The sequence below is a fragment of the Misgurnus anguillicaudatus genome, chromosome 24, assembly GCF_027580225.2.
Source record: "Misgurnus anguillicaudatus chromosome 24, ASM2758022v2, whole genome shotgun sequence".
Classification (NCBI taxonomy): domain Eukaryota; kingdom Metazoa; phylum Chordata; class Actinopteri; order Cypriniformes; family Cobitidae; genus Misgurnus; species Misgurnus anguillicaudatus.
This window is the reverse complement of record NC_073360.2, coordinates 3,955,629-4,027,717: the sequence shown is the minus strand read 5'-3', so window position 1 is coordinate 4,027,717 and position 72,089 is coordinate 3,955,629. Positions and strand designations below refer to the sequence as shown.

At 40.1% G+C, this 72,089-nt stretch overlaps 5 protein-coding genes, 1 long non-coding RNA gene and 1 pseudogene across 6 annotated transcripts; 5 read left to right on the top strand and 2 right to left on the bottom strand.

Annotated features, from left to right (window-relative positions):
• The first annotated feature begins 1,076 nt into the window (after positions 1–1,076).
• On the top strand, positions 1,077–2,521 carry LOC129420641 (uncharacterized). Its single transcript, XM_073863065.1, has 4 exons — positions 1,077–1,623; positions 2,043–2,137; positions 2,257–2,307; positions 2,477–2,521. Exons 1-4 carry the CDS (start codon positions 1,158–1,160, stop codon positions 2,519–2,521), a joined length of 657 nt encoding a protein of 218 aa, XP_073719166.1. The 5' UTR covers positions 1,077–1,157.
• Positions 2,522–4,714: 2,193 nt separating this feature from the next.
• Positions 4,715–11,069, top strand: LOC141361590 (uncharacterized). Its single transcript, XR_012367732.1, has 4 exons — positions 4,715–6,799; positions 7,558–7,647; positions 10,678–10,881; positions 11,012–11,069. It is a non-coding gene; the product is annotated as an uncharacterized lncRNA (long non-coding RNA).
• A 2,318-nt stretch (positions 11,070–13,387) lies between these two features.
• On the top strand, positions 13,388–20,767 carry LOC141361589 (uncharacterized). The gene is made up of 3 exons (XM_073863132.1): positions 13,388–14,544; positions 16,060–16,228; positions 20,300–20,767. The coding sequence occupies exons 1-3, from the start codon at positions 13,650–13,652 to the stop codon at positions 20,427–20,429; spliced, it is 1,194 nt and encodes a 397-aa protein (XP_073719233.1). The 5' UTR covers positions 13,388–13,649; the 3' UTR covers positions 20,430–20,767.
• A 2,102-nt stretch (positions 20,768–22,869) lies between these two features.
• Positions 22,870–24,043, top strand: LOC141361567 (serine/threonine-protein kinase pim-3-like). Its single transcript, XM_073863064.1, has 3 exons — positions 22,870–23,206; positions 23,291–23,461; positions 23,923–24,043. Exons 1-3 carry the CDS (start codon positions 22,870–22,872, stop codon positions 23,931–23,933), a joined length of 519 nt encoding a protein of 172 aa, XP_073719165.1. The 3' UTR covers positions 23,934–24,043.
• A 15,408-nt stretch (positions 24,044–39,451) lies between these two features.
• On the top strand, positions 39,452–46,105 carry LOC141361566 (GTPase IMAP family member 9-like; annotated as a pseudogene).
• Positions 46,106–53,926: 7,821 nt separating this feature from the next.
• LOC129437290 (olfactory receptor 51I2-like) lies at positions 53,927–55,021 on the bottom strand. The gene has a single exon (XM_055195447.2). The coding sequence runs from the start codon at positions 54,994–54,996 to the stop codon at positions 54,079–54,081; it is 918 nt and encodes a 305-aa protein (XP_055051422.1). The 5' UTR covers positions 54,997–55,021; the 3' UTR covers positions 53,927–54,078.
• Positions 55,022–66,001: 10,980 nt separating this feature from the next.
• LOC129437289 (olfactory receptor 1D2-like) lies at positions 66,002–67,743 on the bottom strand. Its single transcript, XM_055195446.2, has one exon. The coding sequence runs from the start codon at positions 67,346–67,348 to the stop codon at positions 66,464–66,466; it is 885 nt and encodes a 294-aa protein (XP_055051421.2). The 5' UTR covers positions 67,349–67,743; the 3' UTR covers positions 66,002–66,463.
• Between the last annotated feature and the right edge of the window lie 4,346 nt (positions 67,744–72,089).

The window sequence follows — 72,089 nt, the reverse complement described above, 5'->3', positions numbered from 1 at the left end:
GGTGTTTGTAGTCTCACTCCCTCAACAAAGATATAGCACTTCCTTCTTTCAATGATGCAAAATTATGATTTTTACATCATTGAAAGAAGGAAGTGCAACACTGAAATCTGTATTTTTCCTGTCTCAGTGGCAACTGGGGAAATGATGCACGACCATTCAAAAACATGACTGGCGTTCTAACTATACAAAGATAAATGCAAATGGGTGAAGTTTCCCTTTAAGATCGTGTGGGATTTATCAACAAGGATTACTTACTGATGTGCGCACGTTTGATAAATACAGGTTTTTTTGGACTTGCGCACAAACTAAATATCATTCGTAGAACAAAACATAGAACATTTTCTACGCACTGTTGATAAATGAGCTCCCAGGATTTGTTTAAGATAATATCTTAGTGTTTAATAATAAAGAATCAACACTTTTTAATATATTTTATGTTTCAAATTACAATTAAATGAAGTTTATTTAGTTTATTATCTAAGGTTGGTAGGAGCATGGTCATGTAAAAAGCCACCCCTCACCTCCGTCCCTTGACAGTTTTTTGCAGCATCACGTCACGCTCAGTTAATACATCTATCCCAGTTAAAGAGGGGGAGTACTAAAATTCAAAGCTTAAAGCCCTCCCCTCTGACGGCACGCCAAATATGCTTTATTATCTTGTTACACTAGTGATTACATGTTAATGCATACTCGTGAAATAAGCTTTGGCATCAAAAACTAACAACAAATCGATTTAAGATAAAAATAAGAGTTTACTATGTTGGAGAATGGTTTTAATGAAGTCTGTAGGCTCCACTGTTTTTCAGATGTGTTTTTTAGCTTTGACATCACTGCCAAAAGTTTCCTGTGCTACAGTCTTAAAGGTGGGGTGCATGATCTCTGAAAGCCAATGTTGATATTTTAAATCACCTAAACTAACACTCCCATACCCCAAAAGAAACTGGGCCTTCTTTTGATAGACCGGCCGCAACCCAGGCAACAATGTTGGTTAGTAGACACGCCCCTCACTGCTGATTGGCTACAAGTGTGTTTTGGTAGTCAGGCCGACCCCCTTTTCCAAAGTGTTTTTCAAAAATCATTCACCCCGCCTTTAAGAGCCAAATGCACAATAATAACAGTGTTGTCAGCTTTCATCCTTATAAATTCGATAAACTGTGATGATATTTAATGTGCGGTCAGAGATGTTTTTAACAGTTTACTGTGTGGTTCTCTTGGTTTCAGAACAAAATGGCGAAGGGAGAAAGAAGGCAGGAATCCGTGGGTTCTTTAAGGGAACTTGTAAGGCTGTGAACCGTCTCTTTCTCCCCAGCCGCAGTACTAAAGTGGAGCCTATTGTTCCCTCACTGCAGCCGGACAAACCTCGATCTGATGGAGGGCTGTCCGTCCCAGTTGTGTCCGGTCTCGAGCAAAGTGCAGGTTCCCACTCGCTCGAGGATAGACCTGACGCGTGTCCGGTTGATGAGGAAAATGCAGCCGACGTTTGCTCAGTGCCCGATCAAACGGCGACAGGAATCCGTGGGTTCTTTAGGAGAACCTGGTTGGCTACAAAGCAAACCTTCTCCTGCCTAAGCAATACAATAGAAAGATCTCCATCTTATCAAAAACTGTTTAAGCCCACTGATGGTGAGTCTGTAGTTATTATTACATTATTACTTCTGTCCAGTTCTCAAGTTTTATTTAATGTCTAGAAGAAGTCTACATTTTGATTTCATCTCAACGACAACCCTCTTGTCTGTTATTAGCTGATTTGTGTTGTATTGGATTAAACATTAATGTCTGGTTTCATAAATATTCTTAGACACACGTTTGAGGTGTCTCAAATAACTTGCACTGACCAGTAACTGCAGCATGTTTATTAACTTAACTAAGGCCTGGTTTTGGCTTTAGCTAAGCCTTGTCTGTGATCTAAGCCCAAAAGACTAAACGACTAAATTCTGTCTTTGTCACTACCAGCATTGAAATGATGCTTCATGCCTGACAATTATTGAATCTTGCAAACTCATATACGGTATTGTCATGTCCTTTGCGTTTGTGTGTTTCAGGAGATGTTCAGTCTTACTATAAATTGGGTGATATCCTGGGAAAAGGAGGATTTGGGATGGTCCGTTGGGCAACCCGTATTTCTGATGGTCAAGAGGTAGTGTGCTCTTACCAAATTTAACAAACATTTTATTCTTTATGTCCAAAACGTGTATTTCTTTAGATCATGTAGAAGGACGGAGACTTCATTTTTGTAACTTTATGAATCTTTTGCAGGTCGCCGTCAAATTCATGTCCAAGTTGGAAGATAAGCGTACTCTTTTGATTGTAAGTGTCAAAACTTAATGAATATATTTAGTTACTTAATTCCTCAGGATAGGCTACAGTATAACTAATATACCACTCGACTAAAATAAACAGTAAAGTCTAAATATACTGGAGCATCTTTTATTGTATTTATAGATATGCAAGTGTATATTTTCTCTGTTTTCTCTAGCCTGGCCATCGCAAACGTCTGCTTACCGCGGTGGCTCTGTTATAGTAGGGTAGGAAGGGGGGGTTCACCTGCACCCGAAAGGTATATTTTTTTAACCTAGTTTTTTGTAATCCTTAAGGTGTCTAGAAAAGGAATTTTGATGTTCCCCATGCAAATTATTGTCCCATGTGTGATTTTTTGTATGCACCCGAAAGGTATATTTTTTTAACCTAGTTTTTTGTAATCCTTAAGGTGTCTAGAAAAGGAATTTTGATGTTCCCCATGCAAATTATTGTCCCATGTGTGATTTTTTGTATCATCTTTTGTGTCCGTGCTTGATTTTCAGCTGTGAAAAAGGAAAACTTTAAATCAACATAGAATCTGTACAATACATTCTACAGACACAATCCACCCCATTTCCTTTTCGTCTTTGCACGAGGAATTGATAGATATGAGGATTGTCAAAGATGATGTATAATGCATAAAAACTCAAATAAACACAAAAAAATGTAAATAAAATTGTGACATTGGATCACTGGAACTCCTCCCCTATGGACCCTATTGATATATGTCTTCTAACTTTTGTATTTTTACAGTCTGTAAGATGTCTAATAAACAAACGTTGATGATCCACACCTAAAATATTGTCACGCGTATGTCGTTTCTGGTGATATTGGTTGCCTCCCTGGATTTCCAAAAAAAGCAATTAAAAGAATATTTACATAATGTCTTTTTCAAACTGGTATATATTTGTAATGCTTCAGGTGTCTGATAAACATATTCCACATTAAAATATTGTGCCAAGTTTTTTATTTAGATTGGAATCAATTTGAAACTTAGAGCAATAAGTGTGTTCGAAAGTTAATAACTCTGAAGGCCTTCAAAAAGTCCAGACTTAGCAAGCCCAAAATACAAAAAAAGCTGTTTGGAGTAATCCAGTGCCACACTGTATCAGTGCCGGCCCATCTTCCCAGATTCTCTTTTTTTGCAATTGATGCATGCTATTCATCCTCAAAAAAGAGAAGAGTGATATCGATGGTGAGTCTGAAAAATATACTCCTCTACCAAGTTTGAAGCTGCCTTGAAGACAATAAGGAAAAATGAAGTCAACACTGTTATACTATAATAGCTAATTGGCTAGTTGGTGATCATTGCTAATCATGCCCAAGTCAAAGAAACACAAGGAAGAAAATGATAGTGAGTCTGAAGAGTTTAATCCTGCTACAAAGAAATCCAAGAGAGATGATGGTGTCAAATAATAATAATAATTTGTTACATTTATATAGCGCTTTCCAGCAGCACTCAAAGCGATTTACATATGAAAGGGGGATTCTCCTCAACCACCACCAATGTGCAGCATCCACCTGGATGATGCGACGGCAGCCATATTGCGCCAGAACACCCATCACACACCAGCTTATTATTGGAGAGGAGACAGAGTGATATAGCCAATTAGTATGAGGGATGATTAGTAGGCCAACGGGCAAGTTTGGCCAGGATGCCGGGGCACACCCCTACTCTTTTTCGAAAGACATCCTGGGATTTTTAATGACCACAGAGAGTCAGAACCTTGGTTTAACATCTCATCCGAAGGACCACACTGATGGCCATGTGAGAAGGACTATGTGAGATACCTCAGTTGGATTCAACCCAGGAAGAGACTGACAACCGGGTTGTTCTGTACTTGCTGTATGCCGCTCAACTGGGGCACAAGGTGGCTGTGGTGAGGACTGCAGACACAGACATTTTCTTCATCCTCCTACACCACGCCCAATCCGTCCCGCTGACCATCTACGTCGACATTGGGATCGGAAAGCACAGGCAGATCCTAAATGTCAGCGAACTGGCAGAATGTAAGGGGGCAGACTACTGCACAATACTCGGCCTCTACATCTTCACAGGGAAAGCTTTACAAGTACCTTTAGAGGCAAAGGGAAGGTTGGGTCTCTGAAAAAAATGCAGAGTAATCCAAGTACCATGCAGCCTTCTAGTGAGTTTTTTCAAGGCAGATATTCTGTAGCATGTAATGGCAATTACAGTTTTTTACAGATGCTAGGACACATTTCTCAATACATAGGTCACTTTTGCAAAACTCTTCACACAGTTCTCCTAACCAACTTTCAGCTTGGCAAAGCAGTTCATTTCACATTCAAAATCATGCTGAAAAGAATGATTGGAGAGGATGAGACGCTTACCACCAGATCCAAGGTGGATCTGTCCGGGCTCCCACCCTGCAGAGACAACCTGCACTGTAAAAAAAAATATTTTTTTACAGTTTTTGCCAATACATTTTACTGTGTTTTCCCTGTTTTTTTAAATTACAGAAATGTTTTATTAAAATTACAAAAAAAAACAGTTAATTGACATGTGTAATGTAATTAAACAGAGAAACTTTGTATAAATGGAATACAGTATATATCTGTTTTTTAAACAGATTTCAATGATAATTTTAACAAAACTAACTGTAAAAATAAATTTTTTTTTATTAACCTGCTGGCCTCTTTTAACACATGAAATACTGTAACAACTGTGTTAATTTCTGACACCCCTTAGCTTGTCACAGATTATCAGTGATCTGTTAAAAATTTAGATATCCTAGTTAAAAGTATATACTTGTGTTAAGCAGCTGCAGGCCTCTTCTTTTTTTTTTTTAAACCAGTCTTAAAACCCATATTTTCTCTTTGGCTTTTGAGACCTAGTAAGATGTCGACTTTATTTGCTTGTTTTAATTTGTTACTTTGAATGCTTTTATTGTGTGTGTATTAGTGATGCAACAATACAGTTAGTCCACGGTTCAATACAATTTTCGATTCTTGTCCACGGTTTTCGGTTCGGTTTCGGTTCTCATGACCTTGCTAAAAAAACAGCATACCAGCATGTGTTGTGTTTTGGTGCTGGTTTTCTGGTGACCACAAACCAGCAACAAACCAGAACCAGCGCCTGCACCAGCATCCCATGCTCGTCATACCAACAAGACCAGCATATGGTGTGTTTTGGTGCTGATATGCTGGTGACCACCAGCTAAACCAGCAACAAACCAGCATGGACCAGCATGGGAATTATGCTGGTCTATGCTGTTTTTTTAGCAGGGGACTTGGCCTATTAAATCGTTTTAAATTTTTCTATGCTTAGGTAACAGGAACAGTGAGATGATAAGAAGCAAAAAACTAGTTTTAATTGCAAATCTCTTTATTTTATGTAAATGAAAAAACACACTTCTAGTGTATACACATTTCTAGTGTATTGATAAAATAATATAAGATATTATTAAATAAAGATATATAAAAATGATATCCTAATCAAACTGGGGAACACGTGAATTCTTACATTTACAAAATAAACACATGTAAACATAAATTGGCCATTTTATACCTGTACTGAGTAAATAAAACTTTGATGGCTATACCTTAATGCACTACTGTTAAGTCCAACATCATGCTGTCTGTAGAAACCAAAAATGCGTTCCTTACTCAAGATTACTTTTAGCATCATGCAAATTCTCTTCTGGAGTTGAACTTTCCGCGGAAGACGTGTTTGAGGCAAATAACGCGCGTTTGCGGCAAAAAAAGCCAATTTGGGTCATTCGCATTGCCCCGCGCGAATTTGCATCTTTACATTGATGTTGTATCATGTAATCTACTCGCGCAAATAATTAATCCACACCACAGAATTAAAAGACAGTAATGCTGCTTTTATTTGTTGTCGGATTTTTCTGCTCGTGATCACCATGTGACTGCGCGAATGAAATCTGACACCAGCATTGCAAGCAGTTAAAGCAGCTAGTGCATAGTGACTGGATATCAACTCGCTGGAAGGCGTTTAAGTTTTATATCCCAGCGCGCAGATCATGCGGGCACGCAACTCACTAACTGAAGTACAGGGAATATAAAACGGACAGATTTGAATGGATAAAGCGAAAAACCGCAAATCACATGCGTGAATTGAACCGTGGGGGTCGAACCGACCGGTTCAATATTGTATTGAGAATTGTGGCATCCCTAGTGCGTGTTTATTGTACTTATGTTTATTTTTCTGTACAGCACTTTGGACAACTTTGGTTGTTGTATAGTGCTTAACAAATAAAGTTGGTATGGTAAGTTTAGCTGTTTAAAAAAAAAAGACCGTTGCAATTTAAATAATAAGCTACAAAATCCAATGCAAAAGACAAATCAAAAACCTCTGTGTTCAGCGAATCATTTTCACGGCAATAATTATTTAAGCCAATCAGAATTGACACCTCTGCTACGTTGGTGGCGCACGCAGGAAGAAGCACGCGACATGATGAAGACGGCGGCGCGCTGGTGAACTACTCTGCTGTTTTCGACGAAGCAACACTTGTGAGAGGTAACATCGAAAATATTTACTGACACATTCAAAAATTCAACGCAGTACTGACATAGCTAGAGTATACATTAAGACTGACGACCGAAAACAAAACAAGTAATGTATGTCAGATGTTGCATTAGTTAGGTTGCAGATGCAGTTTAGCTTTGTGTTAAAATTAATTTACCTGAACGCAATTTAACGTTGCATTTATGAGAACATTACCTTTGTGCTGGCTTGTATTTTTGTGGCCGTGACTGTGTGGCACGTGGCTGGCTAACTACAAAATTTAGCTAACTAAAGTTGACCACTGCTAGCGACAGCTTTCAAATATGCTGCGCATTAACTGGCCCAAAACATGGTCAAAATTATTAGAAAAAGATACTTGTTTGGGTTAAAGTGATAAGTCAACGTTGACTTTGGTTTCAAATGGTACACTAACAGCACTCTCTAGCAAAAGCATCCACGATTCTCAAAAAAAGTCAGCAAATTTAGTGTAATTAATATAGCACTCTACAGCTAAAATAACATAAGGAAAATACTCGTAGTGTGGTGCTAGATAGTCACATTGTAAAGGTTTAAGAAACAAACACACTTTATTTCAATTTCTAAAGGCTTAACACTGAGTGACTGTTTCAGAAATGCCTAAATTACATATTTTTTGTGACTGAATCTGAGACTCAAGTAAATAAAGAAAATTAATGTTGCTGTATTACAATTTTTGTAATGTAGTTTTGCACAAACATTATGCAAACTAATTTTTTTCATTTCTTTTTCAGTTTTTTGATTCAATACCAGGAATTGGAACAATAGCTATCTGGAACTTCTGGAACTGAGATCAGTCAGAAGCCTTCAAGCTCAAACATTAAGTAAGTTTGCAATATGGCAAGTGTTCTAAAAGCTTTCACATGTCCTACATGTGGCATTTCTATGGAAACAGTGAAAAGGTATGTAAATCATCAAAAATTACACACAAATGAAGCACATGGTGAATATGCCTGTTGTGTAATTGGGTGCAAATCAAAGTTTATCAAGTATAATTCCTTTAAAAGTCATATGTTGCGCCAACATAGGCGGTCATCTGTGTCACAATGTGAAACCGTACAGGGTCTGAAATGTGAAAAGCCACATTGCCAGAAACAATGCATTGATCTGAAAGATCTTTTAGGTCATTTAAAGTTGCATGTTTCAAAGAAAGAAGAGGTGAAGTGCCCATTTAAAGGCTGTGGCAAAGTCTTTTCATTGAGGTCCTCTTTTACGGCACACATTTCTAGAAATCATGAAAAAGCTGCATCTGTGCACGTGTCAGCTATGTATCTTGTTGATTCTGTGCCAAGCCAGTCTTTTGATGTTGCTCAAAGTCCGTCAGATGTAAGCATTGACGAGCCTGAGGATATCCTGGACCCACCAGATATGAAAGGGCTATATATGAGAAATTTGTGTATGTTTTACATGAAGTTACAGGCCAAATACCTTGTACCTTCATCCACTATTCAGATGATTGTGGAACAAGTAGATAGTCTCAGTGATGTGTGTCACCAGTACACAAGAAATCAGCTTAAAGGTGTCCTCCAAGCTAATACAAGACTGACAGAGTCAGAAATAAAGATGTTCTGGCAAGTTTAAATGATTCTAGCTTGCATGCATCCTGTAGCCCTGCACTCTCTTCTGGGTATTTGAGAAGGCAATATTTTCAGACAAACTTCTCTTATGTGCATCCTCAAACTATTAGTTTAGGCACAGATCATAATAGAAAGGAACAATTTGCTCAGTATATCCCAATAAAAGAGACTTTGCAGGCTTTGCTAAAAGACCCAATTGTGTGGAAAGAATGTACAAAGCATGAAGATGACACTTCTGCACATGTTCTAAGTGATGTGAGAGATGGATCTGTTTACAAGAGTAATGCACTGTTTAGGGAGTCGGGTATAAGTATAAAGCTCATACTGTATCAAGATGCCTTCGAGGTTGTTAATCCTCTTGGGTCAGCAAAAAAAAATACAAGATACTTGGGGTTTACTTTACACTGGCCAACCTTGACCCATTTTATCGTTCCAGTGTTGAAAACTTGCAGCTTGTGCTTTTGTGTAGGGAAGAACACTTTAAATATTTTGGCCACGACAAAGTGTTCTCCACACTGCTTTCAGATATCAAGGAGTTGGAGACAAATGGGCTTGTGATATCTGGGCATGTTGTTAAGGCATCAGTTTTTTGCATTGCTGGAGATAATTTGGGGTCTCACAACATTGGAGGTTTCACAGAGAACTTCAGTACATCCACTTACTTCTGTAGATATTGCCTGGTAACTAGAAGTGAGTTCCATGATTTCCAAAAAGGTGCACCACCTCGAACAGTGTTAAACTACAATGAGGCAGTACAACAGATAAGAAGTGGTGCCCTGACAGAATTCAGGGGTGTAAAATTTGATTCGGTTTTCAATTCCCTCACTTACTTTCATGTCAGCCAGCCTGGCCTCCCACCTTGTATTGGACATGATGTGTTTGAAGGAGTTGTGGCATATGACTTGGCCATGTACATCAAGCACTTTGTGAAGGTAAAGAAATTATTTACTTACAGTCAGCTAAACCGGAGAATCAGGCAGTTCAGCTATCAGGGATCTGATGCCAGTTCTACTCCTTCAGAGGTTGTTGAAAAGGGAGTTAAAATAGGTGGCCAGGCAGCAGAAAACTGGTCTCTCTTGAGGCTTCACCTATAATAGGTGAAAAGATTGCCGAAACAGATGATCCGATATGGCAGCTGACAGTCCAGCTAAAAGAACTTGTGGAATTAATATGTGCCCCTAAAATATCTCACTCTCAAGTTGCTTTGCTCAATGTTCTCATTGTGGAGTATTTAGAAACAAGAAAGGAGATGTTTCCTGATCATAAACTCAAACCAAAGCACCATTACATGGGCCACTACCCTGCTTTGATTCTCAAGTTTGGCCCACTCATAAGATTGTGGACTATGAGATTCGAAAGCAAGCATTCCTATTTCAAAAGATGTGTGAGAAGAACACAGAATTTTAAAAATGTGTGCCAGACACTTGCAAATAACCACCAACTTCTGCAAACATATCTAAACTCAAGTTCTGTCTTTGCTCCTACTTTGCAAGTGAAACAATCCACCCCTTTCCATGCAGAGTTGTACAGTGATGCAGTACGCAGTGCAGTAGAAGCAAGCTTGCCTGATCAGTGTGCTCTTGAAGCATCTACTGAGATACAGTGGAAAGGCACTCTATACAGAAAGGGATTGTTTCTTTGCATAGGTCCTGGCGTGTCAACAGAGTTTGCACAAATCGAACTTATGCTAATAATGGATCAAAATGTGCACTTCCTTGTAACTCCTCATGGTTCACAGTATTTACCTGAGCTTGGACTGTATGAAATTCACACAGCATGTGGAGGCATGATGTGCATAAATGGAGAGCTCTTGTTGGATTACTGTCCATTGCCTGCTTATGCTTTTTGTGGAACTCGAGTGATTTCTCTCAAACATAGCAAAGTAGATATTGAGTAGGGAATTTAATGCTGAGTTGTGACTGTGTGAGCACTAGGTAATGTAAGGATGAGTACAGTAGACTGTGCAGGACTTGAGTATGGCTGAAGAGGTCCTTAAATGCTTGAAATTACATGCTAGAATTTAACTTTCAATAACAGAGTTCCATACATATTTTTATGTAGTTAAAAACAGCTAGTGATAAAACGGTCACCACTTCACACAGATGCAGAAACAAATCTACACACACATGAGGCTAATGTTTAAAGCTGATCATGAAATGGCTGCCTCTGAAGCTAAGAAATGAAGAATACATTACATTTTCCTTTTGGGCTGAATTGCACTTTGGATATTTTTTTGGGGCTAACACTGAATTACAATGTCTGACTATCTTTTCTTAGTGATGGATGATGTAGACAGTGGTCTTTCTGACTTCATTTACTCTGTGCTGCCAAATTCAAGTTCAAATGACCTGCTGTTAGAGGCTCTTCAGACCCTGGGTGTGGAAACCGTTGAAGATTTAAAATATGTCCAGGAGGCAGATCTTGTTAATACCCTCAGGCCAATTGAAGCTCGAAAATTGATTGCGACATTTAAAGCTTTCTGTAAGTATACTTAATTGTAAGTTGTAAACACATATTATATCCTCACAACATAATGGATCAGTTGGATTTGAGTTTTGCAAAGTGATTTTGAAAGATTTTGCAGGCCTAAATCCTATTGTCTTCTGTCCAGCTGAAAAGGATGCCAAAGAGATTCCTCATCTGCCTACCAGAGCTGAGCCAGAAAGATTGTTAACACTCTGGGGTCGGCTGCGGCGCGGGCGCCGCCAACTCTTTATTTTTCAATCACTCCGTAAAGAGACTTAGATAACTCTGCTGATTTTGGACATACAGATATGATTTATACATCATTTAAAACGTTAAAGTGTCTAGTTTTTTTTCTGTCCACTCCCAATAAAATAGAATGTTGTGCTTTTTCGCAAAATTAAGAAAATAAACATGATGCGCGTTTTGTTCTCTCTCCCTCAGTGAAGCCATTTCAGAAACGCGTCAGAAAATTAACTGTAACTTCACGAATACATTTCATATAAACAAAAGATAAATGTCTACATAATGCTTGGAATGTCAGCTTTTAAATGATGTAAGTGAGATCGAAAACATATATTGTCATTCGGTGTAAACTGTATGAGATGTAGGAGAGGGACCGTCTTTCTAATGTTACCTGATTATCTGTAATGAGAAGAGATCGCCACGCCCCTGCGCCATTGAAGTGAATGAGCAGAGACATCCATATGCATAACTTGTGCCTCCTGCAGTCAATGGATACGCAATCCAGTCCACAACCCAGTCTCTCCATTCCCTGTTGTTTCATCCGATTGCACCAAAACATGACATCTAAATCCTTATTTGCTTGCGTATGTGTGTCAGTATCTCCAAACGCGAGTGTTTTCATTGTTCTTCCGTCAAACATTTCACGCGAGGGGAACACACGTAAACAAACACACGAGTCAGGAAACTCGACGCGGTTTTTGGTATTCTTATAAAATACGCGATTGAAAACAGTACAATCCTTATTTACTTGCGTATGTGTGTCAGTATCTCCAGACGCGAGTGTTTTCTTTGTCTTCCGTCAAACAGTTCACGCGATGGGAAACGCATGCACAAACACGCGAGTCAGGAAATCGACGTGGTTTTTGGTATTCTTATAAAATACGCGACTGCAAACAGTACAATCCTTATTTAGTTGCGTCTAAGCATATATCTCCGCACAGCACGTTTATTAAACACAGGATCACTCGCATATGCACACATAAGTTAATAGGCCTGTTCGACTTAATGCGGCGCCACAAGAACCGGCAGCCGAATGACGTCAGAGTCTCGCGAGAGCGATTTAAAAGCAACCTCTTCCATATAATTTCGCGGATCACTCTCGCGGTTTTTTGACTTCACCCGGCTGTCGATCCCTGCAGCGCCGCATGAAGTCGAACAAGCCGACTGCCTTCATGAGCAACACGTGAGGTAATGGCGGCGGCTGTAAACAAACATTGAGCAAGTTTATCGTGCAAGTTTATCATGATTGTCCCTTGTTGTGTTTCTATTATAAAGATATAATGATTACAAAAACACAACTAAGAGTCCAAACAACGATAGGCAGTTGTTCTTTTGAGCTTTTTGCCACACACAAACCCTGTGTTCACTTTGATTAGGCTACTTTGGTTTTTAAAAGGTAACTTATAGCCTACATGTGAAATTAATGTTATATTATATTGTGTGTGTGTATTTACATTTAAATTGAAAAGTAAACCATCATGGTTTTACTACAGAGAAAGTTACATTCCTGTTGAACATCCCCACAAGGCTCATGTGGCTCATTATGCAACCCTTTTGTCTCTCAGCTGTCAATCACTGATTATTCAGGAGCATTCCCGCCTCCACGCATACAGCCTTTCCCAAGCAAAAGTGTCTTAGAAATTGTAAATCAATATCTTGCTTTATGTGAACAAGTAGGCCGAATGATTTTCACATCATTTTGAAGAAAAAACTCTAGACTACTAGATCCTGTTTTGAAAAGTCTTGGGAAAACATGTTTAGAATTAGTTTTGTGGACTTATATCAGTGACTTAAAATTTTTGCTTTTTCAAAAACCACGCATAAACATTTTTCTCTCAAAAATACAAACATGTACATACATGTTGATTATATGATATTGTAGCCCAGTTTGTGCTGAACGCAGTGGTATGAGACTTTTGCCATTAATATGTTTTTAAGCAACTGAAAAAAGCACAAATGTCAGTGCATGTCAAAACTTCCCCAGGGCCCTAAAAACCCCTTAGACCCCAGAGGGTTAAGCACACACACAGGAACAATGCCATGCAGAGACCATCCATCTACAAGTATGTGTGATGAAAATGTTTTGGCTTAATTAAAATATCACAGCGTATTTTCTAATTATTACTGTCATTTGATCTGAGACAAACAAGCCTGAACAATACAATAAAGGGATATTGCATTTTTCAGGCTTAGGGTTAGACTGTGATGTATAAATATTACAAATGAAAATGCGTTATCATTTAAATTAGATCTTAAGCCTGGTAGAATAGATTAGTGTTTCACATACAGTAGCTGTTTTTTTTTTGTCGTTTTATCACACTCCATCAAAAATGTACTAGAGTTCTGGCATGTCTTCTGGTCATAGGCCAGTAGTGAATGCTAACATTTAATGAAGTATTTTGAAATATGTTTTTCTGCCCTCTTCAGGTGAATACAGTACAGATCATTCCAACTCTCCACAGTCTTCCTCAAGCTCAAGTGAACTCTCAACTCCTCATAGAAACACTCCAGTGGATAACAACTGGCACTTCAATTTTGAGATGCCCTGGAGTAAAATGCCGTCAGAACTTACCAGAAAGCTTGAAAATAAAGAGCGGCCAACAGGACGTGAAAGACGTGAAATGATTCGCCTGATGTTAGGAGAGATTCTAACCATCTGCCCTGCACCAGGGAAGAAACATCTCTGTGAAATTGCCAGGAAGATTGTTTTAAGATATCCTCTGTCATTTAGAGATGTTATTGAAGATCAAGTTGTTGGTAGTGGCTATGACTCCCTTACCAAGCAGCTGCAGGCTAGACTTGACAACATGAAAAGAGGGAAAACCTCACTTTACCTGAGAAGACAGACGTCCAGCACAAGTGACGGAGAAGACCCACCTTCCAAGAAAAGAAGAGTGGACACATATGGGTGCACAAATTGGCAACCAAAACGGCTGCCACTGGGTGAAACTGAGGAGACTCAGAAATGTGCACAAGAAGAATTAAAGAACATGCACAAAAACAAAAGCAAGAACACCAAAAGTATTAAAGAAAAAATGCTGGCTACTTTCTACACTCAGAGAAGCGACATAAGTAGAATGGAAATCCCTGTTTTGGTAAAAGAGTGGCCATATCTGTTTGAGATGTGCGGGATAATGGTCCACTTCAAAGAGCTAACAGATATGGATGTTGACAAAGGAGCCATCTCAAGTAAATGTGAAAGAGTAATTTCATATCTCATGTCCCATGACAAGAAGAACAGCAAAATGGAGGGCATCGGAGAAGGCATTGAAAGTGCCAAAGCGAAGCATCTAGATCCTTATCTTCCTGGATGTGTGATGCTGCTTCTGAAACATTTCAGTGAAGATCAGGCCAAGATGTTCGTGATGGTTGATGAGACGTGTCTGCCATCTGAAGTTGATCAACTGCCCAGCACGCCTTGCGTCGTTGTGTGTGGTATGTGGTATTTTATGTTTTATCCCATTTGAGCAAAAGGCATTTTTAAATTTATGAACGGGTTGATACAGGGATATTAAAGGAATACTCCACCGTTTTTTCAATATTTTACTATGTTCTTACCTCAACTTAGACGAATTAATACATACCTTTTTTTCAATGCATGCACTGTACAGCGCCTTGTGAATGTGTTAGCATTTAACCTAGCCCCATTCATTCCTTTGGTACCAAACAAACGTTTTATTTTGTGGCACCATACTTACTGGTGTAACTCCTCATGTAACAGTATTTAAATAGGGAAAACACTGAAGTGTTTGGTGGCTTCTAAATGCATCCCTGTTTGGAACCATAGGAATGAATGGGGCTAGGCTAAATGCTAACACATTCACGACGTGCTGTACAGTGCACGCATTGAAAAAAGATAGATATGTATTAATTCGTCTAAGTTGAGGTAAGAACATAGTGAAATATTAAAAAAACGTTGGAGTATTCCTTTAAATCGGGGGCTGGCTGGAGATTCTAGTAAACTTAAGTATATGTTGTTAATGGGTTAAGCATTTTCTGCAATTAGACCTTCATCACCATAGCACTAGCATTATGGAACTAAATTCATTATTTTTTTAAAGGTCATTAAAGGGGTAGTCAAGCTGAAACAGAAAATTGGCATTTATACATCATAATGTCATTCCAAACTTGATTGATTTGTTCATTTTTAGAACACCGATATTGCAGAAAGTTATCAGCTGTTTATGTATATACATTGATGGAACTTTTTGGTTACCATTCACCTTTAAAGGACAAGTTCGGCCTTTTTACACTTAAAGGCCTGTTTTCAGATTGTTTATGATGAAATAGAACGGTTTTGACTGAAATTTCGACATATGGAGCTGCCCCGAGAATTTTCGGCTGTTTCTGTGTCACCGCACAGCTCTACAATGGGTTTAATGGTGCACTGGAACAATCCTTCCTAAAATGCATTAAACTTTCGTTTACAAAGAAGTGAAACTCACCGAGTGGTCAGGGGTGTTCACTGATATGCTCATACAAAAATCACACCACCCAGTAGCAGTGCTTCGCCTTCTGAGAATATAGTTCCCAGTATGTATACTGTTAAAAGAACGCTGTGTCTCATATCACCTTGTTATTTGTACACGGTGTGACTATACAAATCACAACACATAAATAGGAAAATGTTCGCGTTATTTTGTCATTTATTGGGAGCAGTATACTAGCTGGAGCTATTCACTTCCAGTCTTTGTGCTAAGCTAAGCTAGCGGGGGCTGCGTCAGACAGAGTTACAGCACGCACGGAGATGACAGAGGTATGTATGGACTTATAACTCTGGGGGATACGGTGAATAAGCTAAATTCCCAAAATGTGGGCGTGTTCCTTTAACATGGAAAGGTAAAACCCAGATTAGTAAGGTTTTGTTGTTGTGCTAATTTGCGAGCCAAATAATGTGGTTTTTTTTTGACAGACAATGTTTTTGACTTCTTATTTTCCTATGTACTGTAGGGAGTTCTCCCCTCACAGCTGAAAACTTGATGATTGCTGTGGACCAGACCATCGTGAAAGATGGGGTTACAAATTGTGTTGATGCCCTTCTGATGATGTTCGTATCCTACTACTGCCTCAACATCAGTTATCCACTGGAACTTGGAGCAACTCTGGAGTTCATGCAGAGGTAAGACTTAAAGTTTAACCACAAAATGCATTTCCTGAAGAACAAAAAGTGTGTATATATGGCCCAAAGATGGATAAATAAACAATTATCCATTTAGGAAATTAATGGACATGAAACCGGTAACAGAAGAAAGTCTAGATAAATTTTATTTGATGGCAAGATCATTACAACATTTATTCAATGACAGGAGCAAAATGAGCAGACGCTGTGCATTTCTGGGGCCTCATTTATCAACAGTGCGTAGAAAATGTTCTATATTTTGTCCTACGAATGAAATTTAGTATGTGCGTAAGTACAAAAAAATCGGTATTTATCAAACGTGCGCACGTGGTTCGTTCGCACATCAGTAAGTAATCCTTGTTGATAAATCCCGCGTGTTCTTAAGCACCAAGCTCGTGCACGTTCATGGTTCATTTGCATTCCAAAACGCCTCCAATAATCCATATATGGTGCCAACACCTCCCTTTTGAATTCACGTGGTTGTGCTTTTTCCCCTCACCGCAATAATGGCAAAGAAAGTGAAAAAAGGGACTTTACAGACACAGAAATGGAGTTGCGCGTGGATGAGGTTAAATCCAAATAACACATACTGTTTGGTTCACTTAGTGCGGGAGGAATGACTAACAAAAGAAAAAAATCTGCATTGTGAACATGTTACCAGTGCGGTTAATTCCGTTGGGTCTGAGGAGAGGACACTTACAGAAATAAAAAAGTGATTTGACATTTAAATTATCAGTCAAAAAATGCGTCACAGCACACCGACGTGAAATCAGTGCAACTGGAGGAGAACAGACAAAGACAGTACTTTCCACCTTGGACAGCTGCATAGCCAGCATCATCGGCTGTGTCAAGCATTTGTCTGAGCTTTCTTTTATAGGGGTAGACACCAATTTGACAACAAGTCACAAAAAAATCATTAATTCAACACTGGTTTGCTGTTACTATATTAACAATAATCATTTTTAATACCTGCTTGTGGATAATAAATGCACACTTCTTTACACACTGTGGATGATCCGGTGTAGTATCGGTATTCTACCACTAGATGCTATGCGTACGCATGCTCCGAGCTGTGCGTATATTTACACACATTTCTACGTATAAGTGCAATTTGATAAATTCCACACTTTGCGTAAAACTGTTCCTACGCAAAATTTACGCACACTTCTGTTCGTACGCACGCTTCATAAATGAGGCCCCTGGCATCTGTGGGAAGACAACTGGTATTGGTACATTATTAACTGTCTATTCCGATTTAATAGATCACAATTTTTTCCCTGTTGGACATTACATTTTTATGGCGTTTAATCAGACCCAAAAGTCGCGCGCAGAAAAAACACGCGCGAGTGAGATACGAACGCGCAGAACACTATTCGCTCGCGGAAAAGCGTCCTCGCGGGAGCGCACCTCCGCTTAGCGCGCACAAATGCAGTCACGCGAGCAAGGGCTGGGATGAGCGCTCGCTTGACTCGCTCTATGCTCGCATGGCTGCACCACACGCGCTCGCTCGATCAAGATCCGTTTTGGGACTTTGGGGGCGGGACATTGACTGATGTCTCTGCATGTGTGATTGGTTGTTTGATTTAATCAGTGACACGCATAATCTTCTGTTCCTCAATTTGTATCCAGTCACTCTAGGTAGAGAAGACACGTTTAAATATGACCATTAATGTCAGAGCAGGTAATTTATTAAAACATTAGTTTTGTTTAAACCATGCAATAAGCTGCAAACAATAACCAAAAAACGCTGATTTAAGGTATCAATTTTGTTTGTTGTTTAATTAATATGTAGATAATTTAACAAAATGAACCATATTATGGCAAAAAAAAAAATCAATGCTATTTTGAACATGAAAAGGTCCAGAATGGCTATGTGTGTACACACACACACACAGCCATTCTGTATAACGTCCTGATATATATATATATATATATATATATATATATATATATATATATATATATATATATATATATATATATATATATATATCTTTGTTTATACTACTTATTTTTGCTTTGTATATTTAACAAAAATCTTACTGTTCCATTTTAAAATTTTCACTGTATATCTTATTTCTTTTTAGTTTATTTTTACACAGGCCAACTGAAAATGCTTTGGCAATACATGTACAGTCTTTGTCATGCGCATATGGTACACTAAAATTAAAATTGTTAGATAATATCACCTTGCAAAGCTTTGTAAAAGACTATACTAAAGTTTGCTCATGCTAACTTAGTCTGAACCAACTCTGTGACGTGACAATGTAATTGTAGCCTACAGTATATATTGCAAGATGATATTATCTAATTAAACCGTAACCATATAACACCTTAAAAATTGGCGTCACTGTTTGGTTTGCAGCTTATTGCATGGATCAAACAAGACTATTGTTTTAACATAAATTACCTGCTCTAACAAAATGGTCATATTAAAACTTGTCTTCTCTATCTGTGTGACGGATTATGCATGTCACTGATTAAATCAAACAACCAATCACGGATGCGGAGACATCAGTCAATCTCTCACCCTCAAAGTCCCAAAACTGATCTTGATCGAGCGAGCGCGTGTGGTGCAGCCGCGCGAGCATAGAGAGAGTCGAGCGAGCGCTCATCCCAGCCCTTGCTCGCGTGACTGCATTTGTGCGCGCAGAGCGGAGGTGCGCTCTAGCGGGGACGCTTTTCCCCGCGCAAAATGTTCTGGGCGCTCGCGAGGACGCTTTCGCGCGCGCGAAGTGTTCTGCGCGCTCGTATCTCTCGCTTGCGCGTGGTTTTTGTGCACGTAACTTTTGGGTCTGATTAAACGGCATACATTTTCACCTTCCATCAATCTTGTGGTGCGACTATCACTGTGTCCTAACCAGACACGATGCGATAAGATTCCAGCGACAAGCAATTTGTCTGTCCACACCAGACACGATTACAAGATGCAACAAAATCAATCAAAAACCACAGCTAATCAGAACAGCGTGTGGCCGGGCTCCCGCGGCAAATGCACGGCCCCAGAGATTAATTTTGTTAAAAACATAATAAATCAAAATGTATTATTTTACACTTTACACCATTTTAAACTATTAAAAATACATACGGAGTTATTAAAGCAATCTTTGTTATAGAATGAAGTTTGAACGTTCTTGTTTCCATTTGTGAAATTGTAAGACCTGAGGTAGTACGGCTACAAGGTTGGGAACAATAAATGATATTCAAAGTCACATTACACGCTTTTAACATTAAATAAAGCACATAAACGGTACCTGAGATTATCATTGCCATACTTTGCTTCTATTTCATCGCGGCTGGAACTACAACACAGTTTCTAAAATACAATCATTGTTTGTCGTCGTCACGGCTGGTTAGGACATGGTATAACACTTCCTTTATGATCTATGGAGATGTTGACACTGGCAGCAGATTTTAAAGGAACAGTATGTAAGAAATTTAAACAGTTGAGTTGCAGCCCTCAACTGATGTTTATGTTGTCATTTTGTGTATTGGCCACCAGTTGTGTGATTGCAGTACCAGTTTTAGCCACAAGTTTTGTGATTGCAATACCAGTTTTGGCCACAATCCTACATACTGTTCCTTTAACACTGGTTGTTGGAATGCATCACAGCCATTGTAGGCACAGTTGCTTAATGGGAGATACTTGTTCACCCCAAAATAAAATTGTCATCGTTAACTTGCACTCATGTTGTTTTAAACCTGTATGAATTTCTTCTTTTGAACACAAAGATATTTTGAAGAATGTTTGTAACCAAACAGTTGATGGACCCCATTGACTTCCAAAGTATTTTTTTCCATACTATTGAAGTCAATAGGGTCCATCAACAGTTTGGTTACAAACAAATCTTCAAAGTATCTTCTGTGTTCAACAGAAGAAATAAATGTGTACAGGTTTGTAACAACTAAAAGTTGAGTAAATGATGAAAACTTTATTTTGGGGTGAACTATACCTTTAGATATGTCTGTCACCTGTGTAGCTCAGTTTAAGTACTTTTTACCTGGCTCATCACAATTGCTGATTATGAAAAATGTTTGTAGCACTATATTAAAGTATTTCTGTCTTCACAGATGCCTTTTCAGGATAAATCCAGATAGGGGGACCAAAGTGGAGAAGCAGCAATCTAAAAAACAGCAGTCCGTAAATCCTAAGGTTCTTTCTTTGATAACAAAAATTGCAGACTTTGAATGGCGAGAGTAGACATCTCACATGCCAGCTTCTTTCTGTTTCATACATTTCCATTTAGTTCATATACTGTTCTGTAATGTGTAAAGCGTTCATTCTGCTTGTATTTTGTGGCTCACTGTTATCTTGAGTGAGTGCAGCGTTTTAACGTGTGTTTACACGTTTTAAATTGTGTACATTTAAAAGTAAAGAGTTAAAAAAAGCTCCCAGTAAAGACCGGTAATTTTAACCAGTGGGGAGAACCAGTTTCATAAAACGTGTGTGTGTGTGTGTGTGTGTGTGTGTGTGTGCGTGCGTGCTGCTAAACAATGCTTTGTTAAATGTTGATCACAGCATGTATTTGCAGATAACAAATAAAACAAAATTAAGATTACTGTTGTTGTTTTTATTATTAAAGCAAATCTTTGTTATTTTGCAGTCTAAACTGCAAAAAAAGTTTAAGAACTGTTATAAAAAAAAGTTATCACTCTTTAAAGAATTTTTATGTGTTTTAGGTGTTTGAATATTTTAACCATGTTATTTTAACAATGTATGTTAAAATTAAAAGATTTAATGGTATTATAAGGATATTTTTGTGTAGAATAACCGTAATAAACCATAATTATAGGATTCGAAATTACCGTTTTCTTACAGTATATCAGTTATTATCTGTACTTAAAACTTTTTTTAAAGACAAATTTTCTGTGTTTTAGAGGTGTATGACTGTATTTTAACAATTAATTTATGTTAAAATTAAAAGATTTAATGGTTTTATTAGGATATTTTTGTGTAGATTAACAGTAATAAACCGTAATTATAGGATAAGAAATTACCGTTTTCTTACAGTATATCAGTTATTTTCTGTACTTAAAACCTTTTTTTAAAGACAAATTTTCTGTGTTTTAGAGGTGTATGACTGTATTTTAACAATTAATTTATGTTAAAATTAAAAGATTTAATTGTTTTATTAGGATATTTTTGTGTAGATTAACAGTAATAAACTGTAATTATAGGAAAATAAATTACCGTTTTCTTACAGTTTTTTTACAGTTTTTTTCTGAAAGTATTTTTCCGTTTTTTAACAGAAATTTTCTGGCGCCCCTGCTGCCAGAAAATTACCGTTTTTTTACAGTTTTTTTTTTACAGTGTGGTCCCACACATCAACTGTGTCAACCACTGTCTGGCCATCTACAAGAGAGCAGCCACACCGATATTCTGGTGTCCCAAGCCCCATGATCCTGGCCAAGGCTGGGAAAAGACTGAAGAGGGTACTCTGGAACCAGTGTGGTCTTGTGGACCTATCCTCCCCACTTCACTCACTGGCTTGCTGGAGGAAACAGTCGAGGAGATGGATGGAGATGGTGAAGACGACGAGGAGCAAGAGATCGATTATGAAGACCTGGGCTGTTTCTCAATTCCAAGAACGCAAAGAACGGACTTGCGTCCTTGTGGAGATTGAACTTGCCAGGCACCTCGGAAGAACGAACTCAGAAGGTCGCGAGAACATAGAACGCACTTATGAGAATTGAGATGTGTGCGATCTTCCTGTTGGTCACCTGACCTCCGCCATTGTTTTGCCTCTGTCTTCTGGGGCGTAAAGCGATTTCTGCACTCGATGCATCCTTGATAAAGAACACATCCGGCTATTTTCATGCGTCCTCTGTTCTCGCGTTCTTGAAAAATGGAATGAACTTCGACTGTTAATGATGACGTAGAGCGAGGACACGAGAACGCAAGATCGCTGAAGAACGCATATTGAGAAACAGCCCTGCTATATGATGAATAGACTTCATTGCCCTTGACCTTTTGACCTTTGATTAGAATCACTTTTTTCTATTTCAGTTTATTCTAATGGGGATTTGTTATACCCTATATATACACATATTTGACTATATGAGTGGTTTTCTCTTTTGTTTCTATAAATATAATACCAAAATAACGGTTTGAATAGTAACTCCTTATTATGGAAGATGTTCAGTTGGACCAACATGTGACAATATTTTAAGTAGGGATCATCAACATTTGCTTCTTAGACATCCTAAAGACTGTAAAAATACAAAAGTTAGAAAACATATATCAATAGGGTCAATAGGGGAGAAGTTCCACTGATCCAAGGTCACAGATTTTCATAATTATTTGTGTTTATTTGAGTTTTAATGCACCATACATCATCTAATCATGACAATCCTCATATCTATCAATTCCTTATGCAAAGATTAAGAGAAAATGGGGTGGATTGTGTCTGTAGGATGTATTGTTCAGATTCTATGTAGATTTAAAGTTTACATTTTTCACAGCCGAATATCAAGCACGGTCACAAAAGATGGTACAAAAAATCACATATGGGACAATAATTTGCATGGGGAACATCAAAATTCCATTACTAGACACCTTAAGGATTACAAAAAACTAGGTTAAAAAAATATACCTTTCGGGTGCAGGTGAACCCCCCCTTCCTACCAGACTATTACTTAAGATGAGCGAAGCTCCCTTAAGCCCAAATGCAATCAGAATGTTCGAGTGGTTTGATGATCCCAAGGATGTGATCGTGATTATGGAGTACCCTAAGCCCTGCAAAAGCTTGTTGGATTTTATCATAGAACACTCATGTCCACTGAGTGAAGACACAGCACGTGTTTTAATGCGTCAAGCAGTACAGGCGGTAATCGACTGCATTGACCACGGCGTCTTTCACAATGACATCCATCTAGGCAACATGCTGGTCAACACGAGCACATTAGAGCTCAAATTGATTGACTTCGGTTGTGGTCAGCTGTTCTCTCCTGCTGGCTACAAGACCAAAAAGTATCGAGGTGAGCTGACTTTTTGTGTTGAAACCTTTTGACCACATGACGCTTGTACAGGTTGGTTCAACTCTGAACATGTCTTGCTTACAGGAGTAACAAGTTACTGCCCACCCGAGGTCTTATCCAACCCCAGATATCACGCCATCCCTACAAACGTCTGGTGTTTAGGTTTGGTTCTGTATAAAATGGTCAATGGGTGTATATGGATGCCATATGTCAACTCAGAGGAAGTCCATTTTTGGAATCCCAGCTTATCGGAAGGTGAGTAAGGAATTAGTGAGAGAAACGCACACATAAATCTCTGAGAGTGTCACATGGAGTAACAGAAGCTGAATATAAGACTTGTTATTGTCATCGGAGGTTTAATCTTATAGTAGCAATATTATTTGTCATGTATAAGTATTGTGTCACGACTAACCAGCTTTCATCTTAAAAAATTCTTCAGCGTGTCGTAGCATTATTATACAGTGTGTAGCCCTTGATCCAGCTGAACGGCCCACATTACAACAGATCTTGAGACACAGCTGGTTTAATCCAGAATGAAGGCAGGCAGGGTCTTCTGTTCATCACTGCTGTCAGACATGAGGTAGCATTACAGACAGAGTAGTCACAGCAGGTGTTGAAGGGATCAGAGATTCGGTTTGAGAGTCTGATCATATCATATATGTATAATAAATAGATCAATAAAAGACTAATTCTCTTGTTTTTTCTTCTTCCTCAAGGCTACACGTAAATGTACTGGACATCACACAGGACTGACCAGACCTTATTAACCTACTGTTAACGGTTTTTTATTTTTTAGTTATGTTAAATTGTATTTATTATTGTATTAATTTGATTTAAAGATACAATTTGTATTTATGTGCCGAAAGATGGCGCCAGATCAAACAAAAACAATGATGTTGTTTACTGACGCTCTGAAGCAGCGTGGAATTATGGGATTTGTAGTCTTTAACTTTAGCCATCAATCAGACGAGAACGAGAAATCACGTTGATGGATAAGGTAATCAAGTCTTAAATGTTGCGTTTGATGACATCGTTTATTTCATTATGTAAGTTTATATGTGATGTTCAAAACAAAATTGTTAGTCATATTGATATGACAGTATTAGTCCAAATTCGATGGTAAACACAGCTCAGAATTAAGTTTTCAACTTACAATGATTTTTCACATAATGTATTGACAGTACAAATCTTATTGTGAAGTGTCTTAAAATGACCATTTATATTGCTGTACAATACCTTTTGATGTGCATATCGTCCGCGGGAAGACGCGCTGATTACAGTCTACACACTAATGTTGTGATCAATATAATAGCATACGTTTTTTGAAGGGTTACCAATCAAAACAACTCACCCATCGCGTAAAACACAAGCAGGATCAGAATCTCGGTCTAGTTAAATGTTGTCGTGAAGCTCTCTCTATCCAGATAATGCAACACCAAATTGATCCTCCCTCGTTTTGTTCCAAACTCTTCTTGGGTCGTTTGGTTAGCCCGTACGCTTACAGGAGCTGACACAACCAGCGGCAGACGGTACAGAGATATCCATAAGTCCATAAGCAAGCGCATAGTTCCGCATTTGTCCACAACACTGGCTGCGTCCGAAAACTCAAGGCAGTGAGGACTTGTGGCCTCGCTGCCTCATGAGGACATGACTTCGGACTCGGAGGCCTGAAGGCCGCTCAGAGAAAGGCTTTCCGACGCACTTCAAAGGCAGCGTGTTTGAAATAAAAACAGAGAGCGCCTGTGTGATAACTAATCACATATTTGAAAACTACAATACTAATTTCTCGATAGAAATGCAATTAAAATGCTTAAAAAGTGAAAATATACGTTTATTTTCACTAAATTTGTGCTCCAGCCGCTTCCTTGGCCGCCATTTTATTTTTTCGAGCTCGACCAGTGTTCCCATGTGGGTTACGTCAGTAAAGGCGGTGACAAAGGGTCACATGGATATTAACGTCATTGACAGGAGACTGCACTGCCCCGTGTCAATGTTTTGAATGGAAATTTTCTCACGATTTACAAGTAGTAGAAAACATTACAGATATTGATAGTAATCAGCTGGACAAAATATATAACACTGGCCTAGTGGTTTTTACTGCAAATATCTTACAAATTGCACCTTTAAGCTTTATTACACTGATGTATTGTAAATATAATTCAAATCATGCATATGTTTATTATTTTAAACCAATGTTTTTTTCCTACGTCAAACTTAATACACAATGGTGTTGTTTCCCAGACCGGGTTTATCTTAGCCTCAGACTTAAATGCATGTTTGAGCTGCTTTAATTTAAAAATACCTTGAACTGACATATCTTGCATCAGATCAGTGCCTTTGTTTTGTCTTAAGATGCACACCAGTTTTTTTGTTTGTTTTTTTGTAAATTATGTTTGTATAAACTACTTAAATGTCCTAGTCCTGAATGAATGTAAACACTGTCTGGGAAACTGACCCTAAATATTACATTCACCCAATCCAAAACAGTCATATTAATAAAATGTTTTTTCTTGAATGTCTCATTGTTTAAATAAATCAAGTATTTTTTCAAAAACAGATTGTTTATTTGAGTGCAAGTACAATAAAAATGGGTGTAACACCCGTATTACCGACATTAAATTTATTTTAAGATTTATTTTTAACAAACAATTATTACATTTAAGCAGTATATTTTAAAATAATCAATAAAACAGCATTTTTTCAAATTACAACAATAGATGTCTTTCAAAAGTATATTAATATTACAAAAAAAGGCAAACTGTCAGGGTTTTGTCTTGTTCATGTCTTTTATTTTGAAAGTGTTCACTGCCATGTTTGTCTCTTGTTTCCCTGTTCCCTTTTGTGGCATGTTCTGAGGCTGAATCCCAAACCGCCTACTTCCATACTATATAGTATGTAAAAAGCGCTACTTTGCAATCTATATAGTATGGAAGTAGGCGGTTTGGGATTCAGCCTGATTCTTTGTCCCTATACAAGTCATCTTGTTACCATTGTTCTTTGTTGGTTATTATTTGTTGTAAGAGTTGTTTCATGTTTATGTTATGGATCTTGCTCCTTGTTTCATGCCACAGATTACACTTTATGTTTTCTTTTATTAAAGTCTTGTCTGCACTCAGATCCTGCCTCAACTCATGTTTGGATAACTACAGTTCTTGCTCCAACATAAAGAGACACAATAACAGTACAAACAGGATTTGTTTAGTGACCTCAGTCTGCAGTTCAAACATGTTCGTCCCAAACTTCCAACCTGATAAAAACAGAAGAGAAAAAAACAATAATAATTTATAATAAAAAGTTTTCATGTGCAATGATGGATGCTTTCAGTGGAGGCAACTTCATATCATATATAGCACAAATACTCTAAACTTTTGTTACTTCTGACCAAACACGACAGGGCTCTCCAAAAGTTTTTCCAAAAGTTTGGAGTAAGATTTCGTCTGTTAGGGGAGGGGCACTAACAGGTCCAGCAGACACTTGACCCCAAACATTTCTCTCAAGTTTTTGCTAGCAGTTTAATTTGACCAATTGTTTATAATTAACTAGCACATATAGAAATAATAACAATTGGTAAGTTTGATAAAAGACATAAATGTATTAAAATCTGGCCCCAAACAGCCCTGGTGGTGCTCAATGTACACCCAGGTAAAAAATAAACAAAGTGCTCCATTTTCGCTGACTAATTTTGTACATATTATTCTTAGAAGTTTTCTTTAGTACTTCTTAATATGATCTTAAAACATCTAAGTGTACTTAGCCTATCTGTGCTATTTTAAGACACCATGAATATGAATTAAATGTGCTGTAAGCATATACTATCTCTGTATTAAACCTATTTAGTTACCACTTGTAGTCAACTTGAAATTTACTACAAGTGGTACTTAAATACATACATTTTTAGCACATTTTAGTTCATGATCATAAAATCTCAAAATAGCACAGATAAGTAAACTTTGATATTCTTAAGATTACTAAGGAATACTTTTTAGTGGTCTATATTAAGTACATTATTAAAGTGTACTTTATTCACCTGGGTATACTTTACACATACAGTATTGCAGAACATTTGATGCCTTGATAGGGCAATAATAATGTAATACATACTCCTTTCATTCATTTCACAAAGCCTCTGGCTAAAGCTTCTGGTTGCAAAGCTGCTGGAGAGTTTTTGACTAAATCAATAATTTAAAATGAATTTGGGTAAATTCCCCTAACTATAGGTGTTTTCAGCAATATAAAAATATGGTATAAAGTTTCAGCTCAAAAATACACCACAGATCTTTCATTATGCGATGTTGAACATGTCCATTTGTGGCTGCAATGAAAAACATGCTGTTTTTGTGTGTTTCTTTAAATGCAAAATTTCCCAAAAAAGCTTCTGTTCCCCTGTTTCTGTTCTGTAGAGCGCTCACACATGTGCATTTGAACATACATCAAAACTTGTCTCTGGCAGAAGGCTGAACTACGCGCTCATAAGGTGAAGTCTGTGAGCGGTCATGGGTGGGGCGTAATCAATGTGATAGGGGATCCCCAACAGCCTGTTTTATGGGACTGTTGTGGTTTAAAGGAGATTACACAAAGAAGAAGAGATGGATTTACTATTACAGGATGTTTCTGCACACACACAGGCGACTCATTTTCGGCTAAAAATCTAATTTAGGAGTGCATTTTCTAGGTTCCTAACTTAACCAGAAGTAACCAATTCCTGTTTATTCCAGATTACCTGGGGCACGTTCAAGCGGGTGCGCAAAGTTTTGCTATGGTTTCCAGGTTGAATGACATGTTTCCTGGAATGGTACCGATTTTTTTCTTGTTTGGTGGGTGTTTCAGAACTGCAGATGTTCGCTTTCATTCTGGATTGCAAGCTCAGTGACTGTAACATCAAGTGTATGTATTAAATGTATTTATAACTATCTGAAAACATTTCAAAAAGAACACAAAGAAAGTCCTTCTTAGATACCATGGTTGCAACTCTTGCATCATCAGAACAGAGTGCTGCGTGAAGCACACATAAAAACAGGGTTCCCACACTTTAGTTAACATCAAATTCAAGGACCTTTCAAGGACTTTTCAGGTCCAATACCCTCATATTCAAGGACTAAATGTGGGGACACATTCCCAGTGAGAGCAAGGTTACATTGTGTTGCCTTTAAAGATACATTGTTACAGTTCCCTTTCGAGGGAACTTGGCTTGCACTGCGTCACTGCGGTGAGACTTTGGGGACGCCTCCAAGGGTAAGTTCGTCTGAATGTGTATATCAAATTCAACCAATGGTGAGGCATGACGACAAAGACAGGGTGGCGTGGGAGCCAGGAACTATATCGCTATCTGAAATATTGCCAAGACGGCGTTATGGGGACGCAGGAAGTATGGCAAGGGAGACGCAGTGGCTCGTTCCCTTCACAGGGAACAACAGTTAAATACGTAACCCGAGACGTTTACATTTTTCAAACACAACTATACAAAAAAGCATTTTGGTATAATGGTGATGGCGGAGTGGATAAGACACATGACTTTGGTGTGAGAGACCCGGGTTCAAATCCACTGTGACCCTGAGCAAGACATTCTACCCCTAGTTGCTCCAGAGGCGTGCAACCTCTGACATATACAGCAATTGTAAGTCGCTTTGGATAAAAGCGTCAGCTAAATGAATAAATGTAAATTAATCAACATTCACATACAGAAGATATAAGCATTTAGGCAAGGCAAGGCAAGGCAAGGCAAGTTTATTTGTATAGCACATTTCATACACAGAGGTCATTCAAAGTGCTTTACATAGAAATGAGAAAACAATATATAAAAGAGAAGAAAGAAAATGTAAAAATAATAGATACACAATAAAATCACAATTAAAACAAAGATACATGAGAATTTAGAAAGAAAATAAATGTGATTTTAATAAAAACACTTTAAAATGTTAAAAAGAATAAAACAGAAGTAAAAGTGACTTGAGTTAAAGGTGCAGTCAGTGTGAAGCAGCACAGTGCTCATTCAGTAAATGCAAAGTTAAACAGATGTGTTTTTAATCTAGATTTAAAAGTGTTTACTGTTGAAGCACATCTGATCTCTTCTGGAAGCTGATTCCAGCTAGAGGTGGCATAATAACTAAATGCTGACGCACCTTGTTTTGAGTGAACCCTTGGGATTTCTAACTGACCTGATCCTAATGATCTGAGTAATCTTTTAGGTTTATATACAGTTAGCATATCTGTCATGTATTTGGGTCCTAAGCCATGAAGTGATTTATAAACAAGTAACAATACTTTAAAATCTATTCTATATGTAACAGGAAGCCAGTGTAAGGACCTGAGGACTGGAGTAATGTGCTCAGATTTTTTGGTTCTGGTCAGAATTCTGGCAGCAGTGTTTTGTATGAGCTGCAGCTGTCTAATGGTCTTTTTGGGGATCCCAGTAAGAAGTCCATTGCAGTAATCCACCCTGCTGGTGATGAAAGCATGAACAAGTTTCTCTAAGTCCTGTCTTGAGACAAAACAGCTAATTCTGGCAATATTTCTGAGATGGTAGTAAGCTGATTTGGTTATTGCTTTCACATGACTACTGAAATTAAGGTCAGACTCTAAAATTACACCAAGATTTCTGACTTTATTTTGTGTCTTTAGACCCCTAGAGTCAAGGTATGTGTTAACTTTGAGAGTTTCATCTTTATTTCCAAATACAATGACTTCAGTTTTGTCTTTGTTTAACTGGAGGAAGTTTTGACGCATCCAACAGTTAATTTCATCAATGCATTTACATAGAGAGTCAATGGGGCTGTAGTCATTAGGTGACAGGGCTAAGTATATCTGGGTGTCATCTGCATAGCTGTGGTAAGCAATTTGGTTCTTTTTCATTATTTGACCAAGTGGGAGCGAGCATATACAAATTAAACAGAAGCGGTGCAAGAATTGAACCCTGTGGGACTCCACATGTCATGGATGTCCACTCAGATTTATGGTTACCTATGTTCACATAGTAACCTCTTCCTTGTAGGTATGATTTAAACCATTTGAGGACCATCCCAGAGAGCCCTACCCAGTTTTCCAGTCTATGTAAGAGTATGGTGTGATCTACTGTGTCAAAGGCAGCACTAAGATCTAGTAGCACCAGCACTGATATTTTACCTGAATCAGAGTTTAAGCGAATATCATTTATTATCTTTATGAGCACTGTCTCTGTGCTGTGATGCTGACGGAAACCAGATTGAAAATTGTCCAGATAGCCATTTGAGTTTAAGAATTTGTTCAGCTGATTAAAAACCACCTTTTCAATGATCTTGCCTATAAACGGAAGATTTGAGATTGGTCTGTAGTTGCTAAGTATGGTTTTGTCTAGGTTACTCTTTTTTAGGAGAGGCTTAATAACTGCTGTTTTTAATGACTCTGGAAAGGTGCCTGTGATCAGAGAGGTATTTACTATTTTTAAGAGGTCAGTTTCTAAGCAGTTAAGTACCTTTTTGAGAAAAGATGTGGGGAGTGTGTCAAGGCTGCTAGTTGATGCCTTAAGATGTTGTACTGTTTCTTCCAAGGTTTTTATATCAATTATGTCAAATTCTGGGAGAATGGCTAATTTCTGAGGTTGTTGCAATGATATCTGACTGATCACAGTACAGTATGAGGCCGTATTGATCGCCATTCTGATATTACTGATCTTCTCAGAGAAAAAGGTTGCAAACTCATTGCATTTGTTGTCAGAGAGCATTTCACTAGGAACTTGATTTGGGGGGTTTGTTAGTCTCTCTACAGTAGCAAAAAGAGTGCGAGTGTTGGTTATGTTTTTGTTTATAATGTTTGAAAAGAAGGTCTGTCTAGCTGTGCCTAGTTCTACATTGAAAGCACGAAGACTGTCTTTATAGATGCTATAATGTACTTCAAGTTTTGTTTTCCGCCACATACGTTCAGCTTTTCTGCATGTTCTTTTCATGTGCTGTACTGCTGTTGTGTTTCTCCAGGGTGCTTTACGTCTGCCAGGGATCACCTTGACCTTTACTGGAGCTATACCATCAATGGCATCTTTAACTTTTATGTTAAAGTTTTCAAGGAGAACATCAACAGAGTCTGCCGATATGTTTGGCAACATTGATATAGCATTCATAAATACCTCACTGGTGTTCTCATTTATGAACCTTTTTTTAACATAGACAGATCTAGCATCAGTGGCAGGACAGATCAATAAATCAAAGTAAACACAGAAATGGTCAGATAGCGCTTCATCCTTGATAACAGTAGATGAAATGTTTAGACCCTTGCTAATGAGCAGATCAAGAGTGTGTCCCCGATTGTGTGTAGGACCTTGCACGTGCTGGGTCAGATCAAAGGTGTTTAAAACATTTAACAGTTCAATTGCAGTATTGTTTTCTGCATTGTCTATATGAATATTAAAATCCCCAGCAATAACAAAATAATCAAATTCAGAGGAAATTGTTGATAAAAGTTCTGTGAATTCATCAACAAATGCTGAGGTGTATTTGGGAGGTCTATAAATAATTGTAAACAGAATGCGTGGTGTACCTTTTAAAGCAATACACAAATATTCAAAAGACTGGTAATCACCATGTAACACTTGCTTGCATTGAAAGGCATCTTTGAATAAAGCAGCTATTCCTCCGCCCCTTCTAAGAGCTCTACAGACATTTATAAAGGTAAAGTTGGGTGGGGCTGATTCATTGAGGACTGTAGCACTGCAGCTGTCATCTAACCAAGTTTCATTTAGAAACATAAAGTCCAGGTTGTTGGTGGTGATAAGATCATTAACTAAAAAGGATTTGTTCTTTAGTGAACGGATGTTCAGAAGTGCTAACTTAACAGTAACTGGTTTTGGCACTGTATCAATCTCAGAATGACGTATAATAGGCAGTAGATTAGATAGAATTGCTGTGCGGCTGGAGACGGCCTTCATCTTTCTATCACATGTCAGGACAGAGATAGGGAAAGCTAAAGGGACATCGGGCACCCGCTTGTTCTTAAAATATTTATGATTGTTACTGCTGACGTAGCGGGAACCCAACACACATCAGTTACCAGTGCTGTTTGCAGATGAGGGCTGGTGTGGTCCCTGACGTTGAGGCAGAGGTCGGAGTGCTCTTTCAGATGGAGGGGGAGGGCAGGCTGGGCCCGAAGGCTTTGGTGGTTGAGGAGCCCGCCGTTTCTTGGTTGATATTTGGGGACTCGCAGCAATAGAGTGGGAGAGCTTTGTTCCAGCAGATACCAGTTTCTCCATTTTCTCTGAAAAGCCCAGAAGTGGTGATGTTGGAGAGAGGGAGAGAGAGTGTGACGACATCAGCTGTGATTCTGGTGTTCCTGAAGGCTGGGAGGGAGTGTTATCATTCCTCGGGTCATTATCAACAGAAACGTCCTTGGGTGTTGATTCACAATCCAGCTGTAGCGAGGTCTGTGGGCAGGGCTCAGCCTGAGCTGTGTCTGTGAACAGTAGTTGTGACTGCAGAGTTTTGTCCTTGTCTTCTGAATGTCCATCCAGGTGCTGGTGTAAAATCCTGTGGTCATTTCCGCTGTTCAGTAGTGGACTGGCACACTCAGCTGATGGATGATGCATGGAGAAAAAGATATTGTCTTTAAGCAACCTAGCACCCAGTTTATTTGGGTGGATACCATCTGTGTTAAAAAGTTGACTTTGGCTCCAGAAGATATTGAAATTGTCAATGTAATTCAGTCCTCTCATGGTGCAGGTTTTTTGCAGCCATGAATTTAAACTTAGTAGCCGAGAAAACATATTTGTTCCCCGGGCTGGGAGAGGTCCACTGATGAAAGATTTAACTTTCAGTCTTGCAAGCGTTTCAAAAAGTTCATTGAAATCCACCTTAAGGAGCTCAGACTGCTCTTTCCGAATATCATTCTTTCCCACATGTATGACAATCCGACTGACAGACTTATGTTTCATCAGAATGTTGCAAAGTTCCTTGTTAACATCAGAAACCGTTGCACGAGGAAAACAGTATGTACGGGTAGCCTTGCTTTCAAAGTTTCTGATAATATTGTCACCCACTATCAGCGTGTTTGGCTCGGCTGCTGTCTGAGCGGAGCGCCGCTGCCTGTATGATATTGAGCGTCTGTTAGCTCTGTAAGCTACTGACTGATGTGATCTGTGTCCATTAACATTTGGGGATTCTTCACCCAAACTCATTAGTGCTTCAAATCTATTTTCAAGCCGTACAGGGGGTGGTAGAATACCAATATTGGCTACTCGAGTTGTACCCATATCTGGGGTAGATGATGCTAATGCAGCAATTTGTGACACTCGTGACAGTCTAATGATGTTTATGCCATCGGTTTGTGTCTTCAATTACTTTAGGTTTCTCTGAGCTCACTATGACCTGTTTATAAGCATTAGGTTCACAGGACTCACCAGCTTTATGTTGAGAAGGACCACGATGAAGCTCCGCTGTATGTTCTGGCATGGTCGGGAGCGCCACAAGTAACTTTGTTTCGAGAACCGCAATCTTTTGTAAAAGTCTGTGGCAGTTTGAGCAGCAGGTGGATTGAGATCCAAAAGAAGGCATTTTTTCTTCTTTCTTCTGTTTGAGTGTGGGCAGCTGTGTTGTCCTGTTTTAGGATTGTCAGCTGCCAGCAATAGCAGACTGGTACACTGCTATGATAGAAACCCCAAGTTGTTGAATATTCCAAATATCAATATAGTTCCAGGAATTTGTAGTTTTAGTTTGAGAGCCCAATTGTTTAGTTTGAGCACTGTGCTGAACTGCTGGTAGTTGAATCAAAAGATAAAAGCGAAAAAGCAAAAGCGCAAAGCACAGAGCGCAAGTAAAAGCAAGTAAAAGTAAAAGCGTCCGAACAGTAGCAAAGCAGGAAGTAGCAAAGGGAACAGTTTAGCATGTGTGCTTAAAAAGTCTAGAATTTTTATGATATTATCCTACACTACACAGGGAATATGGATTTTCCAGAAAACTTCTTTCATGAAAAAGATTCAAGCACTTTCAATGACCTGTATCTATGTATGTATATTTTCAAAAACTTCTCAGGGCCTTTCAAGGATTTCAAGGACAATTGGTTGGCAATTTATGTAATGACCTTTTGAAACAACAAAGAAAGGCAGGTGATGGGGCAGATGGACTGAAACAGAGAAAAGTAAAGATTTATAATGAACCATTGAGCTCTTAATGTTGATAAGAGAGAAAGGCATCCGGATATATTTATATTTAGTTTACTGTAGTCTGCTGTATACAGACATTAAACTATCAAACCTGTTAAAGGCGAGGTGCATGATCTCTGAAAGCCAATGTTGACATTTGAAATTACCTAAACAAACATGCCACTACCCAGTAGAATCTGAACTTTCTTTTGATAGACCCACCCCACACATACACAACCCAGGCAACAATGTCGGTTAGTAGACACGCCCCTTACACTACTGATTGGCTACAACTGTGTTTTGGTAGGCCTGATTCCCTTTACCAAAGTGTTTTTCAAAAATCACGCACCCCCCTTTAACTCTTTCGCCCCCATTGACGAAATAACTCGTTGATTGAGAGAGGGCACTTCCCTGCCAATGACGAGAATTGCTTTCCGCAATACCGCTATTATCCACCAGGTGGCACACTTCTGCAACTTATACAACCCGGAAGTAGAAAGAACTTCATGTGGTTTTTAAAGATCGCTCTGCATCTGATCTCTATCAAAAGTCCTTCACAAAAATGGAATTATCTCAACTTTTTGCTCAAAATTGGGTGTTTTTGAAGAAACCTACCCATATTTGAGAGGTGATAAAAAAGAAGGGGCCATGTCATTAGTTTTTCATCTCTAAGGCCTTTACTGGCCAGCCACTCAGTTGAGTACTTTGATGCATGTGCTGAAGAGTTGTCTTGCATAAAAAAGTCTTATTGAAAGATGCAGATTTTTTCCTGTACCACTGCTTGAAGAAAGTGTCTTCTAAAAATTGGCAGTAGGTCTGAGAGTTGTTTTTTATTTTCATTTTCAACCCAAAAAGGTCCAACAAGCTCATGTTTAATAATACCTGTCTGTGCCTGCCTGCCTGTAATGTAGAAGACACTTTCTTCAAGCAGTGGTACAGGAAAAAGTTTGCATCTTTCAAGAAGACTGATTATTTTGTAATACAACGCTCCATCACATATATCACAAGTACTCCACTGCATGGCTGGCCAGTAAAGGCATTAGAGATGAAAAACTAATGACATGGCCCCTTCTTCACCTGACTTAAACCCTATTGAGACCTTTTGATCCCTTCTTAAGCAGGACATTTACAGTGAAGGTAAACCGTACGCCTCTCTGAACAGTGTCTGGGAGGCTGTGGTTGCGTCTGCACAAAATGTTGGTTCAGACCAGATCAAGAAACTGACTGAATCAGTGAATGAAAGGCCTGTGACTTTTATCGAAAAGAAGGGTGGCTATATTGGTCACTGAGTCTATATATTTTTTTATTTTATTGTTTTATTTTTTTTATAAATGTAGAGTTTGTTTATTATTCTCACTTTAACAGTTGAAAAAAACAAGTGAGATGGTAAAATCTTTGTTTTTCATTTAGTTGCCTAATAATTCTGCACACTAATAGTTGCCTAATAATGATGTACATAGAAATATTCTCTTAATAAAGCAAAATTTCACTTTTACTACTTAAATGTTCAGGTTTGAGGGTTTGTTAACATTTTGAATTGACCAAAAGCACTGTAGTTGTACAATAACAAAAGTAATACTCAAAAATACAACTTGCCTAATAATTCTGCACTCCCTGTATTGTTTGTTTATATATTTAAAGAAAACCATTTTCTGGAAGGTATTAAAAATTTTCAAAATTTGACTTGACCTTATTCAGGCAGTATTAAAAATATCAAGGTTATATTTTCACAGAATGTTCTTTACATTATGTTATGTATAGAAAACAGTAGTGGAAAGTGGGGCACAAAATAACGCTTTTTGGCTTTGGCTCTTTCATTCAAAAAATATTTAAGTTAGATTCATATTTTTTAAACAAGCAACATGCACATCTCTACTACAAATGAACACTTAAAGTTTGTTTGTGGGACCTATACCATTATTACACATTTACATCAACAGTAACATGAGTGCAAATGTTACAACTTAACCCATAGCTGGGGTTAATTGTAATAAACAGAAGGTTCGATGTAACACCTGCTAAAAAAATTGTTTAAACACAAATAATTCAATACAATTCAGTATATACTAAAGGTGGATATTGTTTATATTTCTGCCTATAATATTGTAAATATCCACATATTCATCCATCTATGATCCTTCATCTAACCATCCTTGTATTATGCATGAATGCATATAAATAGATTTTTTTTTGAAAGGGCTGCACAATTAACCCATTCCCCGCCAGCTTTTTTTTAAAAGTTGCCTGCCCACATTTTTTGTGATTTACACAAATGTTTAACAAAGAGTTATTTTCTATAAATATATAAACATACAAGATATAAAATGAAAGGACATCCTATCTCTTTTTATCACCTCTCAAATATGGGTAGGTTTCTTCAACAATTAAAGAAGTTAACAAAAAGCTGAAATAATTGCATTTTTGTAAATAACTTTTGTTAGAGATCAGATTCAGAACGACGTTCAAACCTACACAGAGTTTTAACTGTTTTTAAATTATTTATCAGTTTTTTATAAGTTGGGTAAGTGGATAGTAGTAGCGGAATTATAGATTTGACTTACACACCTAACTCAGAAATCGAAAAAAAAAAACAACCAAAAAGATGAAGAAATTTACGTTCCTGCCTTGAAAACACTAATTTCTTTCCATAAAAACGCATCAAAACTTTTCACAAATTCACAGGAGATCATCTTCTGACAGTGAGAGTTAAAGACCAAAAGCAGACATTCCATCGGCTCTGTATAATATGCAAGTTTGTGCCTCGCTCACCCCTAAATCACAAAAATAACTTTAGTTGGGTTTTTACAAACTGGGTCACATTTCACATCCTCTTTAGACATCAAATCCATTTGATAATTCATATTGGGGGGGGGGGGGTTAAAGGTATTTCAACAGTTAAATAGTTGGATAGTGCTAAATTCCTCGACTACTGAATATGTTGCAGTGCAGGAAGTACAGTTGAAGTATACACACAAAACAACCAAGAGCTGACATGAATTCAATGTAACCAAAGAAGTATGTTGTTGTTTGGGTGAAAGAACCCAGCATTATGGGAACAATGGATGTCGTTTGTTTATCTGGGGGTAGAAGCAGAGTTGTGCAAGTGTGTATGTTAAACGTTGTCCTAGTGAGCTGCAACATGAGCCGCAGAGACGGTATGTAAAACTGCATCAGATGTCTGTTTTGTTGGCAATGGGCACGTAATTGCATATAATGTAAACAACATGAACATATAGTAAATCGTAAGTTATCCAAAGATAGTGGTAAATGTTTTGTGTGTGTTGCCTGCTCGTGACTCGCTCTGACAGCTTTTTCGGAAAGTAGTAATAATCTGTCTTTTATAAATCTGATAAAAAAATAAGACTCTTCGGAGATAAAAATAATGCATTACTCTTAGCAGAACAGCATGTGCAAGTGACATTTTTAAAATAAATCAGTTTGGTTGATTATCATAGGGATGTTTTATGACTACCAATCCACTATCTGAGTGAATGTGACAAGAGAAAAGCTTTTAAACTAAATTAAGACCTAAAAAAATAATAATAAATATACTAAATGCAGTCTATAATAGACTAAATGAGTTTTTAAAATATGGTGAGTCATGTTTGTTTTAGTAACGCACTGTTATTACTTCAATTTAAAGTTGTGAATTGGATTACTTTCTTTTATGCGTTGAGTCTTCATAAAGTTTTAATTTAGCTTTCAAAATATTTCTCATCCTCTTTTCTACGTTACATATATGAAACCAATACATAAAAATAAAACAAGTCCATGCAAGGAATTTATTTATGAGCAACCTGCTTTAATTCACAAAGGAATTTCCTCTCAAATGCTTCATTCACATTCACCCAATACTGTGAATCAGCCACTACTAAACATATAATTTACTCTAAAAATAGCTTTTTTTAAATATAGCTTCAAAGCAGGATACAAATGTGCACAACATAGTATAATTAATATATTTTTAATGTCGTACCAAATGCAATATATGCAAAACATTTTCCTGACCCCAGTTTACATCTCTTATCTCATGCAGAGAATGCAAATCAGCTCAAACCTATACAAAATATTCATGTACAGTTTATGAAAATAGAAAAAGATATGAATTGCCATATATGTTACGCAACAATATGTAACGGGTGCTTTAAAGAAAGCGATGAAGATGTGAATCCATGTGCAAAAGGTGTTTATTAAGTAAAATCCCATAAAGGGCCAGCAACCAAATCCAAACAGGGTAATCCACAAACAGAATCCAAGTACAGGCAAAGGTTCAAGGCAGGCAGCAAAACAGGCAGAATCCAAAATACAGGCAATGGTCAAAAAACAGGAACAGATACAAGTAACAGGTTTAACAGATCAACAGATATCAGAATCAGACAGGTAACAGGTTGGGCTTACTATGTATAATATTCAGCCAGGAACAGGTGAACAGGAAGTGACTTATATACAGACAGACAGGAAGTGTGAACTGTGACATGGCATGATGAATATCAAAATAAAAGTCAGAACAGAGCAGGGTATCAAAATAAAAGTCCAAAATACAAAAATACACAGAACACAAGTAAACACAGAACAAAACCATTACAGAACCCCCCCTCTAAAGGGCGACTCCCGGAGCCCAACAAACAAAACATACAGTCCAATAGAGGGTGGGCGGGCGGGCCAGGACCTCTTGGCGAAGGCAGGGCAGTTCAGGAGAGGTCCTGGGTCATATGGCCAGTATGGTCCAGGAACATGGGGCAGGCTAGGACCTGGGTCATGGGGCAGGCTAGGACCTGGGTCATGGGGCAGGCTAGGACCTGGGTCATGGGGCAGGCTAGGACCTGGGTCATGGGGCAGGCTAGGACCTGGGTCATGGGGCAGGCTAGGACCTGGGTCATGGGGCAGGCTAGGACCTGGGTCATGGGGCAGGCTAGGACCTGGGTCATGGGGCAGGCTAGGACCTGGGTCATGGGGCAGGCTAGGACCTGGGTCATGGGGCAGGCTAGGACCTGGGTCATGGGGCAGGAATAGACCTAGAACACAGGGAAAGGAAGGGTCCGAGCACACTTCGGCCTCCGCCTTGGTGTCCTCTGCCTCCTCCCTGTGTCCGGGTACTACCCCCCCCCAAAAAAAACTTGGGAAAGCTCCCAAAGCCCAGGGTGGCGATGTCCCAGGTGGTGGACCAGATGAATCCGAATAGTCAGTTGAGCCAGGTGAATCAGACAAGACAGGTGAGTCGGGCAGGACAGACAAGACAGGTGAGTCGGGCAGGACAGACGAATCAGATGAATCAGATGAGTCGGGCAGGACAGACGAATCAGATGAGTCGGGCAGGACAGACGAATCAGATGAGTCGGGCAGGACAGACGAATCAGATGAGTCGGGCAGGACAGACGAATCAGATGAGTCGGGCAGGACAGACGAATCAGATGAGTCGGGCAGGACAGACGAATCAGATGAGTCGGGCAGGACAGACGAATCAGATGAGTCGGGCAGGACAGACGAATCAGATGAGTCGGGCAGGACAGACGAATCAGATGAGTCGGGCAGGACAGACGAATCAGATGAGTCGGGCAGGACAGACGAATCAGATGAGTCGGGCAGGACAGACGAATCAGATGAGTCGGGCAGGACAGACGAATCAGATGAGTCGGGCAGGACAGACGAATCAGATGAGTCGGGCAGGACAGACGAATCAGATGAGTCGGGCAGGACAGACGAATCAGATGAGTCGGGCAGGACAGACGAATCAGATGAGTCGGGCAGGACAGACGAATCAGATGAGTCGGGCAGGACAGACGAATCAGATGAGTCGGGCAGGACAGACGAATCAGATGAGTCGGGCAGGACAGACGAATCAGAGGAGTCGGGCGGATCAGGTGAATCAGGCAGATCAGGTGAATCAGGCAGGTCAGGTGAATCGGGCAGGTCAGGTGAGTCGGGCAGATCAGGTGAGTCGGGCAGATCAGGTGAGTCGGGCAGGTCAGGTGAGTCGGGCAGATCAGGTGAGTCGGGCAGATCAGGTGAGTCGGGCAGATCAGGTGAGACGGGCAGATCAGATGAGACGGGCAGATCAGATGAGACGGGCAGATCAGATGAGACGGGCAGATCAGATGAGACGGGCAGATCAGATGAGACGGGCAGATCAGATGAGACGGGCAGATCAGATGAGACGGGCAGATCAGATGAGACGGGCAGATCAGATGAGACGGGCAGATCAGATGAGACGGGCAGATCAGATGAGACGGGCAGGTCAGATGAGACGGGCAGGTCAGATTCAGGGTTTTGAGGAACCTCGGGAACAAACAAACAGAAGGCAGACAAAACGCACCACAGGGCTATGGCGAATTCAGGTAGTATATATTCAAGAAGACATACCTCAGCGGTAGCTGGTTCAGGCATGGCGGCCATTTTGATGGCAGGTGCAGGGTGAATGATAGCCCTCCTAAGTGCTGGTGTGGTGGTGACGACGGCCCTCTGAAGCTCAGGTGCAGGAATGGTTGTAGCTCTCTCGAGAACAGGTGCAGAGACAGGCAGGATGGCGGCCATTTTGGGAACGGGCAGGATGGCGGCCATTTTAGGGACAGGCAGGATGGCGGCCATTTTGGGAGCAAGCATGGTGGCGGCCATTTTATGATCAGGCATGACATATTCAGGTTTGGGCAGAACCGGCATGAAATGGCTTGATGGGTTGTGTAAATTCACTGGAGGTGTATCCGCAACACCCACAGTAAATGGTGAGCCACACAGTAACAAAGCAAAGTCAATATAACTCTCTAGGGACCAGGCAGACATATCACGTGGCATACACAAGCGCGGCCATTCGTCCAAAGCATTATAGAACAGGTTCTTCAGAGTAATGTCATCAAAATGTACCTTGTAACTCAAGTCCAAAAAATCCTTAACATATTCCTCAATCGGACGGTGGTTCTGACGGAGTGCAAGTAGTGCATAAACAGGTTTCATGGTGCTGGTGGGAGATTACTGACCTTTGCTGGATTCCGGTTTATGGCTGAATATTCTGTAACGGGTGCTTTAAAGAAAGCGATGAGAAGGTGAATCCATGTGCAAAAGGTGTTTATTAAGTAAAATCCCATAAAGAGCCAGCAACCAAATCCAAACAGGGTAATCCACAAACAGAATCCAAGTACAGGCAAAGGTTCAAGGCAGGCAGCAAAACAGGCAGAATCCAAAATACAGGCAATGGTCAAAAAACAGGAACAGATACAGGTAACAGGTTTAACAGATCAACAGATATCAGAATCAGACAGGTAACAGGTTGGGCTTACTATGTATAATATTCAGCCAGGAACAGGTGAACAGGAAGTGACTTATATACAGACAGACAGGAAGTGTGAACTGTGACATGGCATGATGAATATCAAAATAAAAGTCAGAACAGAGCAGGGTATCAAAATAAAAGTCCAAAATACAAAAATACACAGAACACAAGTAAACACAGAACAAAACCATTACACAATATAATAATTCATTTTGAAAAGAAAATTGTACAAAGTGGTAGAAACAATTACAACACTGCAATGCTAACCTCCAAAAAATGTGAAGAATGCAATGTTTCATTGGTTAATTGTGCAATATTATTAAACAACTTGTTGAATTTATCTATATACATGAACTTGTAGTTATTGTAATACCAGCAGTGGCAAATAGCAATAATACTACTGTAACATTACAATATTTGCACTTCCTCAGACAGTTAGAGTTGGCAATACATACTCAGCCTCCATAGTGTTAAATACCGGAGCATCTCAAGGTTGCTGTCTTAGTCCTTTATTAGCCTGTACTGTACACCTATGATTGTATTGCAAAACATCCAACAAATAGTATTGTGAAATTTGCAGACGATAGTACTGTGGTAGGATCATTGACAGCAATAATGAAAGTGCCTATAGGGACGAGGTGAATAATTTGATCATGTGGTGTGAGAGAAATAATCTGCCCCTTAATGTGGGGAAAACTAAGGAGGTCATAATAGACTTTAGAAGAAATAAACCCACACATTCACCTGTCTACATTAACAACTCTGCCGTTAAAATTGTAAATGATTTTAAGTTTTTAGGCATCCACATTTCAGACTCCCTTTTATGGTCCTTACATATCAATTGTGCTATTAACAAGGCACATCAGAGGCTTTATTTTTTTAGGTGTCTCAAGAAATATGGTGTGTCAACTAATATTTGACAAACTTTTTATTGCTGTACAATTGAGAGTATATTGACAGGCAACATTACAGTGTGGTTTGGCAAGGCTACTTCATATGATCTGAATCGTTTGACAAAAGTGGTTAAAACTGCATCTAAAATTATTGGGGTTCCCCTAGAATCGCTCAAAAAAATGTACGCAGTACTAAAAAGTATGATACGGGACGTTAGTCACCCGGCACATAATCTCTTCTCCCAACTTCCATCAGGGAGACGTTTGCAGAGCATTCCTACGCGCACATCACGTTTTAGGCACAGTTTCTACCCACAGGTTATAAGGTTAGTGAATGATAGTGGGAGAGGAGGGAGGGCTGAGATTTGAGCATAGCTATCATGTTTATTTTATTCAAATGTTTTTAAATGTTATTTATTTATTTACTCGAACTGAACTAAACTGAGGTGAGAGAGAAGAATTGCGCATCCTGTTACTAGGTTTGAGAGGATCGGGTAAAAGCTCTTCTAGAAACACCATCCTCAAGTGCAACGCTTTCAACACAGACATGCTGCTGAGCAGAGTCACAGAGATCTGTGAAAGGGCTTCTGGAAACATCAGTGGCCGATTTGTGGCCATAATCGACACTCCAGGAATGGTTAAGATCAACCGAATGGAAAAACCGGTGATCAGGGAGATCTTAAAATCTGTCTCGCTCTATAATCCAGGACCCCATGTGTTTCTGCACGTCCTAACTGTAGGGAACTTAACCAGTGAGGAGAAGAACATGCATAAGTTGATTGAGAACATGTTTGGAAAAGACGTTTGGAAGTACACAGTTATTTTGTTTACACCCGAGGATCGTCTGGAGGGGAAATCTTCAAATAATGTCATTGCCAGCTCAGACAAAGACCGTTCGTAAATGCAGTGGTGGATTTGTGGTCTTCAATAACAAGGATGTGAAAAACTCTGAGCAGGTGAGTTAACTTCTGGAGAAGATTGAGACCTTGATGGCCGTTAATGGCAAAAGCTGCTACACAATGAGTGCGTTTACATGCACGAGAAGAGATACAACAGTACAGCTTAAGACAGATATGCCGTTGACTTTTCGAACGATTATTGTGTACTATAGGTGGTGTCGTCACTGCTTGCGAGAAAACTGTCTTCAAGTCCCATTTAAACGCAGTTGTCTGCATAACCGGTTTATTGATTTGCATGTAAACGCATGAAAACAGTTTTCTGTAATAAGCAGATTTTTGATAGTTATCGCTTATTCTGTGCAGAGAGAGAGAGAGAGAGAGAGAGAGAGAGAGAGAGAGAGAGAAATAGCAAAGAAGGAGAGAGAGCTGGAAAAGACTTATAAAGGAAGAAACATGCGCTCTGGAGAGAGGAAGATGTACGGAAACTAGCCGAGAATCCACGAAGACATAGATAAAAGAGCCCCAACAGAGTCTGGTGTCCCAAAAGTTCAACTTCAACAATATATAAAATAGTATTCTTTGGTGTTGTATCATTAATTATTAAAGTCTATATATAATTATATATATTGTGGTATTATTAACAAATGACTTATCTGTGAGCTTCATTATTTAAAAAAAAATTGTGTGTGCTCATAATCTTTAATCAAAAATACAAATCTCCTCCCCTCCTCAAAACGATCTCTCTTCACTTTCGTTCATATGGTATGGCAGGTGGGCGGGGTCCAGGAGAAGATCGCAGCGATTAGCAACACGACCCAACTTCAAACGATCCAATCTGATCTCGATGGGCAAATTCAAATCCAGCCCTGCCTTATTTCATCTCAAAAGCCGTTTCATTCGGATATACGTCACCACGGGGAAAATAAGGCAATCGCTACTTCCGTTTCATGGCAACTTTAAAGGTATAGCGGAAGATTTTCTCAAATTTTTGAAAAGAACCGCCCCTCCACTTTTTAAAAAAAATTCACATGCGCAACACTCAAGAAGGTCCTCACTGCAGAACACAACATCCAGGGGGCGAGGTTGGACCCAGATCCAACTCCTCCCACTTTATAAACCGTGTTCCACCGGAAGAAGTCGCAGTGCAAAAGCTGTGAGGCATCACTGATGTGGAAAATCTTTCTGCATGTTTCTGTCTTGTCTTTGTAGATGGTAACAAGTACAGCTTTAGTCAGTCCAGTAGCCAATGACCCAGAAGGCACTGGTACAAGATCATTACCAAATGGTTTCATTACCTGTGTAATAAATAAATTAATAAATAAATATTAATTCATTTTGACATAACACAACATTAAACAAAACATAATTACACAACACATCAGATATCACAACTCAATATAAATGCATGCACATGTATGGTAACCCTAACATGCAACTACAGTACACATACACCAGCATTCACTTCCTTACAGATTTCAATATTTTATTACATTAATGCCTTGCATGTATACTAGCATATTAAGTAGGTGTTAAAAATTTGGGAGCATGGAAAATAGGATTATGGCTATAAGAGATGATCTCGGTGTTTCTCGGGCGCGGGCGCGACCGCGTCACACGCTGGTGTGGTGGCAAGAAATCACTCCTGCCAAATAAACGTAATCTGGCAGGGGCACCGGTTGCATCTCTACGGTGATAGCAGCCCACGTTATATAGTCGGTGCCTTTCATGGTATTCGTTAGCAATCGCGAAAAGAGCCTCGCATAAATTAGACGTTTATGCCGTTAAAAACATTAGGATGACATATATTATACACGCTAGCCTGTGTGACGGGCAGGTAATACCCGCTAGTAGGGGATATTGCAAATTTACCCTGGAAGACTTTAAGGAAGAAAGGATCTTAGTCCCCACCTCAAGTACTTTAAATCTCACTGTATTTTTATACTTTATATCTTACTCTATTGTATAGTGTATAATACTACAGGTACAGGAAGTGTGGGCTTCAGGTAGGAGTATAGACACGGTTACCAATCTGAAGTGAAGATATGTGATATAAGGTGACTGTACCAAATCACTTCCCCACCCCCAATACCTAATAGAGTAAGTGAGATGCCCCTACTCCAAGGTAAGTTCAAAACAATAACAATATATATTTTTCTGACAGTTAACCAATTTATTTCTCTCTTTTTTCTAGGAAAATTTGATCGTCTTCCACGTTGGCAGAAGGAAACCGGCAGAAGGAAAATGGACAGGTAAGCATTAAAATGATTGAGTAATCTCAAATAAAAAAAATATATTAGTTTAAAGAGAACCCGTACGGGTCTCGGGTCAGGTCCCGGGTCTTCGGGTCTTCTGTGTAGACCTCTAAAAGGGGGTTATTTGACGAGCACGAACGATTTGAAGGCAACATGCATTTCCGTTGTCCTAACCTTACATCACTTCATCGTTCAGAAAGCGTCTAAATTTAATGAAGACAATACATTTCTCTCACAGAACGTTGTCTTTCCTATGCAAATACAAGTTCAGAAACGGTTTCAAGTTCAATTCACCTGAGAACGAGTTGTCACCAGCAGGAAGTGACCGTCTTCTCGTAAGCAAAAGGCGGTTGACGAGCACAAGCGATTTAAAGGGGATGCGTCTACGCGTTAACGATTCACACAAAATACTTTGACCATTTATTACAGTTTGATTATGATATGTATATTACAGGATGAGATTGCTGCTGTTCAGGAAATTTTACTAAAATGAAATCTGATGTGAAAGATTTCCTGGACAGGGCTTATCCTAGTCCCAGACTAAAATGCAAGTTTGAGCGGCTTAAATTTTAAAACACCTTGTCCTGGCTAATCTATAATATATATCGGTGACATTGTTTTGTCTTAAGATGCACACCTGTAGTGTTTTATGCAAGATGCTATGCCTCAAATCTCTTTCAAAATGAAACACCACAGTCACAATATAACAAACACATTTCAAAAGCAAACATTTGTCTTACGTTGTAATTGTAAACACCTTTACCACAATGCACAAGTGTATATATTTGTTGAACTAGTGGTAGTGGTAATCGTATTTGTTAGAATATATTTGTGTCCTCAGGTGTATGTTGTATATGTGAGTGGTCACAAGAGAGCACCAAAGTATTTAATATGTAAAACGCGTTTGCGTTAATGATGATGTTTGTCCTCTGTAAGCCACCGTGTTCTCAGTGTTCATCAGATTAAGTTATACACTTTGAAGTCCACTTTGCAGTCCAAACAAACTACAACTTGACAGAAGCAGGACTACAAAAATCCTATAAAGATCTCTTCTTGTGTGTTTTCCAGTTTTCTGTTTGCTGCACAATATATGAGTTCCCTTTCAGTCGGTCACTACGACGTCACGTCGTGACCGACGAATTGGGAACCGCTTCGCGGGTGACCTATCTACTTCGAGAACTATCAAAAACGCCAATGAACTTGGCATGCAGGTATTTGCATAATGCCGGCGCCGCCCCGCCAGGTGCGTATATAAGGCACAGGTGCATAATACCAAATCAGCTTTATTGCTTCGAAGCCGGCAGACATCTGCTCACGAGAAGCTATTCTAACTGATCTTCGTAGATCCTGTTCTGGGAAGAAAAGTCTCAGCTTGCTGAAGTTGGTTGGGCAAAGACACCTCAGCGGAGGCTCGCAGTGTTTTTTTCCACCCTTTCTCTCTCTCTCTGTCTCTTAATTTAGGACTTGAGTTCGAGTGAGTGCGTTTGCCTCTCCCTGTGTGTTTCACCAGCTCGCACAAAAGAGTGATTTCCCTAAAAGAGCAGCACGTTTGAGCTTTGTGTCTTTTTAAAGACAGCCACTCATTCGTGTCACGGTCGGGGTCGTCTTTTTAAAGATGGATTTCCGTCCGTGCTCCGTTTCTGGATGCGGTGTGTTTATCGCCCCCCAGGATGGCCACAAGCGTTGTCTCTCGTGTCTGGGGCTCCAGCACGCAGAGGCAGCGTTGCGTGATAGTTCATGCCCCATCTGTGAGGGCATGACTATAGCGGATTTGCGGAGACGGGTGTCGTTCCTCCGGCAACGGCCCCCGCCTTCCCAGTCTGGTGCTGCTAAGGGCGCAGCTACCAGATTGGCGAAGGATGACCTCCGTATAACGGTGCTGGGTCGGTCTGCTGGTTCGTCCAGTAGCTCCCAGCGCCCTGATCCGTTGCCAGCGGAGGTCCCGATGGAGACGAGCGGCCCGTGTTCTACGGTGTCCTCGCGCTCTGTCGAGCCTCCACCTGACGCGATATCCACCGTAACGTCGGAGGGGGGGTTGTCAGCCTCAGACGTCGATCCGGATCCGCTCCCGCCTTCGGGCCAGGTTGCGGCTTCTGCGTTCGACCCTGAGATGGCAGCCATGCTCGCTCGGGCGGCGGAGGCGGTCGGCTTGGAGTGGACTAAACCTCCCCCACCTGAACCGTCCCGCCTCGATGATTGGTTCTTCGGGGGTGCCAGGGCTTCTCAGTCCTCGCCCCCGGTGCCTTTCTTCCCCGAGGTGCATGAAGAGCTGACGCGGTCGTGGAAAACCCCGTTTTCCGCCCGGAACCGGCCGTATCAGCCTTCACCTCTCACCTCTCTCGAGGGTGGAGATGCCAAGGGGTACACTGGTATCCCGTCAGTGGAGCGCCCGGTCGCGATGCAGTTGTGTCCGGCCGGTGTCGCTTCCTCCTGGCGGGACCAGCCTACTCTCCCCTCACGGGCCTGTAAGCAGTCTTCGGCGCTGTCCGGTGCTGCTTACAAGGCTTGTGGGGAGGCAGCCTCTGCCCTGCATGCCATGGCATTGCTGCAGGTCCATCAGGCTAAGGCTCTGAGGGATCTGCACGCGGGAGGTCACGACTCGGCGGAGTTCTCTGAACTACGTGCGGCTACTGATCTGGCGCTTCGTGCGACCAAGGTCACCGCACGCGCCGTCGGGCGTGCGATGTCTACCCTGGTAGTCCAGGAACGCCATCTCTGGCTGTGTCTGGCGGACATGAAGGACGCTGATAAAACCCGGCTCCTGAATGCTCCGGTTTCCCAGACCGGCCTGTTCGGCGAGACGGTCGAGGAGTTTGCCCAGCAATTCTCCGCGGCCAAGAAGCAGACTGAGGCCATCGCTCAGATCATGCCACGTCGGAAGCGTCCTGCGCCTGCCCCATCCACGTCGGCGCCTCAGCCTGCTCCTCGCCGAGGGCGTCCTGCGGCGGCCGCCTCCGTTCCTCCCCGGGGCTCTTCTAAGAAGCGAGGAACCGGTCGTCAGCAGCCCGCCCCGCCCGCTCAGCCCGCTGCAAAGGGTGGTAAAAGAAGATCAAAGCGGCCCTGAGACGGGCGACCTAGAGATGGAGGGGATCGCTCTTCGGGAGATGGTGAAGGCACCACTCCCCCCACCGGAGGAGGGCCGGTTGGGGAATCTTTTGTTTCATTTTTCTGTTCCGCCGACTTTTCAGTCGGCACCCACAAATCCACAAAAAGAGCGAATTCCACTTCCATCTCTAGGTCTTCAGATGAGCTCCGGAGATACGAGAGGGCTCATAACCCCCCCTCGTTCTCCGACTCATCAGAGGAGAACGAGAGCGACGCACGGGCTCATAACCCCACCGCGCTCTCAGCCGGTAGGAGACAGCTACGGGCTCATAACCCATCGTCTCCCTCCTCCTTCGCCAGAGGGTGCATCGAGTGGTGTGAGGTGTCTTCAGCAGAGCCTCCCTTACTCAACCACCCAGCAACGGACTCAGGTGAGTGTTATCACACACAACACTGCTGTCGGTGCGGCCGTTACGCACACACCGGCGATCACCTCCGTTGCGCCCGCCGCGGGTACACCGATCGTGCCTTTAGTCCCTCTCGCACGGTATCTGGGGGCGTGGGAACAGCTTCCCAGCCCGTCGCGTTGGCTTTTACGCACGATTCGTCTCGGCTATGCGATCCAATTTGCCCGGCGTCCCCCCAAATTCTCCGGCGTTCGTTTCACTACGGTGAGAGCTGCCGATGCGCACGTCCTCCGTGCGGAGATCGCTGTCTTATTGGCGAAAGACGCGATTCAGCCGGTCCCTCCAGCCGAGATGAGGTCGGGGTTTTACAGCCCTTACTTTATTGTACCCAAGAAAAGCGGCGGCTTGCGACCGATCCTGGACCTGCGTTCGCTGAACCGTGCACTTCACAGAATGCCGTTCAAAATGCTGACGCCCAAACGCATATTTCCATGCATTCGTCCAAACGATTGGTTCGCATCTATCGACCTGAAGGACGCGTACTTTCACGTATCGATTCTCCCCCGACACAGGCCGTTTCTCCGCTTTGCGTTCGAGGGGCGAGCATACCAGTACAAAGTCCTCCCATTCGGGCTCTCTCTGTCGCCCCGTGTATTCACCAAAGTAGTGGAGGGGGCTTTACAACCCCTGAGAGAGAGAGGTGTGCGCATTCTCGCGTATCTGGACGATTGGCTAATAATAGCTCAAACACGTCAGACGCTGTGCGATCACAGAGATTTAACTTTAAAACACCTCGCTCGTTTGGGTCTTCGGGTCAACTGGGAAAAGAGCAAGCTTTGCCCCGTGCAGAGAATCTCTTTTCTCGGTATGGAACTGGACTCGATCGATTTGACAGCTCGTCTAACAGAAGCGCGTGTACAGTCGATTCTGACTTGCCTGAATACATTCAAGAGCAAGAGCGCGGTCCCGCTGAAACAATTTCAGAAGCTTTTGGGGCATATGGCAGCAGCCGCAGCTGTAACTCCGCTCGGACTGCTTCATATGCGACCGCTTCAGCGTTGGCTTCACGATCGAGTCCCGAGGAGAGCGTGGTTGCGCGGCATTCACCGTGTTATCATTACACCTGCGTGTCGTCGCACTTTCACTCCGTGGTCAGACCGTGCGTTTCTCCGAGCCGGTGTGCCTCTGAGACAGGTCTCCAGGCACGCGATAGTATGCACAGATGCGTCAGACACGGGGTGGGGGGCCACGTACGATGGGCTTGCGGCTTCGGGGGTCTGGACGACACCCCAGCTGCATTGGCACATAAACTGCCGGGAAATGTGGGCTGTATATCTTGCGCTCGTCCGTTTCAGCAACGAGTTACGGGGCAAAGATGTATTAGTTCGTACAGACAACACTGCGACCGTGGCGTACATCAATCGTCAAGGCGGTTTACGCTCGCGTCACCTGTCGCATCTCGCCCGTCACCTCCTCACTTGGAGTCAGAAGAATTTGAGGTCTCTTCGTGCCATTTACATCCCGGGCACGCTCAATGTAGAGGCGGATGCGCTCTCTCGGGCTGCGCGTCCCGGCGAATGGCGACTCCACCCCATTGCGGTTCAGCAAATTTGGAGACGTTTCGGCAAAGCGCAGATAGATCTGTTTGCTTCCCCAGAGACGACCCATTGTCGCCTGTTCTATTCACTAGCCGACGACTCGCTCGGCGTGGATGCATTGGCACACAGCTGGCCGCGAAACATGCGCAAATACGCGTTCCCTCCGGTGAGCCTCATTGCGCAAACCTTATGCAAAATCCGGGAGGACGAGGAGAGCGTGCTGTTGGTGGCACCGTATTGGACAACCAGGAGCTGGTTTCCAGAACTCTCTCTCCTCGCGACAGCCCCTCCGTGGAAGATTCCCCTGAGGAAGGACCTTCTTTCTCAACAAGAGGGCACATTATGGCACCCGCGCCCCGACCTGTGGAACCTCCATGTGTGGTCTCTGGACGGGGCACGGAGGATATGAGTGATTTACCGCAAGAGGTATCTAACACTATTGCTGCTGCGCGAGCGCCGTCTACGAGACAGGCTTACGCGCTTAAATGGAACCTGTTTGTCGACTGGTGTTCTTCCCGAAGTGAAAACCCCCGAGAATGCCCGATTAGTGTTGTGCTTTTATATCTCCAGCGTCGCTTGGAGAATAGGCTGTCACCATCCACTATTAAAGTCGATATCGCTGCGATATCAGCTCACCATTCACCCGTAAACGGTAGAACAGTGGGTCAGCACGACCTAGTCATTAGATTTCTCAGAGGCGCTCGAAGACTGAATCCTTCGCGTCCCCCCTCTATTCCTCCTTGGGACCTGTCCTTGGTGCTGAAATCACTCCAGGAAGCCCCATTCGAGCCTCTGCATAGTGTGAGTGTTAAGTTTCTTACAATGAAAACTTTAACTCTCCTTGCTTTGGCTTCTGTTAAGAGGATAGGGGATATTCATGCATTTTCGGTCGATGAATCGTGCCTTCAGTTCGGGCCGGCTGCATCCAGCGTAACACTGAGACCCCGGCCCGGCTTTGTGCCCAAAGTCCCCACCACTCCTTTCAGAGATCAAGTGGTGAATCTCCAAGCACTGCCTTTGGAGGAGGCAGAACCAGCCATGGCTTTGTTATGTCCTGTTCGTGCACTACGTGTGTATATAGACAGGACGCAAAGTTTTAGGACCTCAGATCAGCTCTTTGTTTGTTACGGTGGTCAGCAGAAAGGAAAAGCTGTCACCAAGCAGAGGATGTCCCATTGGATTGTGGATACTATAGCCCTTGCATATCAAAAGCAGAATGTGCCTTGTCCATTTAATTTACGTGCCCACTCTACTCGCAGTGTGGCATCATCTTGGGCACTGGCTCGCGGTTCCTCGCTAACAGATATTTGTAGAGCTGCAGGCTGGGCGACACCTAATACGTTCACAAGATTCTATAGTGTTCGTGTCGAACCGGTTTCCACTCGGGTTCTTTCTACTAACTAGTTAAGAATGCCGAGGGTCGGCTCGTGTGTCGGCTTGGAGCCTCTATTTTGGTGCTGCACATTTGCACCATTATGGAAGGCCATCGGGGCAAAAACGTCTAAAAAACTGTTTTTGCCTCTCCTCCACCGCCCTGATAGCTGGTGTTGCGGAGCATCCGCTGTCAACCTATCACTGATGTATTCTCTGTAAACCTGTGTAGGCTAGGCATCCACATTTGTCCCCTACGTGGGGTTCATTTGTGTGTATAGTCCGTGGGGTTCTAATCCTCCACGTTTTTCCTTAGCAGAGCCTGCTCTGCATCTCTCAACATACCATGTATTGTTCAGAGACTTTATTTGAGCAACCTGTCGGTTGTTTCATATATTTTTATGTCATCCATTTAACCTTCTTAGGGGATGGCTTCCGCAGTGTTCTAGCTCCGCTCAGTTTAGACGCTTCTCCCAGTTCGCTGCTTCACTATCGTGGGTTAAGGAACAGGTAGTGACCGGCCTTCTGCATTTCGCCTTAGGTTCCGCCCCTTATGTGGAGGGCGGAGGGCTTTTGCAGGCACTGGAAGGGTTCAGCTGCAGTGGCGTTTTGGTAGGGATTCCCAATTCGTCGGTCACGACGTGACGTCGTAGTGACCGACTGAAAGGGAACGTCTCGGTTACGTATGTAACCCTCGTTCCCTGAAGGAAGGGAACGGAGACGTCACGTCCCGTCGCCACAGTTTGCTGTTCCATTGCTGTTCAGGCCGGGCACTGTTGCTCGGCTTCTCAGCAATAATATAGCTGATTTGGTATTATGCACCTGTGCCTTATATACGCACCTGGCGGGGCGGCGCCGGCATTATGCAAATACCTGCATGCCAAGTTCATTGGCGTTTTTGATAGTTCTCGAAGTAGATAGGTCACCCGCGAAGCGGTTCCCAATTCGTCGGTCACGACGTGACGTCTCCGTTCCCTTCCTTCAGGGAACGAGGGTTACATACGTAACCGAGACGTTTCTGATCATGCACATTTCCCCCAAGTTCTATCTACAGTACTACCCCAGTCTCTGCTGTCTTAATTCAGTTTTATTTTTTTCTCTTAACATAATTTATTTGTTAATTTTTCCCCTTTGATTTAAATTCTGATTCCTTTCAAATTTTTTGTTGCACAGTCTAGATCATACCAGACTTACATTTCACTACAGGTTGTATATGCATATAACTGGGTATGTGAAAAATAAAAAATCTCAATCTAAATGTAAGGTAGAATAAAGAGACTCTAGCAAATGCTCACTATTAGCATACTATAGCTGTAAGCATGGACTACAAATTCTTTGATATACAAAATGACCTACATTAATAATTTTCCATATGTTTATGACAATGTTTAGTTTTCAGAATAGAAGTAAATCTTTTAAAATTAAAGATGTAATAGTACTGAATTACAGAACATTTGTCTCCAATACAAGAAACTGAACTGCAGTATAACTAACAATAAACAACATCATAAAAACACATTTACAAAAGTAACAATGTTGTGCTACATTATATTTTAAATGATTTACTGCTTGCAATGTTGAATTATACAACTATTTGCTTTCCATAATAACACAATTACAGGAAATGTAAATGAAAATCGCCTCAAATGTTACAGATACACTAATATGTTGTTTAGCAACAAGATTGTGGGGACCATTCGCTTACAATTGTTTACATATTATATAAAAATTGTAAGTGAATGGTCCCCACAATCTTGTTGTTAAACAACATATTAGTGTAAGATTTACAGTTGTAAATCACACTCACTGTGATTTTTTTATGGTGGTTATCAGTGATGAAGTGCGAAAATCTTAAATTATTATAAAACACTTTGCATGCATAACATTATAATTCATTTATTAATTAAATGAATAATAATAAAAATCGTATTAAAATTATCCGTCTAGGATTTGGTTTATAATATAACAATTCTTTGCAATTCAGTACATGTTGTCAATGAATAACATTCTGTGTGTAAATAACATCTGTCAAATTAGACACACATTTACTTAGATGCTTTTAAAATGTACAGGATCCTTTTGCGAATATCAGGAAAGTTAAAACCATAAACAAGAGGGTTAAGAATAGGTGGCACAGTAAGAAACTCTAGTGAAAGAGCAATTGACAGACCTATAGGAAGTTGCAGATTGTCAAATCTACTCAGAGTCACCTCACAAAAAAGAGCAACAGAGAAATTTAAAAGGATGACCATGTGGGGAACACAAGTTTGAAAAGCTTTTCTTCTGAACTCCTGTGAGCTTCTTTTACAAATGATGAGAATTTTAACATATGTATATAGTATAAAAGTTAAAGGGATGATAACAGTCGTGGTGACTATGAAAAAGCCCCAAACATTATTAACAGTAGTGTTCGTACAAGAAAGCTTGACAATTTCCCAGTTGTGACAGTACACCTTCCACAATTTCTGACCACACACTGCCAGTCTGGCATTTAAAATGGCAGCAACTCCAATACAAAACATTGGATACATCCAGCTTATAGCTATTAAAACAGATACAATCTTGGGCGTCATTATGTTATTGTATTGTAAAGGTTTACTGATTGCTAGATAGCGATCAAATGCCATTAACATTAATATTGTGTTTTCATTTGACGCATACGAATAAATCACAAAAGCCTGCAGGAGACAAATCTCACGGGGTATTGAATGCGTATTCGACAGCAGGTCTGCCAGTAATCTTGGGAAAAAAGCAGCTGTACCATACATAGAGTTTAAAGACAGACTTGCGATGAGAAAATACATGGGTTGATGCAGTTTCCTTTCCAGACATATTGCAAGAATAATAAGAGAATTAAAGAATATGATAGCACAGTATAGAACAAATCCCAAACTGAACCAAGCATATCTGGTATACCCAATATTTTCAAACAACATCAGATAAAAATATGTTCCATTTTCCATTTCTCATGAGCAAACGATGCCTTCATTGACCTAAGAGAAAGAGCAGACAAAGTTCATGGGATATTTATCTTATAAATGATACAATTCTTATAGGCAAAAAAGAAACATAAAACAAAATTAGTACAAACTGCAACGGCATTATAAGTAACCATATGGATTATTTAAGTCTAACAGTATACATGCATGAAACCACTAAACGTCTAGAAACCAAGACACATCAACATCTTAATGCATCTTAATGTTTTAGGCACCCACTGCATGTATAAGAAGAGAGTTTTACCTTCTTTGGTGTAGTCTGAAATTATAATTATTTCATTTAAATAGGACATATAGTGAATTAGCTCAACTTGTAATGTGTTCTAGATTGACTGTACATCACCAGTACATGCTAGGAGTTTTATAGGATAAACATGTCTCAGGAGGTGTCACTCTTGAGGGTTGATTTGCATAAATGGTTATTGGTTTGCATAAATCCCATTGAAGTTTACTTAAACTACAAATATAACAAAATGGACAGTAAGCAAGGAGAGATGGGAAATAGTAGGTCAGGCGAGTCATCCATCTACACTCTGAATTGGTGCTAAATAGCACATCTAAAACAATAAGTGGTGCTATAGTCATGTGGTTTTACATAGGTGCTATATAGCTCTTAAAATAGTTTACACCTGTATGTTATTTTAGGCCCAAGCACTGAAAGTGTAACAGGCCCTGTTATTTATTATTAAGCTAATTTATTCAATAATTGTTTTTTTTTCAAGGTTTCATTGGGGTATTTTACATAAGATACTTTATACAGTTGTCTGTCATTAAGCCTGGGCAAAAACTGGCACATGGTTGTAGTGGGGGGGCTCTGCAGCGCACCTGTTACATCATCAAATATCTTGGTGAATAAATTGCACTTATAAGTATAAAACTTGGTACACATTTTGTTCTCATCCACCAAATCACCCTGACATTTGTTATACAGTAATCTGACCTTGAATTAGCTAAACTGCAGATTTTTGTTATCTTGAACATTGTTGCCATTCAGTGAAAATAGAGAATTGTTGGATCTATGTAATTCAATTATATGTTAAGGTCTTGTGGAACCAGTGTCTATAATTAAATTATGTAGATCCAACAATAATTTTTTTTGTATGCAGAAAAATGTGATGCATTGATACCTTTACATCAGGGGCAGTATTAAGTTTTTCTACAGTATGAGCTAAAGTTGCTCTTCTGTGGGTTGAGACCAGAAAGAATAGCATTCGCTCTCCACATCCATCTCTGAGCCTGAGTGCACATTAATCTGATGCCAGTTCATCGATTGTTCTTCCTAGCACCACATTTGGTACAGTAGTATTGACCATTGCATACTGGGAACTTAATGGAGTTTGGAATGTGCATAACTAAAATTAAATATAAAAAAGATACATACAGGTATAGGCCTTTTGGAAAAAAATATGAGCATGTAAGTACATTTTTGTGTCTAGATAAAGTCAAGTGCTCCTTCTTCTTGTTTACTTTATTTATAAACCACTTTTCACACAACATGTAGTTAATAAAAAGGGTTGTACAGTACAAAATAACATACATTATAATTTAAATAAAAAAAGTCAGCAACCAAACAATCAAAATAAAAACAAGCCCAAAAACAAGTTCAACAAGCCTGAGCTAGACCCTTACAAAATTACCAAAAGTGGTAAAAGTGTAGTAACCATGTTTCTTTTTAGTGTATTGATAGGGGTGGCACGGTTCACAAAACCCTCGGTTCGGTTCGTATCACGGTTTTATGGTCACGATTCTCAGTTCAGTACGGTTCTTGTTGTTATTTTTTCTTTTAATTTTTAACACTCCAGAAATGTATTATCTTATTAATGTATGAATTATCCATAATTTAGGATACAGTATTAAAAAAGTTATATCATGTAATCATGCACAAACTGAATTTGACTTTAAGCACATTATTGGGACCATCTCTGAGGAAACCCAGGTGAGATTTTGATACAGCAAGAGGGAAGACATAGACGATTTCAACATGCTTTTCATTTATTTGGCAAAAAAAGAGAATGTGTATTGCCATCTACATGAACTCATGTGCTTTTTAGCACACAAAGATAACTTGCATTTATCAAAATGCCAACTTCAGTGTAGCTCTTAGATTTATTACTGAAAGGCTGCCTAAATACTGCAGAGAGTCTATATGTGGACGAGAGAGAAACATAAAGTTTACACCTGTAATATTTAAAACCTTCTCTTTTGGTCACTTTTGACCACTTCTGTCCTGATTAATTTGAAGGGCAATTTATGAAATAAGATCGCGCAACTTTCACACGCTAGCAAAATGAAACTACGTGGAAATCAGCCGCTTTCGTTTTATCAATAAAAGGCTAAAAATAGCGCTGTTCCTGTGTTCGCAGAAAATACGTGAAACGGTGTGTTCGGTACCTCAGATTAGATAAATGGTCGGAGAGAAGGCGGTCTCCTGTGGCTGTTCGAACACATTCAACCCATAGACTGCAGTACTATTGTTTTATTTCCGCTGTCATCATACGACGCTGGCGCATCCTCCAACTCCGGGCAGCCTACCTTTTCTCTCCCACTTGCCATTTCTACACGTAACATAACCTGCAGTACTTACACTCCACACCAGTCACCTCTTCTTTCGCGCGAAAGGGAAACATGCTATCTGGGGTCATATACAGGGCAGGTTACATTGCGCATGCCATGAACCGTTGAACCGTGCGACGCACACGCGCTCCGAACCGAGACAAGCGAACCGAATGGTTCAGATTTTTTTCATGAACCGTGCCACCCCTACTGATTGATCAGCAAACCATGGTTTTACTACATTAACCATGTTTTTTTGTTTTGTTTTAACTGTAGTAAGACCACGGTTCATTTTTGTAAGGGGAGGTTAATTTGCAGTCAGCAGGCGTCTTTTAAACAAGTATTTAAAAACTGGAAGTGAGGTGCAGTTTTAATAAACAATTGTAAATTGTCCCTCTATGGAAGAGTTTTGATCTGAGCATGGAATTACTAGACCTGAGGGTCCTATAGACCTTTCTCACAACTTCCGTATTTATGACCGGAAATACGCAATCGTCGTGGAAATCTACTTCCTACGCAGTCAAGGCAATGTAAAAAGTCGTATCTGTTCCATTAATTTCCTGTTGATGGTGAAGTTAGACAGAAATGGATTCAGGCTATCGGGTGAGGTTAAGGACCTAACTTCACCATAAGAAAGGGGAACACTTGTGTATGCAGCAGACACTTCACTAAAGACGACTACATTTTAGGGCTCACTGGTCGCCGCTTGCAACCAAATGCTGTGTCTAACCATTTTTCTTGGAACGAGTTCACCCCAACACACACACATAATATCACAGACATTAGCAGACAAAAATGTTAACTGATAATGATAGCATCCGGCTAACGTTATTGTTGCTACACACAAGACGTTCACTTGGACAACCATAGGCAGTAATTGAAGGTAATTGGTAGCATAATGCTTCATTCAAAGCAGACTATAATGTTTTAGTAAGGTAGTCTATATCATCTAATATACATCCATTATGTGTAAGTGGACACGCTAATAATGTGTCGTTTTAGTTAACAGTTCAGTAACAGTTAGACTCGCTCTCTACTTACCTAGAAATGTATAGACAAATTCTTCATAGAACAAGCTTTCCTCCATTAGTCGTGTCACATCAGCAAATGTAATATTTGGCAAATCCGTTAACGAAGTTGTCTAGACTCTTTGATCCATTTTAAACTTGCCCGGGTTTATGTTTTTCTAGTGTGTTGACACTTGACAGGAACTCCGCTTTCACGACGATTACGTATTTCCGGTTACCGTGAGAAAGGTCTATTTGGGTTGTGGACTGTAAGTTCATTGGAAATGTAAAATGACTATGAAGAGCTTTAAAAACAAAAGTTAATATTTTAAAAATGATTCTGAAATTGTTTGGTAGCCAATTTCACGCAGTCAGAGTGGGTAAAATGTGTTCAAACCGTTGTCTACACGCAGTGGTGTAGTCTACGTGATACGCAGGACTACGCCGTATCCCTGCTGAAAAAACCAGCATCACACCAGCATGGACCAGCATGGGAATGTATACCCACTAAAAATAGTGTGAGGATGCGTAACAGCATGGTTTTGTGACATTTCAAACTTTTAGTCATAATTTAGATGTGAAGCACTAACCATTAGCATGCTACACTTGCTACTTTAGCGGGTTTAAATGGATATACATAAGCTATATATATGATGACTTCCTGCCGAACTGCGCGATCCGATCGGCGTATGAAATCAAATTACTACTATAGCGGCGCTAGAGTGACTGGGGAGCAGACTGCTGTGGCGCCACAAGAACCCACGTGACAACAAAGTAGTGCGAGAGCGATTCCAGTTATCACATGGAGAAATCTGCTTTGAATCACTCTCGCGGTACTTTGACATCACCAAAAGGTTTGCTTAGCGCCAAATGAAGTCGAACCTGCAGTGTAGCTGCTCACGTGACACTGTAAACAAACAATCCATGTGAAGTGAACGAGTGGAGCAGTGCTTCAACATGAAATCCGAGAGTTAACAACGCACATGTGAGTAAAAAACATTTAAATCATCAGTCCAGTTTAATACTTTATCTCGAGGTAAGGTTTCAAGTGCAATAAAAGAAGCCCGTTTATGTCCTGATGGCTTTTAGCCTCTTTCAGCATGTTTGCTTGTGCTTCACAGTGTTAAACCTCCCTTCTCTGTGTTCATTTATATATCTACGTTCAAGATATGATCTTATATATCTTAAACTTCTATGATATATGATCTTAAACTTCTGTGAGGAAATTCATGTCTGCGTTGATGTTCAGTTCAGACTTGCAAATTAAAGAGATAATTTTCTTCACTTGGTTTTGGTATCTAATATTAGGCTACATGATGATCTTGTAATAATAATTAAGTAAAAGTCATTTTTAGACAATGCTTGTATTATATGCAAAAAATAAGCTTTTTATATCAATGACTATGCAAATTTAATTATTAGAATTTGCTGTATTAGAGTTAATTCATGGTCATCTTAAATGTGTATTAATTAAAAACATTTACACCATTAAATTACACATGGTAATGTTATCAATAGCTATGCAGGTGTTAGCCACGGATTGAAGATTGTAAACAGTTTATTTAATTTTAATTAACAGTTGAGTAAGTTTTGGCCCCGAGTTAGATGTTGATTTACACTAAACCAGTCTAAAAATCAGTCCAGTTTCCCCAGCTGTAAACCCATTGGCTGTTAAACTCTTTTTTTTTCTTACAATAAACTGACATGTTGATAACACATTCAGTTTATGTGTTTATGAGTACACTTTTTTAGAATGCTCTGTTACATGAAGATCCATACTGTATGCATCTGTGAGTGTGGTGGTGCGTTGCAGTGGGACGAGTTAGCATAAGGGTGAGAGGGGAAAAATCAGAGTATACTCACTACAAAAATCTAGACTACACCACTGTCTACACGTCAGAAGCAATCTGGTTGTCACCTTGTAATAGAAGATTAATTCAAACCAAAAGAAAGAGAATTACAAGATGGGATAGAACAAACATGTGTATAATCTGTTCTAACTGTGATTTGGAAAATAAATGTTTGAGCTTAGAACACGCCGTGGCTGAAAATCAAATGTCACATGCTATTTTCATTATAAAGGGAGCGAGTTGTCCAAAAAGGGGGACGAAATCTTCATCTGGCTTTACCCCAAACAAAATAATTTCAGTTTTGGCTTAATTTAACACTATGAGATTCTGTTTTAACCATAAGTGGAGTTCGTTTAGGAAGAGTAGAAGAGGTGGGTGTCATCAGCAAATAAATGAAATGATACACCAAACTTCTTAAAAATTCAGAAGCAGGTTTGGTGCAATAATTGAGCCCTGAGGTACTCCACATGGAAGAGGATTATGCTGAAGAACTAAATTGACCAGTAGACACTTAAAAAGTTTTAAACAAGATTTAAACCAGTTCAACACCATCCCTTTCAAGCAGGGGCTTCACTAGGCCCTTTTTAGAGAGGGCTGCCCAGCCCCTATAAAAACTCTTTAGAAAAGGCGGCTTGCTGCGTCAAGTTTCGGCTCCTCCCCTGATCTGAGTCAGCAGGCCGAGCAGAGCGAACATCAGTAGTAGAAGGTGTGTGCAGGGCGGACTGGCCATCTTGGCCTGGCGGCTGTTCTGACCCGAGTGCAGTCAGCTCAGGTTGACGTGAAATAATAGGACATGAATGTATGACGGACCTCTTAAAATCTACGAGTCAGTCAATCGTGGTGCGAAAATGCCACCACATGACCTAATGGCGGCAACCCACTGCCTTTTTGGCTTTATCTAACAAATATGCAGCACAAAGGAGAAGCAGAGAGAGACAGACGCAGCAAGATGCTGCAAAATCCAAGCCAAGAAGGGAGCAGGTAAGTCAAGTTACCAGTAAAATAGTCTCAGCCTCAGACGTCACACCCACAGACTGTTGGCTAAACGTCTGATGTTTTTCGTACACTTTTCTGGAAACCCTGTGAGAATGTCGAAGTCGTTTTGATTGGTTGAAATAAACCGGATTTTCAAGAGACGCGAGTGTCGCGATTAGTTTCGGTCCCTGGAAAACAAAGCTCTGACGTTCCATTGAGGAAGAGAATCAGCCGTGTTCACATGGATAAAAATAACCAGTTATCATTACCAGCTAAACATTGGATTCTCAAAAATATGCAAAGTTCGCGGCATAGACTCTCTACAAGACGTCCAAGAGTTTTGCTTGAGGCAGTTAGTGGACTCGAAAAGTTCGGTTCTCCTGAATTTCTAGGTGTTACAGTGAAGAGAAGAGATATGCTTCAAACAGATGTTTAACGGGAGCGTCTCATTGGTGTGGCTGTTGATGAAGTGCACAACATTCTTCTATGGTGAGTAATGTTGTTTATTTAGATGCTATTCGGTTGCGGCTGGTTATTTTAAAGCTCACGTAACACACGCTGTTTCTGCATTTCTGATATTAATCTGGAGTACCTATGGAGTAGTATGACATCCTTTATATCTCTGAAGAGTCTTTAGTTTAATCAGATTTATAAAAGAAAGATTAGCTTTAACGAATCTTTCCGATAACGTACGAAAAAATGAAGAAGGAGGAGTTATAACACGGGAGGAGCGAGTAGGAGTCATACAACACTATACAACACTGTTTTAACTTATGATTCACTACATGTTCGTGTCATTTATATAATATGCACGCGCCTATTTCCAACATAAGACAGAAGTCTTACCGCATGCGACCCGGTTTGGGAAAATCCACCGCATCAAACGCACACGCAAAACTCCGCTGCTAATCCGGATAATAAACTATATCCATTGTTTCCATAAGGCTGGATGTCTTCTTCTTACATCCAAAAACACACTTCTTCTTGTGCCATTGTTGACTTTTGAAATTAAACAAGGCTGAGTGGCGTGATAAGCTGTTAGCAAGCTCTAGCGTCTCCCGCTGACTGACGGCTGGGCGGGGTTTTCCGGGGGAAGTTTTCCGGCGTAAGCCCATATAAAGAAGTGATACGTATCGAAAACCCCTGAAACGTCACTTAGAACCGTAATCGAAAAAAAATAGCCGAAACTTGTACGAACCCTGGCGAAGTGCATTCGGCACAGAAATACTCTGAAACACGCCCAACTGCATTTTTGACACTTTGCCTACGTTTAGCATGAGGAAACAACTCTATAACTGTGTTAATAAGTCAGAATGCTTGAAATACCATTAAACCCCCCCTTTAATAACTGACTTGTTGCAAGCTGGCTCGTTATTGTGGGGAGTCCGAAACGTGACACTAGATGAAACAAACTGGATTGGTTGTTTGTGTGAGGCAAAGAAACAGAGAGATCCCAGTGCAGATTAACAGAAATATTTATTAAATGAGAGTCAACAGCACGTCTAGGCACAAAGGCTACACTGAGGCAGATGGGGCAAAAAGGTGATGAGAAACACACACACTGGGTCAGAGTGAGAACCTCACACATCCGGCTCCAGCCACACTTCAACGGACGGTGGGAGAGAGGAAGGAGGGCACACTGGAAACTGGGCGAAAGCCTCACATGTCCGGGCACCAGCCACACTTCAACAGACGGTGGGAGAGATACAAGAACACACACTGAAGAGCGAGTGAAATCCACAACTCGCCTGGGCACAACGCCACACTTGCCAGGCGAGGGGAGTAATCCTGTGGCGGGCAGAGAGAGAGAGAGAGCGTTAGAGATGCTGAGTGCTGGACAGCTCCCGAGCCAAAAGACCGCCCTGCTGGACAGCGGCAAAGCCGCGACGTAAATCCTCTGCATGGAGATGGAGAGATCGGCAGTCTTTTATGAGTAGGAAAACAGAGGATGGCAAAAAGGTCTCAGCAGCAGTAATCCAAAATCCTTACGGGCAGCAGAGAACACATATAATCAAACTAAACAGACTATGAAATCTCACAAGACAAGACAGGACTAGAATCTAGACAAGCTAGAAGCGGGCGAGCATTAAATAGCAAACCGATAGGCCATCAAAATGAAGAGCAGCTGTGAAGTGACGCACGTGAAGGAAATCACACTGATGACACCCATATGAGAGACACACACGTGTGAAGCTGTCAAAACAAAACACAAAAACAGGGAAACAAAAACACAGCACCCGGTAAGACCAAAATCATGACAGTTTGACATGTCGGTCAAACAGCTCGTGGGCAGGCTTTGTCCAGAAAAAGCAGCGAAAAACACTACGCGAGACTACCAGTAAAAGCACACATCTTGCTGATTAACTTACATGTTTTAAAGTCAGGTGCTGGCGTGATGCATTGCTTTATGTACAGTTGTTGTTCTGAACGCAATTTAGTGATGGAAATTTTCGTTCATTTAGGTGACTCGTTCATTTTCAGTTCGTTCACCAAAATGATTCGTTCAGATTCGTTCAATGATTCGTTCAGTGACCATTTCTTAATTTTACATAAATACGCCAATAGGTGGCGAAGATGTGTGTCATTATGTGTTATAAGACAATGAAAGACTTTTTGCAAAAACTCATTAGTTTTTAATAAAGCTCAAATTGTGAAATACTAAGCATAATTTTATCAAGCTACAGAATATATTAAGACACACATACATTTATAGTACATCTAATCTGGATTTGTTGTAAATAAAGACTCCCGTGCTGTGAGTGATTGGCATGCCTCCTCTGGTTCAGTCAGATCCTCGTTCACGAATCATATAGTTTCGGTCATGTCGTTCAAGACTTCGTTCAGACGCAGCTGACTGACTAACGTTAAAGTTCAGTGAAAGGGTGGATTCGTTCAGCAGCTCAAACATATACGATTGGCTCAGGGTAACAGGACAACAGCTGCCACACATTTAATTTATTTTTACTACAGTAACCAGAGTGACCAAGATAGTTGTAGTAAAACTATATTAAACAGAAATACCAAAATTGTCTACAGTAATTACCTTAATTATTTGTATTAAGGTAAATAGCTCGCCTAAATATGGTTACTATAACTTTACTAAAACCAAACCACATGATTCTTTCAAAGGATTGTTTACATTGCACTCGCTTTTCGTAAGATCCCTCTCATTCATTAGGTTGTAACTTGTACCAGTAATTCAGTTTACACAATCTCTCTCTCGTTCGTTCAGACTCAACATCACTAGAACGCATCAGGCAGATAATTTCATGCAGCGAAACACCGGGTGATTGTGAAGTTTATTCTTTTATAAAACTTGTTTTTTGTGGAAAAACTGGATCAAAAGTGCAAATCAAGCTTTTTATGGCCATTTCACCTTATATTTGCAGTTCTTTAAAATAACTTTTTAGTAAGTAAAGTATAGATTATTAAATATGTTTGTTTCATTTAAAATATTAATATTTCAACATTTGAAAAAGTGTATGCCACCTGTGTATTTGTCTGTGGTATGGTAGTATACATCGTGTATTCCTAGTAAGTTTTTGAGGGTTCACCTACTACAGTATAGACATAGGGGCCTAGTCCTGGATGAATCTAAACCCTGTCCTGAAAACCACATCATACTGCATCTTGACAACTCAGTATGAAGGTGGATCACTTGTTGGCCAGTCCCCTTTTCTATATTTTAGATCTGTATAAATCTGTTCCCAGATTAACACAGTGGCTATATCAACTAATAATATTAACCCATAAGATAAAACGACAGTAAAGCAGTAAAAACAGTAAAATGATGTGTTTGTACTGGAAACGTGTGTTGTGTATTTGCACAGTGAATAATGAATCAGGAAGTCTTCATTGTAAAAAAAATGTCCATTCCCAACTGAAAATGTTCTAGTCCCATATATGAAACACAGGGAATGCAATGGAATAGTGGACTGCAATAAGGTTAGTGGTATAGAACCCTAACCCTAATAGTCAAATAATATTTTTTTAAATCATACCTTTACTGGGGGCTGAGCCCCCCTAAAATGAAAATCCTAGAATCGCCCTGCTTTCAATACAGTTTTCAAGTCTACAGATTAAAATGATGTCTGGTCAATCATATCAAATGCTGAGCTGAGATCTAGCAACACTAGGGCCCTTTATCTGTTTGTTTGAAACTTTTAACAACAGAGTTTCAGTGCTGTGCTTTTGTTTGAAGCCAGATTGAACATTTTTGAAAATCGTTTGATGTCATGTGTTTCTGCAATTGAAGCAAGTGCTGTTTTTGTCTTTATGTTAACCTGTCTGTATATAAGCAGTTTTATCCCAAATATTTACATTTAGGCATTTAGCAGACACTTTTATCCAAAGCGACTTACAAAGATTAGGAAACAATAAAAGCGACGTGTCACAGGGAGCTAGTAGTAAAAAATGTGCTTATACCATGATACAAATTGTTCCCTATTCCAAAACAATACCTGTTGATAGAAAAGGGTTTTTTCACATTGGTCACTTCAAATTTACAAAGTGCCCCCTCCAGTGTCTTTACCTGGAGTTTATATTCAGAGGAAAATACTTGGATAAAGGTTTAAAATACTTGGATAAAGGTTCATAAGATACGTTTATTTATTGCAATATTTTAGGACATTCAAAGTAGCCATCCTTTGCCTAGAATTTGCATAAATATACTCTTGGCATTTTATTAATCAGCTTCTAAAGGTCTCACCATGACTTGTTTAAAAACATTATTGAATGGCATGTGACTTTTATTGACTTTTACTGGCAAGTCATACATTTTTAAATACATTTTTGTTTTGTAATGAAAACCCTTGATATGTTTGCACAATTACATAATGTTAAACATTTAAGCAAAAACGTCAGATCAAAAGATCTTTAGGTGAGAAACATTTTAGTAAAGTGACCCTAAACCTCTACTGGTTCAGAAAAAACACCAACATTTTAAAGTATTTAAAAAGTATTGAAACTGCTAAACATGACTCTAAAAGAACAAATTTCATTTTAAAACAAAGACTATTGCAAAACATTTAAAAACAAGAAAAACATTTACTCAGAAGTTTGCACTTGTTTCTTGAAAAACAGTCTAATAACTTGTTTGCGTATTGTTTTGAGATTTAGTCCATAAATCAGGGGATTTAAAATAGGGGGTATGAGAAAGAATTCCATAGCCATGAAGTTACGGACACTTTGTGGCAAACTTCTTGAGCCATAGCGGCTGTAAAGTAAATCAAACAGAAATGCAACAGTCACATTGATCAATGCAAGCATATGTGGTACACATGTCTGTATAAATTTGTACCTGATCTCCATTGACCTCCTGCACTTTCTAATTAAATGAATATATGAGCAAAATATCAATACAGCATGACCAAAGTACAGAAGAATTACAATGTACCCAATCACATTATTGACTGTTGTATTAGAAACACAAGAAAGTTTAACAACTGACCAATTTTCACAATACAGCTTGTCTATATTAGAGCCACATAGAGTGAGTCTTGATGTTAATGCAATAACAACAGATATGCAAAAAAATGGAGTCACCCAGCAAAACAAGATACATTGAAGAACCTTTTCCTTGGTCATTTTTGAATGATACTCCAGTGGTCTACATATTGCCACGTATCTGTCATAAGCCATTACTGTTAATGTTGAAAAGTCACATAAAACAGATGAATAAATGACAAATATCTGGATCAGGCAACCAGCGTAGGAAATTACGTGATCTTCAGATAATAAATCATACATGAATTTAGGGTAAAATCCAGCAGTGCCATAAAGTGCATTCATACATAAATTACACAGAAATATGTACATTGGCTCATGAAGCGTCTTATATGAAAAGACAGTAAAAATTATAACTACATTACACAAAATCATTATGGGATAATACAGTGCAGTCAAAGAGAAAAACACATATCTGTTTTCCATTGTTTCATTCAGTCCAGAGAGTCTAAATTCAAAAACACTGGAAATATTATTCAAGGATGGCTCTATCTGTAATGATATACATTAATAAACAGTTGTTATTGTGTAGATATTGGACAATTCATTCATGTTATAAAAATTGGATGTTTCATCTTAACTGTAATGTCTTTAGGTAGTCAGTCATTCCTCTTTTAATCCATAATAAGAAAACATTTAATGTATACAGTTACGTAATTATGTTATCGCTTATTAAGGATTATTTTGCTTCAGTTCATCTGTGATATCAACAATAACATTCAATGATATTTTAATGATAAAAATGTTGAAATCTTACCATGTTCTGCGTTTCTCTTAAAGAATTGAAGGTTACATTTGGTTTACAACCGTATATATGGACACTGGCCCATGCTAATTAGCCTGAACACAAACACTGACCAGCAGTTTTAACAACATCTCTAAAGGTTACTTTTCTCTTGTTTGCAGGCGGGGGGGCTGATCTAGACAATTTCATTCTGTATTATTGGTCCAGTTTAATATTAAATTAAAAGGGACAATATAATTGATCCTACACAACTGTGAACCCTATAAAAGTTAGAATTATGGTTCGAAACAAAATCTAAAGAAAAATGATCCCCCTAACTCAATTTATTAACCATGATAACAAGTGCACTAATTAAGTCACTAGCAAATATTGGGACAGATAACAGAGAATATGGAAGACTTGCTAAGATAGGCCTTATTCACCAAGACAGAGCTATTTACTATTAGATATACAACACAACCAAACAACACATGTACCTGTGTGACACACCTAAATAAATTATTTTGTCAGATACATTCAACTTTGCAATTGTAGCACTCAAATTCATACTCCACATATTTCCAAAATTACTGAATGTGTGAGTATAGAGATTTTGTGGTGAATAGATACTGTATATTTATGAGCGGTAACGCGGCTCTATTTAAAGCTCCACTGTGTACTTTTTTGAGTTAATTCTTAGCAAAAACCCATGTTTTCTTTCAAAAGTATGTGCTCATTCATGTGTAATTACTTCCACCCCACTAATCAAAGTATTCTCTTAAAGGCGAAGTCCACGATGTTTGAAAAACACGTTGGAAAAGGAGACGGGCCGACTACCAAAACACACTTATAGCAAATAAAATCAAATCAAATGCCGGGTTGCGTATGTGTGGGGCGGGTCTATCAACTGAAGGTCCAGATTCTATTGGGGTAGGGGGGTGTTTGTTTAGGTGATTTCAAATATCAACATTGGCTTTCAAACATCATGGACTCCGCCTTTAAGTGTAGAATCTGCTATTTAAAATACATACGGTCGAGTCGCTCAACTGGCGCATCCATGTTGTGCCTCCATCTTTGAAATACATTCGCCGATGAGGGACATTCCTGAAATTCAAGCTCCGCCTTTCACGCTTTCAGACTACACTCACGCTGGCACTAGCTGAAGCCTCTGGAGGTTGCATGTGTAGGCGGTAAATGTCATCGAGACTTATTTCAGAATATTAACAATTATAAAGCTGACAATTATTCTAAGTTAATTGTAAATTGATGTAATATGCTTATGACTTGCGAATGTAATGCTCAGTTAATTTAAATAAACATGGCTTGATGACTTATGCAGCCCGGATATGCGACTTGCGTAGACTGAATCCTTCGGATCTTACTACAGCCGCACACCGTGATGATCCCGCGATCTAATGCTTTGATTTGAGGCAGATTTGAAAGCCTGTTGAAGAACTATTCTCGAGGACATTAAAACACGTCACCAAGGAAGCTAAACGGGGATTTAAAACGACAACGCGACAGGAAAAACATCAATACCAAAGTCAATATTGGAGTAAGTTAATGTTAGTTTACCAAGATCATGAGGCTTAAGGGACACAGAAGTTGCGTACTTTCTATCTTCTCCACAGGTAATTCAGCATATTCGTTTACATCTATATATAGTCTATGTTTTAAACTTGAAGTTTTATAGTTCTTTTGCTAACTATAGCATGGTTATACACTTGTTAGTGTAACCATGCATGTGGTTTAATGTGTTCGAACAGCCACACGCCGTCTCTCCACCCATTTATGTAATCTGAGGTACTAATATAAATGTTTTTCTTCTTTTCTGACCTCTAACACAAACACACGGTCACGGTGTACAGCGCTATTTTTAGCCTTACATTGATAAAAGCGTCTGATCTGCATGTCTTTCGTTTCATTGTACAAGCGTGTGAAAGTTGAGCGATCTTATTTCACCAGTATCAGAGAAAGCTCTTACATATACACGGACATGTAACGTTTACTTAAAACATAAGCATTGGACTCTGACATAATATAAGTTCGCGTCCATTTAAACCCGTCATTACTCCCGCTCATGATTAAATGACATGAGAGGGACTCGTCCACATAACATCTCCTCAGTAATCTGGAGAGAAGCGGTCGAAAATGCACAAAAATAAATAATAATAATAATAATAATACATTTTATTTATAACGCCCTTTTCATTCCGAAGAATCTCAAAGGGCTACAAGGACAGCGACAATAATAATTACACAAAAATATGCAAGTAAAACCATAAAAACAATAAAATTATCAGCACAAATAAGCCTTTCTGAATAAAAAAGTCTTTAGTTCAGCCTTGAAAGTGTCCAAACTCTGTATTTCTCTCAACTCAGATGGGAGATGATTCCAAAGCCGTGGTGCAACTGAACAGAATGCTCGGTCCCCCATAGTACAAAGATTTGTCTTTGGGATATGAAGAAGTAGGTGGCCTGATGATCTTAGAGTGCGGGGGGAGGGTTTCAAGGTGATGAGTTCGTGTAAATAAGGTGGTGCATGCCCAGTGATACATTTATATGTGAGCAGTACAATTTTGTAGTCAATCAGGAATGAAACAGGTAGCCAGTGCAGTGAATGTAAGATGGGAGTTATATGATCATATTTTCGGACTCTCAAGAGGACTCTGGCAGCGCTATTTTGGATGTATTGTAGCTTCTGCATGTTTCTGGCAGAAATCCCAGTGAAGAGTCCATTACAATAATCCAACCTGGTGGAAATAAAGGCATGTACAAGTTTCTCTGCATCCGAAAGAGTTAGAAAAGACCTAGTTTTGAGATATTTCGAAGATGGTGGAAGGAAGTTTTACAAATATATTTAATGTGTTCGTTGAAGGTCAGCTGCGGGTCAAACCTAACCCCTAGGTTTGTAACTGAGGAGGAGAACGTGATGGTTTGGCCGTCCAAGGTGAACTGAGATACCAGAGAAGAGTGGATCTGATGCGGGGTGCCAATGAGTAATGCCTCAGTTTTCCCAGAATTTAGTTGGAGGAAGTTGCTTTCCATCCATGCCTTTATTTCCAGAAGACATGTGTCGAGTCGTGACAAGACTGTGGAGGGACTTTGGGCAGTTTTAATATAAAGTTGTAAGTCATCGGCGTAACAGTGGAATGACAGTCCATGTCTGCTGATGACAGAGCCAAGAGGGAGCAGGTAGAGAATAAATAGAATCGGTCCTAGAACCGACCCCTGCGGAACACCACATGTAACAGGGAGCTGCCTGGACTCATAGTCTCCCAGTATAACACGTTCAGTCCTACCATAAAGGTAGGATTTAAACCACTGCAGTGCTGTTCCTGTAAGTCCAACTGCATTTTGGAGACGATCCAGAAGGATGGCATGGTCAACCGTGTCGAATGCGGCTGTTAGGTCAAGTAGAATGAGCAATGAAGGTGATCCGGAATCAGCTGCCATGAGAAGGTCATTTGTCACCCTGAGCAGTGCTGTTTCAGTGCTCTGAGCCGAGCGAAAGCCTGATTGAAATATCTCATATAAGTTATTGTGTTCTAGATGGTTATGAAGCTGAGTGGCCACTTCCTTCTCTAGAACCTTTGACAGAAAAGTAAGGTTGGAGATTGGCCTATAATTTCCCAAAACTTCTGGGTCTAGGGATGTTTTTTTAAGTATTGGACGGATGACAGCAGATTTAAGGGCCAGAGGGACATCGCCATTCTTGAGTGAGAGATTAATAAACTCTGTAATGATAGGGCTGACACTGGGAATGAGTGACAAAGCAGTCGGGATAGGATCCAAGGTGCTGGTGGACGGCTTCATTTTTTTAATGGTTTCCTCAACATGGTTCTGCTGAACCTCAGTAAAGTGTGATAGAATTGTCAATCCACCGAACAGTGGGTTGAAAGACGGTGGAGACAATGAGGAGGAACCAGATATTGAAGAACGAATGCTATTGACTTTAGATCTAAAACAATCAATGAAGCTGTTGCATCGCTCCACTGTGGTTTCAGTGTGTAAAGATGATTTTGGCTTCAGGAGATTGTTTACTGTAGAAAAAAGATGCTTAGAATTTCCAGTGTTCTTATTGATGAGGTTGGAGTAAAATATTGAGCGTGCATCCTTTAAGGACTTAAGATAAGCCTTTTGATAGTCGCGGAAAGCAAGATTATGCACAGTTAGACCAGTCTGTTTACTGCGGCGTTCCAGGATACGTCCCTTAGTTTTCATTTGCCGCAGTTCCTGTGTAAACCATGGGGCAGAGCGTTCAAAGTTGACTTCCCGTGTCCGGACAGGGGCATGGAGGTCAAAAACACTACTCAGAGATGTATTGTAATGTTCCACTAGTCCTTCCATCGTTTTAGTAACTGGGTAATTTATATGAGGTTGGAGGTCTCCCATGATGGAAATTGGGTTTAGTTGTTTCCAGTTCCGAAAAGATATTTGGCG

Coding starts and splice junctions, on each gene's coding strand:
- LOC129420641 (XM_073863065.1), top strand. CDS start 1,158: ATGATATTTAATGTGCGGTCAGAGATGTTTTTAACAGTTTACTGTGTG. Junction 2,138..2,256: donor GTATTTCTGATGGTCAAGAG/GTAGTGTGCTCT, acceptor AATCTTTTGCAG/GTCGCCGTCAAATTCATGTC. Junction 2,308..2,476: donor ATAAGCGTACTCTTTTGATT/GTAAGTGTCAAA, acceptor TGTTTTCTCTAG/CCTGGCCATCGCAAACGTCT.
- LOC141361589 (XM_073863132.1), top strand. CDS start 13,650: ATGCCCTGGAGTAAAATGCCGTCAGAACTTACCAGAAAGCTTGAAAAT. Junction 14,545..16,059: donor GCCTTGCGTCGTTGTGTGTG/GTATGTGGTATT, acceptor TATGTACTGTAG/GGAGTTCTCCCCTCACAGCT. Junction 16,229..20,299: donor ACTCTGGAGTTCATGCAGAG/GTAAGACTTAAA, acceptor CTGTCTTCACAG/ATGCCTTTTCAGGATAAATC.
- LOC141361567 (XM_073863064.1), top strand. CDS start 22,870: ATGAGCGAAGCTCCCTTAAGCCCAAATGCAATCAGAATGTTCGAGTGG. Junction 23,207..23,290: donor CAAGACCAAAAAGTATCGAG/GTGAGCTGACTT, acceptor TCTTGCTTACAG/GAGTAACAAGTTACTGCCCA.
- LOC129437290 (XM_055195447.2), bottom strand. CDS start 54,996: ATGGAAAATGGAACATATTTTTATCTGATGTTGTTTGAAAATATTGGG.
- LOC129437289 (XM_055195446.2), bottom strand. CDS start 67,348: ATGGAAAACAGATATGTGTTTTTCTCTTTGACTGCACTGTATTATCCC.